The 72089-nt window shown below is 40.2% G+C and overlaps 4 protein-coding genes across 4 annotated transcripts in view; 2 read left to right on the forward strand and 2 right to left on the reverse strand.

The window, feature by feature from the left end:
* STX1A (syntaxin 1A) overlaps nucleotides 1–1176 on the forward strand; it is a 74278-nt gene extending 73102 nt beyond the window's left edge. The window contains exon 11 of the mRNA XM_075196635.1: nucleotides 73–1176. Coding sequence (XP_075052736.1) covers nucleotides 73–153 — 81 coding nt within the window. The 3' untranslated portion in view covers nucleotides 154–1176. The remainder of the gene's footprint in view (nucleotides 1–72) is intronic.
* An 11699-nt stretch (nucleotides 1177–12875) lies between these two features.
* Nucleotides 12876–20529, reverse strand: BUD23 (BUD23 rRNA methyltransferase and ribosome maturation factor). Its single transcript, XM_075196640.1, has 12 exons — nucleotides 20346–20529; nucleotides 17753–17790; nucleotides 17562–17657; nucleotides 17380–17462; nucleotides 17176–17272; nucleotides 16951–17047; nucleotides 16357–16407; nucleotides 16103–16188; nucleotides 15842–15887; nucleotides 15236–15297; nucleotides 14542–14631; nucleotides 12876–13225 (listed from the first exon to the last, which is right to left on the reverse strand). Exons 1-12 carry the CDS (start codon nucleotides 20391–20393, stop codon nucleotides 13171–13173), a joined length of 849 nt encoding a protein of 282 aa, XP_075052741.1. The 5' UTR covers nucleotides 20394–20529; the 3' UTR covers nucleotides 12876–13170.
* Nucleotides 20530–20718: 189 nt separating this feature from the next.
* On the forward strand, nucleotides 20719–23066 carry DNAJC30 (DnaJ heat shock protein family (Hsp40) member C30). The gene has a single exon (XM_075196638.1). The coding sequence runs from the start codon at nucleotides 20792–20794 to the stop codon at nucleotides 21680–21682; it is 891 nt and encodes a 296-aa protein (XP_075052739.1). The 5' UTR covers nucleotides 20719–20791; the 3' UTR covers nucleotides 21683–23066.
* A 16134-nt stretch (nucleotides 23067–39200) lies between these two features.
* On the reverse strand, nucleotides 39201–58160 carry VPS37D (VPS37D subunit of ESCRT-I). Its single transcript, XM_075196641.1, has 4 exons — nucleotides 57800–58160; nucleotides 52306–52477; nucleotides 46791–46873; nucleotides 39201–42086 (listed from the first exon to the last, which is right to left on the reverse strand). The coding sequence occupies exons 1-4, from the start codon at nucleotides 58046–58048 to the stop codon at nucleotides 41295–41297; spliced, it is 1296 nt and encodes a 431-aa protein (XP_075052742.1). The 5' UTR covers nucleotides 58049–58160; the 3' UTR covers nucleotides 39201–41294.
* Between the last annotated feature and the right edge of the window lie 13929 nt (nucleotides 58161–72089).

Raw genomic sequence — 72089 nt, forward strand, 5'->3', positions numbered from 1 at the left:
CAGAGATTGGAATTAAATGCAACATAATCTAGTGCGAACATTTGCTGACCTTTATTCTCCTGTCTACTGCAGAAGAAGATCATGATCATTATCTGCTGCGTGGTGCTTGGTATTGTCATTGCTTCAACATTTGGAGGGATTTTTGGAGGATAGAGAGCAGAACGGCAGCCACAGATTGCATGTTCTGGACATAGCAGGAAATATGCGCCAGCAGTAAGAGCCGCACCAGATGGTGGGGAATGACAGCGAAAACACGCTTCCCGAGAGGAGAGCCCCTCTGCATGACTACCCTGTGTGTAACCCAGCGCACGTACCCAGGGAGAGACTATTTGGTAAGGAAGGGACATAACCAAAGCCAGACCACTGACTTGGAACTGGATGCAGTGATGCCCCTTCTTCCCACCACGAAGAACATCCTCCAGCAATGGCTTGGTGCTTTTAGGGATCAATATAGGGTTAGATTTCCTGCACTGCCTTTATATTCTGTCCCCGTGCCCACCAGATGCCTTTTGGATTTGGATAAGGATCTGTCTCTGCCACAGCCAACTAGACACCAGTGTTGGCCCAAAGTGCCAAGCAAAGCCAATTTTTACTTCTTTTACTTAACACCTACATCCCTCCCCCTCTTGGGACAGCGCGCTGGGACAGACCATGTTGGCCTCTCCTTTGCATGACAGGGGTTCAGTGTTTGGTTAAACATTTTAAGGTTGGGATATGTTTCGTGTGATCCTTGCCCTTTACTAACACCTCTCCTGGAGAGGGGCACATCCCCCTTTTTTTTTTGTATCATATGCATACATCCCCTTTTGTAATTGTGTGAGCAAGTTGTCCACCAGTGTGTATATGTCTCTCTAAGCCACATATGCAGACATATCAATGTGTGAGCAGACTCCTGTGTACTGGAAGCTGTGGAGATGTCACAGTTGGGCAGGGCGGCGCCATCAGTAGGGTTGATGATGGTAAACCAAGCCCTGATGTGCCTTACGGCTTGCACCAGTCGGGAGTTAACCCCTTTTAGAGCTGCAAAGATGACAGTCCTTTCCCAGCTCTGAAGGGATTAATCACCAGCATGCTTTGTGAGGAGAGTTTTTATATTTGGTGTTATATCTTCCTGGTGTATTTTGTCAGCAGCCCTTGTGTGGCATTTAATAAATGATGTGAGTTTGGGAACATTAACTGTATCCGTTTTTTCATTCTGTTTCCGTTATGCACATTAGACATAAAGACATTTCCATTTCTGAAAACACAAATCAGGTACAGGTAAAGTTTGTAATTCATTAGTGCCAATTAGTGTAATTTCATGACAAATGGCTGTTGGCACTCAGACAAGCGGGGGTGAAAGAGCAAATGTCAAGAAAACAAACACACATATAAAGAGTTTTATAACATTTAGCTATAAGCATGAAGACATTTACTTAACCCTTTCCCACCCATGTCATATAGGAGCTCTGTCTTTGTCTGACCTGGGCAGGAGGCTAAAGCTCCTATGTTCTGCGCGATCTCCAGACAGATGCTTCTCTAACAACCCACCCATCACACAGGGCTGCCCCTGGATCCAGCAAATCATATGAATGGATGGCCATGAAATTAGTAAAGGACAGCATTCAATTTGTAACAGACCCATGGCAAAAGATTTTACACCCATTTAAATAACCTGAAATTCAAAAGGTCTCCGTTTTTATTTTTATTTGACATGTTTCAGATTTCCTTGAAGAGGGGCTAAAATCAAGTTACCATTACATATGAAGTTGGAAAAGATTATAAAAATGGACATATTCCATCTACCTTAATATAAACGACAGCATATATTGATTAAAATGATACATAGACTCTGTTCTCAGGAACACATAGATAGCTGACAACATTCCGGGACAAGTTATGTTCCTGATCTGTCCAAACCGTGCCCAGATGTGGCCATTTGGGTGATGCCATGTTCCCTTAAGGACTCCAAATATATGGGCTGCACCTCACACAGCCAGGCAACTGCTAGAAGGAAGCTTTCCCAATCTAATTAAAAAAAAATATTTTGCTATTCTTCAAGAAAAGTAAGAAGTAGCCTATGACACCATACTGCTGCAAGAAACGAAGAAACGAAGAAGTCACAGGGAGTTTCAACACTTGATTTCAGGGTTGGTGAGCAGTTCTTTCATCAAAAAGCAATCACCATTACTTAGCAGGTAACCCATTATTGGCTTCCAATATTGAATACAGATTTATTTAGTCCCAAATTTTCTCAAGGTTTAAATTTTAATTCCTTTTGAAATCATTGTGACTGAACCCTTAAATGTATATTAGACAGAAATAAAATACTTATTTTGAAAATTGCATACTTTGATCACTTCTTGCCAATTAAAATTACTGTATCTTGTCTAAAGGATGATTTGTTAAAAAAAGATATTGTCTGGTAATGCCAAGTATTCTACAATTGTTATGAGATTTGGTGATTTGTCTTGCTGCCTGTGATACCTCCAGTAAAGCAATCATCATGGCAGCTCCTGCTGATATAAACTAATACAAATGTGAAAGAAATAGGGTTTGATTCAATATTCGTATATTTTGTAGAATGTACTAAATAAATGACAGCTAGAATCTGATTGGTTACTATAGGCAATATCTCCACTTTTTCAAACCCACAGTTTAGCACAGTTTTGGCTAACCTGTGACACTCCAGGTGTTGTGAAACTACAAGTATACCCTTCCAGCAATAAGCTGCTATAATTGGCAAAGCATGCTGGGACTTGTAGTTTCACAACACCTTGAGTGTCACAGGTTACCCAACACTGGTTTAGTAAATATACCCTGGGGACTGAGTTGGATGATGGGAAAGAAGAGATTTTTTTTTACACACTAGATAAAGTAATCTGACTACAGAGTATGATACTGTAATTGTGTCTGGTTTGTAGCAGCTCATACAGAGAGGTTTCTGAAGGGCTTCTCAATTCAGAAAACAAAAAGTATGTCAGCTATAACTCAGTACCTAGAAGAGAAAGGTAAAACTAGAATCTCAGTAATAGAACTTATTAAACATTAGGAAGGACATAAAAGCACAGCACTACAGGTAAGATTAATATTACCTTGTCAGGAATGGCTAAGGCCATATCTAATAAATTCATTGTTTGGACCCACCCACTTTGCTGTCTAGGCTGGTTATAAAATTAGTCACAATTGGGTAGGTAGGGTTTCCAAGATTTAATATTAGAAATACATTTTACATTGTGAGATTATCAAGTGCTGTGGTTATTGCAGCCTGCAAAATATACAAATAAGAAGCCATGCACTGTGTGTACGTGTTTTATAAATAGAGGTTTTGGATCTATTATCTGGAAAAGCAAACTGGAAAGATTAAAAAAAGATAAACAATTGCTGCTGCCATACATAAAGACAGAATAAACTGTAAACACTATTTTCGTACAGCTAAGTCCCCAACACCTGCAGACCTCTCCTATTTTGCCATTCAGAACATAACACTTAGAAATTATAGGGGCAATCATTGTTTATTTACTAAGGGGCAAAAGTCATTTATAATTAACTTATGGAGCAATTTAAAATTTTCAATATATAATTATAATTTTGCCCTTTACTATAATGAAACATTAACATTGCTCTCCATAAGTTAATTTTACATTTATTTTGCACCCTTAATAAATAATGATTGCCCCCTTAATTCATAAGTCAATGGTTTCTTCTGTTATGTTCTGAATGGCAAGATAGCTCAACCAGCAAGTAGTCTAAGATATCCATCCTATCAGAAATAGGGCTAAAAAAGCCAGACTTTTTCTCTGGTAGGTTAGGTGTTTTGAAGCCACTACATATTGATATTTGGGCCTAAAATTATCCTATAATAAATGCGGTAGTATTGAAGCACTCAACCACAGCCGATGTGCAGCAGTTTAAAACTGCATAAAAAAATTAAGGGGGGGGGGGGGGTGAGTGGGTGGGTTGTACATCTAGGGCCTGAGTCATTAAGGAAAGTAAGGCAAAAAAAGGAGTAACTGAATGTTCTCTGGGACAAACCATGTTACAATGCTAGGGGTACAAATGAGTTTATTATTTTGCATATAAGTTAAATACTGGCTGTGTTTTCATGTAGCACACAAATACTTGATGGCTTTTTTTTTACATTGCAATTTAAAGTTGATCTAGGACATGCCCTGTCCCAACTATAAATCTGTCCCCGCATTTTAAATTTACCTCCCCTCCAATGCAACATGGTTTTGTCCAGGTGCAAACTTACTCGTTTTCTATGCTTTTCTCTCCTTAATGACTCAGACCTCTAGTCTTGAATGTTTTATTTATATTTCTTTGTTTACATGGGATTTCACCTGCTCTCTGGGGCTCCCCCCTCCCTCTCATACAGGTAGAAGTTTTTCCTCCCCAAACCAAATCTAGACTTATTCCTGTTCCTATCTCTGTACACAGACCGAACGCCTCTCTGCTGTAACAGCCCTGTACTTAATACTCAGCGGAATCTTCGATTTCAGTCTGGATCCACCAATGCCAATACCAGTGCTCATGGCATAATTCAAAGACTAGCATTAGTTAGAATCTCCTGCCAGTGTTGGATATGTATGTTTAATAACCCACTTCTTGCATGTTATAGTATGCACTGGCATTACAATACAGCGACATACTGTGTATACATGTTGGGACAACATCACCGAGCATGTAGTTAAAAATACATGGACTAAAACACCATAACAATGAACTAAACATGGAATAATAGTTAATTAATTTAAACTTAAATGTATGTTTTACTGGTCTGTTCTATTTAATTATTGAATTTGTCATTGTCTGACTATCCATTAAATGAATCCTCCAATATACCTGTGTGCAAGAATATAATGCATTATTCTAGACACGAACGCTGTGATTCATTAAGGAAAGGAAAACAAAAAAAGGAGTAACTTTGCACCTTGGCAAAACCATGTTGCATTGGAGGAGGAGGTACATTTAAAATGTGGGGACAGATTTATAGTTTGGGTAGAGCATGTCCTAGATCAACTTGAAATGCAAGTGTAAAAATAAATCTACACTTTATTTGTGTGCTACATGAAAAAGCAGTCAGTGTTTTTCTTATGTGCAAAATAATAAACTAATTTGCGCCCTTTGCATTGCAACATGGTTTTGCCAAGGGGAAAAGTTACTAATTTTTTTCCTTTACTTTCCTTAACGAATCAGGCCCTAAATCTGTAAATTATGGTACTGGTCAGATGGAAAGGATGGTGGACCTTGAGAGCTTGTTACAGTTACTATGAGTTATTTGAGACCACATCTACAACCAAGAGTGATTTAATAATATACAATGTTCATGTTACATCACATCTTATTCAATGTGACCTGGGCACTAGATGAGTGGGTAGCTTGCACAATGGTAGTGTAGTATGTTGCAGCATCTGTATTGCACCCGAGCACTTAGATGATCCAGCCAGCGCATATCAAGGTGAATGCCTTCTCTCTGCTATTAGGAGACTCCACAATGTAAAATTGCCCCTAGGTGTGCAGAGAAAATAAATGAACTCAATGTGCACTGTGTAAATGTTTTGACATATCAATGCAACCTCTGACCAGTTTAGAACCTCCCCTTTCAATAAAATAAACTTTATCTTTTCCTACTAAAATACAGTTCAGTTTATCCTCATATCTTAATTATCAGAGCAAGGAGACATTATAACTCTTTTTATTACATATGGAAATTTTGTATGTGTGTGTGCTGAAGTGTAACATTGAGATTCAAAATTAGTCACATTAAAAAAATAAAGATGCACGTTTGGGGAGTTGCCCTAGACTGCAATTTTACTGGCAGCAAATTCATAAGCTGATTGAATCTGCGACACAGGTCAGGATGCCTGATTCCCCTCTTTACTCCCTCCTTCCCAGATGGCTCCCTGACATCACCCGGCCCACACAAAAACTCATTGGTCATATGGTAAATGCAGCTAAATGTCTGATTGCCGCTCACTGGAAAAATATTGCCCCCTTCCCCCCTCGCTCTCAACTACCATTAGTAAATTTGGTAAATTTACAGAATGAAAAGCATTACAGCTGTTCTCAAAGATAAACCAGAGAATTTCCAAAACACATGGTCTCCTTGGACGAGCCATTTCAATGCTGAACCCCCATTAACAACCGTTTGACACTTATCCGCTCCCATAAACTATGATCATTAGAGGCTAGAAATGTCTTGTACTTTTAAATGGTAGTCACAGACAATCTGATTACACCTCCTTATAGCCAAGTTTATCGCTATTTTTCTTCTTTGCCACCTGATTTAAGGAACAATAGGTGATAAACTCCCCCCCTCCTCTTTCTCTTCCCCTAATCCCTCTTTCCTCATTGTTTGTCTTCCCCCTTTCCCCATACAACAAAAATAAAAACAACCCTCGCTTCTTTACAGAAACATGCCAATTTTCTTTGTGCTGTACATGCTCCCATTTATATGCATGTCTGTTATTTAAAGTGAATTGTTTCATATATTTGTCATATGATGTCTCATTTTCATACCTGTGTTGTTTTGAAAAACTACAATAAAAATTAACTTTTCAAAAAAAAAAAAGAAATGGGTTCTCTGCTTGTGTAAAATGAAAGTCCTTTAGCGCAGTGGAAATGGCCGCCCACCCCTACATACAGCAATGCACACCCATAAATTAACACTCTCCAGTCCCATATCCTTTTTTTTATATATATATATAATATATATATATATATATATATATATATATATATATATATATAATAATAATTTATTTTCAAAGTATAAATAAGCAAAAAGAAAACAAGAGGTAGTTATAGAACAAAGAGAGGTAACATATGGGGGGACAAAGATGAAGACAAAAACAGAACAGGGCAGCAATGCACACCTTCATAGACTATATGTACCAATATACGTTTTTAACATTTTAAATATTGCAAACTACAATAAAGACTAAATAGTAGAAAGCAACCAACAAAACAGAAGGAGGTAGGTTAAGAAAAACAGCACAGGGAAAGGTGACAAGGAGAAGTCACTGTTTAATGTTTTAAACACTCAGTCCAGGGGCCCCAGATGCAGGGAAAGTTATTAGGCATATGATTAAGAATACTAGAAATACATCCCATATTATAAACTTGCCAAGTCCGATTAATTATGGAGAGGATGGAAGCTGGTTCCGGGCTCTTACAGAATAGAGTAATTTGACATTTCACGGCATTAATAATATGAGTAATTAATTTTTGTGTATGTTAGAGACATTTGGACCGTTGCAGGGTAGAAAAGAATAAAATAAAGTATATGGAATTACAACGTCCATTTTATCAGGCGGTGTATTGCCCTCCATAAAGGAACTAATTTTGAGCAATGCCACCAAAGATGAGATAGCGTACCCACTTCACAGAGATGTTAATAAATAGGAGCGGAGTTTGGGAATACAGAGCTTATGTGGGTCATGGTACCATCGGTAGTAAATCGTACGCTAATATTAATGCAAATAGAGGTTTTAGAGAGGTGAAGTCTGATGGCCTCTCAGTCCATAGGGTCAAGCCTCTCTCCCATTTGAGTTTTTGTGGGTCCTTGGGGGGGCTGTTGGTGTTGCAAGATAAGGCGATAGAAAGTCGAAATAAGACCCCTAGACGGAGACCTTTGTGTGCAAAAAAAATACCAGTGAGGAGGATTGATGAATGTCAGGATGGGAGCGTTGAAAAGTATCATAGATGTCAGATTTGTGTGTATTGACTGGTAAACACAAGAGGAGGGGATACTGAGTTGCGTCTGATGGTCCGCAAGTGTTAGGAAAAATTGAGAGGGAGCAAAGTCATTAAGAAATTTAATTTCATTGCAAATCCACTCTGAGAACTGAACTGGAGCGAGTCCCAGTGTAAATCGGGGAGGGAGTCATACTTCATGAGTTGGGGGGATATCATAGGAGTGAGTGGTATGGTGCCAAGTTGCCAAGGAAAATGGCAGAGTGGAGGGTAAAGTAGGCAAAAATGGTCTGTGTTTCAGTTCAAGCCATAGGAGAGTTGAGGGCAAATAAGAGTTGGAAATACCGGCTTCAATATCAACCCAAACTCTCATATTGGGGGTCGAGTGTAAGAGGACGCATTGAGGGGTCTATTTATCAACGATTTTTCCTGTGTTAAACACCCGAAAACAACAGTTTTCGGGTGTTTACCGTGAAATTACTATGTATCATTGAAACATTGCAGGAGATATCTCAGATATCTGCTGCTTTGCATTTCCTATCGGTTTTCTGAACACTCCCCATAACAGTGTATGGGAAGTGCTCAGAACCGCTATGTATGACAGTCTAACTAGAGAAAATTTTCTCTTTTTTTACATGTTAATGTACGCCATCTGAAGCTGGCGCCATCTGAAGCTGGCGTACATTAACATATCTGAAAACTTTTGCGCTGTCCAGCTCTGATCTGAAGAGCAGAGCTGGACAGCGCATGTGTGGAGGGATCATGTGATCCCTCCCTGTCACTCATCCTACAGTTTGCCGTCTAGGATGCTAGTGCGCATGCACCAACTTTTCAGTCGGTGCATGCGCAATAGCAAAAAAGGAAAAAAAAAAGAGAAGATCACCGCAGCCTTTAAACTTGAGAAAAGACTGCGATGATCAGGTGAGTCACTTCTCAGGGACAGCAGGTTATCGGTACTGCTGTCCCTGAGAAGTTTTTTAATACATAGCCGTTACTTTTCAATCCTTATCAAGGAGATAAGGATTGAAAAGTAACAAGTGAAAAAAACGAAGGGTCATAAATAGACCCCTGAGTGAGAAGAGGGACACTTAAGAGATGTGATTCTACCCACACATGATATTATGAGTCTGTGCCATTTAGAAAGGTCTTATTTAATAAGGTCCCAGAGGGAGAAAAAGTAGCCATATAAGTTGTTTATATGTTCTGGTGGGTGAGATAGATCTCTCAAGTATTTAAGTTTTTGGGAGTGCCATTTAAAATCAAATGACGTCTTTAGGCATTGTAAAAGTGTAGGGGGAAGATCTAAGATTTCAGATTCTGTGGCGTTCATTTTATAATAAGGTCGCTAAAGAGGAATAAATCTTTAAGGGGGTTGATGACAAACATGAGGATGTCGTCAGCATACAATGAAATTTTATATTCAAAAGGGTCAACTCGTATACTGTAGATATTAGGGTTTTGTTGGAGTTTAATGGCAAGAGGCTCAATCATAAGAGCAAAAATCAAAGGGGAAATCGGGCATCCTTGACGAGTTCCATTTTTGATCTCAAAAGAAGAGGATTTGAAGCAGTTTGTCAAAATTGAAGCTGTAGGATTGAATTTACAGAGACTCTATGCCTCTATGAAAGGGGCCACCCATGCCCATTGCTGCCATAGTCTGTCGCTTCTAAGGCCAACCCACCCTATCAAACGCCTTTTCCGTGTCAAAAGCCACTATCAAGGTGGGGAGCTTAGGTTTGTTAGATACATGAATCAGGTCTATAGCGTGCCTGGTATTATATGAAGCCTGACGGCCACGGGTAAAGCCCATCTATTCGGGAAGTACTAAAGAAGCAATCACACGATTCAACCTATTGGCCAAAGCTTTTGCAAACTTAATTCAACAGGGAATTGGGTCAGTAATTGCTACAGCAGTGACGATCCCAATTAGGTTTAGGGATCACAATCATTTCTGCAAGAGTGGTGGTCGAAACAAATTTAGACCCGTTGAAAAAAGCCTAGCAGCATGGGCATGAAGGCAGCAGAGAATTTCTTATAATAGATGGCTGTGTGGCCATCAGGGCTGAGTGCAAGAGCCATTTTTAAATAGTTTGGTTAATTTCGTATTTTGTCAGTCAAGACTTTTTAACTCAGAAAGTCAGATTGTGCCGAGCAGAGTTTGGGAAGACGTAGTAAACCTAAAACTCTGATTTTAGCATTTAATACAGAGGGGTTAATAATACAAGGTTTAAGATTATATAAGGAGGTATAAAAGTCCTTGAAAATGTCAGCTGTAGTTTTGGAGTCATATGTTAGTTTGTCTGTATAATAGAGGTGATGTGATTATCGCTCAACTGTCGAGCTAGAAGCCTGTTAACCCGGTCTCCCCTCCCATAAAATTTTCCAGTCCTTTATCTTATTTCATTAACCTACAACTGTCACCATAGAACGATTTGACAGTCAAGCTGGAGTACTTACGTGGGAGACTTGCTCTGGTGTGACCCTGCTCATGATACACTGCCTAAGAACATCACTGATTTAGAATACTGCTGTTTCATAGTCAGAGTTACAGCACTCTAAGACACGTTTGTGACGTTGCCGTGGTTTGGAAGGCAAGATGTTGCTATCCTTCTCTTTGTCAGACCAACACCTTTAATTAACCTTCATTTTTTTTTGTATCGTCTGAGAGAAGAAAAGAGAAATAGATGAGCTCAGTTTCTAAACACAGACAGTAGCCAATGTCATGGTTGGGATATAATGACACCCTCAGAAGTACACATCCAGGCATTTTTAACAGAATATAGATAATATTACAAAATGAGAATGTATTTATGCGATTGATCAAATGTATTTTTTCTCCTAAAAGTTAGTGAAATTATAATATTGTGTAATGAAATGAATGTAGTACTTATGAGACTAGCCAAGTCCATGCTGCGGAGCTATTTTCTGCATGGAGGTGGTCAAACTCATCATTCAGCAACCACAGGTAAGCTGTCTTATACAAGAGCGACACCCCATGGTCATATTATAGCATGCATGCAATAGTTTAATCTCCTGGCAGAAGCTTCACTATTGCCACTTTTGTTTAAGAAATGCATCGTTATATGAGAATTTATAACATTATAATGATCCTTAGTTATTAAACTTATGCTGATATACACAGACACATTACCATCCATCTATCTCAAGGGAAATTACTTTGGAAAATCAGAGCAGAAGCGTTCATAAAACAAGTCTTAAATTCTTACTTTGTTAATTAAGATGGCCATTGAGAAGACCATTGCTTAAAAAAAATACATATTCAAAACTTGTGCACAAATCAAGGTTTTAATGAAAATACAGTAGTCCCTTCTGGTAGCTGTCAGAAGTTGCTGCTTCTGCAGAGAATGCAGGTTTTCATTACTGATATGTAACAGCTGACATCTACAGGACTAGAAAGTGTGCAAAATAACCTACACTACATTGACAAAAGTATGTGAACACCTGAACATCACACCCAGGTGTGCTCGTTGGAGATCTCATTCCAGAACCATCGTCCCACTTTACTGCTATAACAGCCTCCACTCTTCTGGGAGGGCTTTCCAGTACATTTTGGAACATGGCTGTGGTGATAAGCATCCATTCAGGCACAAGTGCATTAGTGAGGTCCAGCACTGATGTTGGACAATAAGACCTGGCTCACAGTTGGTGTTGTACCTTGATGAAAGTATATAGATAATCTATTATTTTATAATATATATCAGAATTCAGCCATAATTGAATGAGGACAATGACTTTGCACATACAATCCCTTCCCCAACCTGTTACGTTGGAACTTGTGAAGACCTGAGAAAAACAGGTTTTGGTTTTTGAGGCAGGTTACATGCTGTGAGCAGTTCCTGTGGAAAGGTAAACTCCGCCCAGAAGAAAGGCATTATGTTATGTAGCAAAGTGCACAAAAGTTTTCTCTTGGTGCCCAGCTCCCAGCCTTATAAAACATGCGGACACAGCTCCTAGATGGACATGCAGGGAAGTTGCCTGAAGGCCTTCCCAGGCCCTGGCTAGCAGGAAAAATGGAATGGAATGGAAGCAGTTGTGTTATACATAGTTCTGTGTTGGTTTAATGTTGTAATGGAGTTTTGTTAGGTTATTTGAATGAAATTGTCTGAGTTCAGATAAAATGGAGTTAGTTAAGTTTTGGAATAGCTGTCTTTTGTGCAATATGTCTTGCTGGCTCTCACTAAATAGATGTCTTTTGTGTAAAATAGATATTTGTGGTGGACTTACAAGTATATTACTAGAGGTTTAAGAGCTGGGCCCTGATCATTGGTAGTCAATTAGGCCATTACAAGCACATGTGACAAACACGAGCTTGTAACTTCTAACAAGCAAGTCAACCATTTTAAATATTGTGAGCCATTTCAGTTCTTGGAAAAGGCTAATGGAAATTGCAAATGCTGTGTAATAGAAGTGTATAGTTTGTTTAATGCAGTTTAGTGTAAATGTATAGTAAGTGTATGGAAATGGTTGTACATAGTTTCTTCGATAGAATGGTTGTGTTGGAAAAGTATTTTATGGGAAAGTGAAGAAACCGTTTAGATTTTAGGTATTGGAAAGCCTGCTATGCTGCTGTTGAAAAGTGTGGCTGAGATGAGGACTTGGACAATAGCAAATGATTGGATTGTTCAGGAAGTGGTCAGATTGGTCAACATATAGTTTTGTTAGACTGTTGGTTTAAACTTTAAAGGGTAGTTTGTAGTCTGAAACTCTGAAATAATGTGGTTTATTGCTGGAAATGTTGATGTAGTTAATATGGCAGCAGCAAGGTGAAATACCATGTGTTCAGGGCACGCTGATTCAGACAATAGAGAAAATGGATCTAGAAGCTAATAAGCTTGTAAAATGGCTGCATGCTAAAAGATTTAATGTGAAGGGAATGTGGATAGTGAATAATGGCTGTTGGACTTTGACTGAGATAATTGAAATGAAATAATAGATGGATAAAACGGTAGAAGTTTAGAGATAATTGAGATTTGCTTGTGGAATGTATGTTTGAAAAGTGGGTTTTAGTCTTGCCTGTGTGTTCTCTACTGCATGGAACTACATAACCTCCCACCTCTGCTAATAGGAACTTAAAAATACATGTATATATGCAAATAAATCAAATGAAAAATAAATACAAAATGTGAGCAAAAGCTTTAAAAATAAAAATAAAACGAAGTGGACTCATTCAGCATAAATTGGTTGTTAAAAGGTTTAATTATTACATAAATTATCCAGAGCTGTATTTTTGGCATAACACTTTATACAAGTATTCAACAAGCCTTTTAGAAATACAGAAGACTTTGCGGATCAGGTATTCTGAGCGGTAATGCCTCCAGTGGCCACGTGAGCACCAATTCAGCACACTCCAGTCTGTACACAGCAATCCGGGAGGCACTCCGGGTCCGTTTGATATGAAAGCACACAATTCTCCGCCAATGTATTCCACACATGGAAAAGTTTGTTCTTCCCACCATAAAGTCAATGTCTTCCCTAAAAATGAGGTCTTCTCTTGCGTCCACTGAATTTTGTGTCTGCTCGAACTTCCCTGTGTTGACAGATAAACCTCTAATTAGTACAACCAACTACATTAACTTTAGAATTCCATTGAAGGCAGATTTTTGATGTAAGGCTCTATCCAGAAATGTTGCAATTTTTTATTTATTTTTTTAAACACAAGTCATTTAGTTGACACCACATCCAAGACAGCAGGAAATAAAGCAATCGGTTTCTAATCTCTTACCTGGTGTATTCTAAATAAGCACACAGATAAGACACCTATCCAATTCAAGTTAAGGGTGAAGCATAGCTGGAGAGCGAAAGTATTTCACATAATCTCCAAAACACATCAATCTGGACATAGCCCAATGTGTAAAATGATCAATATACGCTGTGTTGTTATATCTAGATACTATTTCTTAAATACCATTCTTTAGTCTGAAAGTCCACATAATAACGAAAAAAAAATAATTTTTTTTTTAGATTCTAATCTCTTTTCTCCAACCCATAAGACTGTGTAGACAATATTCAGTGTCAAATTAACCAAAAGGGGCAAAGTCAATGTTGTAGGATTTATTTTTTTATAACCTCTCATCTCAGAGCACATCTCATTCTAATATACATATTAAAACTTGAACAAAAAAAACACAGATGTCCACACAAAATATTTGTAGAAGAGAGGATGGGTGATATGTTTTTAGAAAATGTATTTATAGTATGTAAGCACAGGTGTGGGATGCAATACCCAGAGAGTTATGAAATCCACAAATATAACAGGAGTAAATACTTGATATGATTTAATGACTGAGCAGCAGCATCATCAAGAGCCTCATCCTAGGGGGGATTCAATGGTCGGCGATGTGGTTCACGGACATTGCTGGTAACTACAGTAAAAATCTCTGTTCATTTTTCCCTCGACACCTCAAAAACGAGCAGAGATTTTACAGAAATCTCCACCACAAAGTATCTCACAGACGTTCCAGAGACACTTTGCGGCTAATTAAATTCCACCCACTAATGTCACTGTGAGGAGCATAGAAAAACCCTTTTCTTATTATCCCAGACTTTCAAGATAATAGGTCAGTCATGAAAACTGTTATTGTTGGTGCAATGCGTTTAATCATCGATAGCTGAAACCTCAAAATATACTTTTTATAAGGAGAACTTATTTCCTTCTAAAGAGAGGGAAAAGATTATCAGACTTTCCTCCAAGGATCATAAATCTGAGTAGACCATACACTCACTAGCTGGAAACACTTCATATTGTCTGTTTATGTCAGGAAACAAGTCTAATTTCCTTGTTCCGCCATGATTTATGGTTTAAGGCGCTAACCAGCAGACTATGGAACCATTGGGCATACTTACTTTCCTTGTCGTCTGCGTCGTTCCTTTTTCTCAAGTATCCAGTCCCTGCTTTTCTTCACAGATTTCCCTCGGGCATTTTTAAATCGTGTTCTACAGGTTATAAAATGGTTATTGCTCTAAACATGTCACTGGCAATTTTCATATAAATGTGGGAGGAAGGAAAACATGCCAGCATCTCGTAACAGGCATGACGTTAGACCTCTTTTGATTTCTGTCTGTCTTGGAGGCTGTAAGGTTACTGAATCCCTCCCAGCATGTTCAGGCAGACATAGATTTACAGACTGTAAAACATTCTCTATAGGATCTCTGCATGTAGTCAGTATATACAGACAATTATCATACTCCTGGCAGCTTTGAACAATTGGCACCACTGACTCCTAACCGTGTTCTAGGGCAGTTGCTATTCTGGGTGACCTAAACGTATCAAGTGGTGTTGAAGGTTCACGGTGACACTTTTTTTTTTTTACTTTGTACTGTTAAAATTTTAGATTTCTGAAAACCCACATTTTTTTTTTAATTTAAATAATCTTCTCTCTTAGATCCATTATTAGTCACATATACCCGATTAATCATAAATCGCTTGGGTAATGCCTACATTCGCCATTATATACAAAATAACACTAAGGGTGCAGCGTCATTTTCCGAAAGGTAATATACAGCAACCCACCGATACACAGACAAACACAATCATTACCTCTGGTTAGTGAATGAAGCTTGATGCAATACTCTCTGTTCAGAAGACTCTTCCCCCAGACCCTATAACAGGAAAAGACTCTTACAACCTGCTAATGGCAACATACCCAGCAGTATCAAGGCTTTCACACTTCTAATAAAGGACAACATGGGGTAATTCAGTAAACAAGATGAAACTATATAAATTCACTTCATCTGGATGTAGCATTTAACCATACACTGTGCTGGTGTTTTGGATGTATAATCCCAACTTTATTTAAAAGGATAAACTTAACCACAGACTTGTGGTAACTTCTAAGTTACAATAGAATGTTGTGTTTTCAAAAAATACTTGACACATGTGTCCTGTAATACAGAAGACAGCAGCAGAGCAGATGTTGAACAATGCAGGTTTCCCAGACATGTTTTTACCCTATAGATTCATATTTTCTAAGGAATTCTCAGTTTTTCAGTGGATTATTTACTTAAAACAGCTCAATTCATATATTTGTGTTGTGTGATTATTCCATTAATACCTGTCCTCGCAATATTGCAATTCTTCTAACATTTACATGAGCCTATATATCTGGGCCCACTTGTTGCAGACATATTGTCTGGGGAAACATACCTTAGGTAACACCCCAGATGCACCCGCAAACAGACATAAGAAAAATCTGCAAAAGTGAAAAACAAAAATGTATGTCATCGCACACATACACATGAAATGCTTACTTGTTGCAGCTAAGCCTCAGTAAACCATTATGACACTACAACAACATTGATACAACATGACTGAAAATAAAAATAATATTTTATTGGTATTTGTCATATTACAAGCGAGCTAAAAATATAAATTGTATATTAGGCACCAAGTGAAATTAAAACTCACTTTTTGGCTTTGGTGCTGTTGGGATAATCCACTACCATCCCACCGGTGAAGCCGGCTCTCATAGCCTGAGCGGTTACCAGTTCCAGCTATAACAAGAAGCAAGATGGTCAGCAGGAGCCTTTGTAGAATGTGGCACAGAAACAGGGGATGCTTAAACAGTTGTGTAAATGTGTAACTGGTGAGCAGACAGACAATCGTAAAGCATACACTAATAAAACACTGAAAGAGTAAGTATGAACTAACACAGCACTGACCTGCTCCGCATTCTCAGGATACAATTGAAGAACTGCACGTGAGCCCCGGCTCTGCAAGGAAGAAACACAGGGATATCAGGTTTGCTTTGTTTAAAAAGGACAGATAAATCAGTCTCATCCCATAAAATAACAAACATTTGTGCAAAAGTAAAGGCTGCTCCTGCTGTTCATTAGGGCCCCCCTCTGTGCTCTCTCCAGAGCCACCAAATCATACATATACACACACATATAAATATCATTGGGCCGAATGGATCCATTTGGTGCCTGAACCAAAAACAAGCTTGAGAAGAAAACCCCAGCCGCTGTGAGTGAATACTTCCATTGTCTTAATATTGAAGTGTCTACCTCAACATTTCAATACTAATAAGCGAGTGAAAATCCTGCAGACGCATGGTTTTAAACTAGATTTTCATGTAAAGCAAACTGTTTTTCACATTAGGATGATGTTTAACTCAACACTTCATCAAGGCTGTTTGGCAGAGTAGAAGTTATCTCTGCAGTGCAACATCACTGCTTGATAAGTGACTGTTTCCACTTTGAGACACACATATGTATTTATTGTTGAGTGGACAATTATTAAATGAATATATTTACCAGAGAAGAATAAAGAGTGGAGAAAAACCGGAAGAGCCGTCGAGGTGGGTTGTGAGTCTTCTTATCAGCGTTACAGAGCCATTGCAGAGCAGATATACTGACAGGAAAACAAAAACAGTTCATCTGACTTTCACGCTCAACTTCAACATAATTAAAGCATAATTCTCTTTGATGATCACTACAATCTGGTCATAGAGCAAACTGTATGCTAGTCAACGCTCATACCTGATGCAGCCATCAAAAGTGCCAGCGCGAAAAGGTATACCTTGGCCCATATCTCCAAGGATCAGATCCCCTTCCACCTCACGTTCTAACGCCACATCTTCAGGAATAAAAAAAAAATATTAAAAAAAAAGAGTGAAATAATACATGGAAAGTACATTACATAATCATCTTTATAGTGACAAACAAAAACAAACAACAACTCACCCAACATGGCGGTGCTGATATCAATCCCAACCCAGTGATGTCCCTGCTCTGATATGTGGTCTCCACTCAGCCCCGAACCACAGCTACAAATAGAATGAGGAAGAAATTTAAGCATTAATAAGGTTTATGCTGCTGGATTTTAAATGTATGCCAAACAACTATGACCAGGCAATGCAACCTACCCCACATCCAGCAGAAAACATGGCTGATCCTCAGGCAAGCACAAAAGCTCTACTGCGCGCTCTGACATTTGTGTCTGAATCTCCATAATACGGGAGCTATGTAAGAGCAACAAAGGTTTCATAAGATTAACAACAGAATGGTTTCTCCATGCTAAGTCAGACATAGCCGAGAAGAAATATGGTGTTCTTACTTGTGGGTGTATTTTCTGGCTTCATTTTCATTGTAAAACTAAAATAAATTAAAGCAATAAAGTTTGTTAACAGGTATAAGCAAATTGGTATTTAATAACACTAAAAAAGTTTGAACATATTTTGTGATCGCATATTAGTGGTCTATATATTGAAGATTAACATGTTACAAATTGAACAGAAACTGCTTTTGTGTTCACAAACAAGCATTTTTTAAGACGTGTTAAGTTATTTTTGGAATCAATAAATACATGCTAACATTTTTATCCATAACAGACTAATTGGCTGCAAAATACTTTGTGTATGAGCTCCAAATAACCCCCAGTTGTAATCAGTGTTTGATTAGAAGCTATGAAATTCGGATCAAGAAGTACAGCACAACCAATTGAACCGGCGGTTCCCAAAGTGTGCGCCGCGGCTCCCAGGGGTGCCGCGGCGCTGTCACTGGGGTGCCGCGGGCCAGCAAGCAAAAAAACCCAAAACACTTACAAATCCGCGCAGCGCCTTGGACCCAGCATCCTCCTCTCTCACTGAGAGAGGAGGATGCTGTATCCCAGCGCCAGGCGCCGCGCGGATTTCTAGACTGACAAGCTGCGAGAGAGAGGAGGTCTCGAGGAGAAGTTACCGGCTGAGAGCGGGATCTGCGTCTGTTAAGTTGACCCTGGATTAGGAGCATCCGGACAGACAACCTGGGGAGGAAGGTAAGTGAACTACCCACCCTTCCCAGACCTGTGCATGGACCTTTTCGTGATTTAACCCATGACATTCCAATCCATCTATGGACAGGCGGCTAATGTCCATGTGCTAGAGACCTACAGAGTTCTCGGCATACATCTCCAGTTTTCCAACGTTATAACATTGACTAACAAAGTGCTCAATTTATTTGTTTTTAACAGCAAGTTTGCCCTACAATAGAATATTTTGTTAGCTCATCTATTGTGTTTAGTTTTGCAATACATTTAAGTAAATCTATTTTCACTGACTCATATCTCTTCTTAAATATCTATTCCCTTTCCCTTCGGGCTGGGGAATTCAGTTTTTTGTTTTGGCATCATTAGGAGGTTCAGACCATCTCCTTTGTTTTTCCCCTTGGCTGCCATATTTCTCTTCCACGTGGGAAGCGCAGATCCCCCATATTTTTATCTTATATTTTGTTTGGTTTTTATCTGGCTGGCCCGCGGCACCCCTGTGGCAAAGGACAGAGGAGGGGGACAGCGCGGCAGGGGGGACAGCGCGGCAGGGGGGACAGCGCGGCAGGGGGGACAGCGCGGCAGGGGGGACAGCGCGGCAGGGGGGACAGCGCGGCAGGGGGGACAGCGCGGCAGGGGGGACAGCACGAGAGGTGGCAGAGTGTCTGGATGCAGAGGAAGCAGAGTGTCTGGATGCAGAGTGTCTGGATGCAGAGGGGGCAGAGTGTCTGGATGCAGAGGGGGCAGAGTGTCTGGATGCAGAGGGGGCAGAGTGTCTGGATGCAGAGGGGGCAGAGTGTCTGGATGCAGAGGGGCATTTTTGCATACAACTAAATAAGTATTTCTGTCCTGACCTAAATACTTATTACATTTTTTTGACCCAACTACTTCTAAAAACAGGACTGCTCAGTAATTATTTTGGAGGGGTGCCTTGAAAAAATTATGGAGACTCTAAATGGGTGCCGCGAACTACAAAAGTTTGGGAACCACTGAATTGAACAATGACTGCATCTATGTCTACACCATGTATGAGGTCATTATCCTGCCACAACAATGGTGCCCATTTGGGATCCTGCCGTTTGGTCTGATCATATGATCCTGGTCTTTGCCAAACAATATTTCCACTTTCAAATGACAGATTTTCTGGTCACGACCTGTATTTTTCCTCATCAAAATCTCAAATTTCTCTGTAAAAAATTTTTTTTTAACTTGAACCGTTGCACATACATACGTGAGATGGTAAATTTAACAAGAAAGCTAACAAATCTAAGATCCCTGTGTTATTTCCTATGCTTTTTCAGCCTGCAATTAACCAGTGAACAGTTCTGTAATCTTTAGCATAGTAGTCCTGATGCATATTTCCTCCAGTGCACATATGCCAATGAAAATCTATGAATTACCAGTTGTTCCCAATTACCCGGAATGAGGGTTAAATTTCCCAGTAACCAGGGAAGTAAATAACAGAAAGTGGAAACTCTGCAAATAACATTGAATAATGGGGGTCTCCATCACAGACCTGTCACCAGTTACTATTATTGATAGGGAATTAATTTAGTAAAATTGATTACTATGGTACAGCAAGTTCTTAACACAAATAGCTTACTTAACCCTGAGTAATTTTGTTTTGTTTTTTTCAAGTGTAGGGAGATTATTTTGCAGTGTGTGACACAATTCTATAACTAGAATTCAAACGTTCTAAATATTTTAGTCAGTCATGCTAACTAGATCAGAAAGAATAACTGACGTTCTGTTATTGGCCATCTAAAAATACATATTCTACTTATTATGACTTTAGTGTAACTTGTGGATCTACAAGTTTGCCTCTGGCTATCAGGATATGCCAGTACTTGTAATTCCCCAAATCTGGCTGCCTCTAATTACGCCACTGATATGAGGGCGCTCTCACCAGTTCCGGGGGTCCAGTCTGCTCCGGACGTCTCACACTCCCAGCCATGTTCCAACGACAGACACTGTAAACACGTGAAGATGGGCGCAAAGATTGTACGTCACGTTAAACTCAGTGCATGCCTCTTACTAGAGGCCGACGTTAACTTAATAACTGTGTTTCCGTTTCAAGAGTCATTTCCTTGCCGCTAGTAAACTAAATTGTCCTTGATAAAATGGCCACCGCATAAAGCATTAGGGACCACACTTGGAGACAGATAATATTACTGTTAATTAACGTTTGTGAACCTAGCGTTCAGATTGATTCTATCCAAGCCTCGTTTCGGGTTTCTTCTGAAAACTAATAATGCGATTGACTGAACATGTTGAATGACTGTCCCGGTGACCGCCCATGTTGGCAGCGATCTGCCATTGGTTGAAACAGTACCGGCCTTCGGTCCGGTAGACATGGCGGAGGTCAGCCTGAGGTTGTTCCGAGGTAGAACCTGGCAACGGTGTATAGAGGACGGTGTTCCGGGCAGAAGCAAGCAGGGCGCCATGTTGACTCCGTCATGTGTGGTTTCCAGAACACCCTGCAGAGAGAAGTCAGCCTATGCCTCAGAGACCAGCCATAAACTGCTGTTAAAAACAGTGTGGCCCTCAAGGGCCCTTAAAGGCAAGTCTTTGTGGGAGTCTGGGGATGGAGTGGTGACTGCGAGGCATGGGGTACTCTTCACCTCCCAGTGGGCCAACTCTAGAGCCTTCTCTGGCCAGAATGGGGGACACCGCAGTAGTGCTCCAAGTTGGGGACCCCCCCTGTACAAGAGCCCCACCGCCTACTATGACATCCTGGAGGTGTCAGGGAAAGCCACACAGGCCCAAATCAAAACTGCCTATTACAAGCAGTCCTTCCGCTTCCACCCAGACCGCAATAGTGGGGACGAGGCCTCCGCTAGGCAGTTTGGATTGGTGACAGAGGCGTACCATATACTGGGAAGCACCAGCTTGAGGAAGAAATACGATCGGGGGACCTTGAGCTTAAATGATGTTCAGACGGCAAAGAAGCCCAATGGAAAAAGCAGCAGCTCTACTTTTAAAGAGGCTTCAGGCCAGAAAGGGGCATCCAGCAACCAGACCTCCAAAACCCCCACCAAACCCATGTTCGATTTTGATGCCTTCTATCAGGCACATTATGGAGAGCAGCTGGCGAGAGAGCAGTTCTGGAAGGCAAGACGGGAACATATAGAGAAAAAGAAGGAAGAGAAAAACCTGTCAAAACGATTAAACAGGATGAATGAATTTTCTGCATTGCTTTTATTCCTATCAGCCATGGTTATGCTTGTGTCATACAGAGGATAACAGGTGTCTTATTGCATAGAACACACATCCAGTGGTAGCTTATTGGAAATGGTTTAACCTAATGACTGCTAAGGGATATCACATTTTAATTTAAAAGTGATTCTTCTGTATACACTTTTCATTTTACGTCTTATGCTACAGGGTGATTTGCAAAGTGACGGTACAAAGAAATATGGAGATAACATTGATATTACTTGAAAACAGCAGTGCATTATGTGAAAAACAAACCTCTATATGTAACAGTGTACTTTTCTGCTGGCCTAGGCATTTGTCAGAGTCCGAAGTACATAGGTGAATATATTTATAATGCTTTTAAACTATCTCTCAGGACAATGAACATTTGTGAAGTCTCGGAAAAGCAAAATGCTTTTTGGGCTTAGTTGTAATGAAAAGTGACCTCTTTCTGAAAAGATGATATAAGCCAAATTGCTTTGTTGCACCAAATTTTAATTTAGTTTTCATATTACCATGAGCAACTTGAAACCGTATGTCTGAGGGTGCTACATTGTATAGATGAGACTGGTGCCTTTTCCACATCCCTATCCTGAATTCAGGACAGCTGCACTTTATTTATTTTATTAAATTGTGAATGTGGCTGTGGGAAAGCCTCCTGATTGGGCGTGGTAGGGAATTTCATAAGTGGGAAGCAGCAAGGGAGAAGTCTTGTCGGCGGGAGCGAGAGGTGGTTTTTAATGGACTGGGAGAGAGTCTGGATGTGAGGAATAAAGGAGAGGGCAGAGTTAAGTGTGACACCAAGGCAGCGGGCTTTGGAGACTGAGGAAAATTGTGGTGTTGTTGACAGTGAGACAGATTTGAGGGCAGGTGCTGATTCTGACAGGAGGAAAGATAATAAGCTCTGTTTTGGATATATTGAGCTTTAGGTAGCATTAAGACATCTGTGTGAAGATAGCTAAAAGACAGTTGGTTACACGAGATAGTACAGAAGGGGAGAGGTCAGGGGAAGAGATATAGATTTGAGTGTTATCAGCGTAGAGGTGGTACTAGAGGCCAAATGAGCTAATTTGTGCCCCAAGAAGTATACAATGAAAAAAGTAAAGGGCCAAGAACAGAGCCTTGTGGGAGTGGAAGGGAGGATGTGCCAGAGGTAGAAACACTAAAGGAGAGGTTTGATAGGTAGAAAGGGAACCAGGAAAAAATTGTGTCACAAAGTTATCATGTATGTTATCAGTATTAGACCTGATTTTATAAGGGGGAGATTCAACTTTCCGCAATGCACATTGCCAGCCATTATGGTAAGGAATCTATGCTAATTTTTCCTTGAACATCTATGGGTGGTAGGAAAAATAAGTAGATTCCATCCTCAACATCAGTGGACTATTCTGGAGACACATTGCATTGATTTGAATCTCCCTGTAAACAAGTGTGATAGAAACCCATGAAATGTTACACTGTATCGCTGACCACTATGTTCTCAGTTATGATGCCTCCATATCTAAGGTGCTATCATATGTAAAGACTTTTATTAATATTTATTTATATAGTGTAAGCATACTCTGCAGTGATTTAGAATTTGCAATAAACACAGTAATAAGAGTGAGTATTAACAAACATACACAAAATGGAAGCTGCTCAATCAAGTAACAGTAGGTGCTTGAAAGGAAGGGTGTTATCTAGATAAGGAACACACAAAAATCCCCCTGCACACTGTTAGCCAGTAAATATGACTAAATAAAACTGCCCTGTATTTGTAAATAAAATGCAGAAGTCTTAATTACACACATTTTCAAACATATGATTAGTCACCCACCACTTTACGGCGCTTCTGCAATACAATGGTCATAACACAAAATGGAAGTTGCTCAATCAATGTATAAGTAAACGCAAGAACGGGGGCAGCGTAGTGGCTAGTGCTTCTGAGTTACAGCACTGGGGTCATGAGATTGATCTCGACCATGACCTTATCTGTGTGCAGTTTGTATGTTCTCCCTGTGTCTGTGTGGGTTTCTTCCAGGTGCTCTGGTTCCCTCCCACACTCTAAAAACATACTGGTAGGTTAATTGGCTGCTATCAAAATTGACCCTAGTCTCTCCCTCTCTGTGTCAGTCTGTCTGTCTATATTGGGGAATATAGACTGTAAGTTCCAATGGGGCAGGGAGTGATGTGAATGAGTTCTCTGTACAGCGCTGCGGAATTAGTGGCGCTATATAAATAGATGATGATGATGCATTTCACTGGCGTTAGAGCCATTACCGGTAGCATTAAGAGAAAGTAAACAATACACAGGTATATGTGTAGGAAAGCTAGAATGCAAACTGGCCTTGTTTGTAGATGATATACTAATTATGTCATCAAACCCAGATAACTCAATATTAACCTTGATAAATATGTTTGGTTTATTTCCAGGCTACAAAAGTAAGCGTCAACAAATAAGAGGTATTCTCTCTTACTGGGAAAATAGTCTACCTCATACCAAAAATAATGTTTAGAATAGTTAACCAAAAACTTAAATATTTAGGGTTATAAATTCCATCCTAACTACAACATTGCTCTAAATGTAACTATATACAAGTAATAAAAAAAAATATAGTAAAAAATCTTGACAACTGTAAATACTTGCATTTGTCTTTATTGTGTTGGAATGCAGTCATTAAACGCTTGTCTTCCCAAAACTAACTAATCAGATGCAAATGCTCCCAATCTAAATCAGCGAGGTAAAGAACAAGGAGGGACAGAATTCTCAGACATTATAGCGTTTGCACATTAAGCCGTGTGTATATATGTGTATATATTTGTATATAATATATATATATATATATATATATATATATATATATTTTGTGGCAAGAGCCCGCTACTGCTGAAGCACAAGCGAACAACTTTTTATGCAGCTTTATTGTCAGGATGGTAACATGTATTTGACACCACATGAATTTCACATCAATTCTGAAGACCCTACACGCTAGCTAGACATAGACCAGCTCTCTAAGGACCAGCTAGCTTTCTCAGTGTTGGTCTCAGTGAACAAATGACACAAGCAAGCTTTTATACATGATACTCCTCCCCCGGCCTTAGTTTGATGGGCAGGTGACACACCCACCTTTCCTTTAAGAGGAAACTCCAATCAGTGGTTCTGTTTACACTAACAGACACACCCTGTCTGTTTGGTGAGAGGAAGGAGCTTTCAAACCATGTGAGTTAACCAAACTTAAACTATTGTTTGTCATACATAAGTCTTTACCTGGTTTATCTTCAATCTAGGTGCATTACTGCACAACTGTTTTACTCTGCTTGCATGCTTTTCTGCATCTTGTCAAATAAATGCCTCCTTTTGTTACATATCCCTCCCCCTAGCGTCTCCAAGTAGGGTAACGCGGACTTTGCAAGGAGCGCATATTTTCGTGACAATGCATCTGCATTCTTGTGCAGAATCCCAGGTCTATGTTCTACTGAGAACTTGAAAGGTTGCAGTGCCAAGAACCAGCGGGTTACCTTAGCATTTACCTCCCGCTTGTTCTGCATCCATCTCAATGGTGCATGATCTGTTATTAAGGTGATGTCACGACTGAGTATAGCGTACCTGCTATCGTTGGCACTACTTGAAGGAAGGTGCGGAGTCTAACGTGCCCCTGGTGTTCTCCAGGGACTCCCGCAAGGTGGTATGGACTCAGCTGTAGGAAACACGCAGGTCGCGGTCCTTCCACGAGTCGGATAGCGAAGCACGAGAGGAATAGTCAGACAGGCCAGTTCGGCAACGGGGCGGACAAGGCAGGTAAACAAGGAGAATCCAAAGGGGTGGTGAGTCAAGCTGGGTCAGTAGCGTTCTGGCAGCGCAGTACAAAGGGGAGATCCAAAGGGGTAGTCAAGGCAATCGGGGTCACAAGGGTCACAGGCAATACGGCAATAATCAGGAGACAAGCAAAAGGTCAGGAGACGAGCAATCACAGAAACACTGGAAGCGCTGGAGGACAGGAATGGACCTGAAACTCTGGCACTGGAGGTGGGATCAAGAGAGGCTTAAATTAAACAGGTGCCCAATCAACTTCAGCGCCGTCATACCTAAGCCTACACCGGAAACATCAGTTTGAAGGAAAAACCTCTGGGCAAAGTTCGGTGCTTGTAGAACTGGGGAGGAACAAAGAACTAACCGTAGATCAGACCAGGCGACTTCAGCAGAGTCAGACCAGGTTAATCTATCTGGACAACTTTTTTTTATCATGTCCGTAAGTGGAGCAGCTCTAGTGGCAAAGTCGCTTACAAACCTCCTGTAGTGACCTACTAAGCCTAGAAAGGTTCTTAACTGCAATTTTTTGTCTGGCCTTGCCCAGTTTTTCACTGCCTCCACTTTGTCTAGCTGGGGTTTTACATGCCCTTGACCAACAACGTACCCCAAATATTTGGCTTCTCTCATGGCTATGGCACATATCTCTGGGTAAGCTGTTAGTCCTGCTGACCTTAATGAAGCGAAGACCGCCTCTACTTTGGCTAAATGTGATCCCCAGTCTGGGGTATAAATCACTATATCGTCCAGGTAAGCGGCTGCATAAGTTGTGTGAGGCCAAAGCAATTTATTCATGGCCCTTTGGAAGGTGGCAGGTGCCCCATGCAACCTAAAAGGTAGGACTTTTTATTGATAGAGACCATCAGGGGTGGAAAATGCAGTCTTTGGCTTGGCCGTGGAAGTCAGGGGAACTTGCCAATAGCCCTTTTTTAGATCAAGAGTTGTCAAATAGTTACTACCAGCAAGATTTTCCACCAGTTCATCCACACGTGGCATCGGATAGGCATCATACTGTGACATACTGTTTAGGCGCCTAAAGTCATTGCAGAACCTAATTGTCCCATTTGGTTTTGGGACAAGCACAATGCGACTATTCCACTCACTAGTGGACTCTTCAATCATGTCTAACTGGAGCATTTTCTCGATCTCCTTTCTCACATCCACCCGTCTGGCCTCTGGAATGCGATATGGCTTCTGTTTTATAATAACTCCTGGCGGAGTGACAATGTCGTGTTCGATTAAGATAGTGCGCCCAGGAATGGAAGAGAAGACATCCCTGTTCCGGCGAATCATTTCTTCAGTCTGTTGTCTCTGCTTGATAGACAAAGCTGGCTCTATGGGCACTTCAGACTTTTCAATGGCAGTACTCACTACCTGAGGAGAGGTTTTCTCATCATGCCAAGGTTTAAGGAGGTTAACATGGTTTATTTGCTCCTCCCTTCTCCTACCTAACTGGTGGACCCTGTAATTGACAGGACCAACAGCGTCTAGAACTTCATATGGACCCTGCCAATGGGCGAAAAGTTTGCTTTCCTGGGTAGGAACCAGGACTAGGACCTTGTCCCCAGGCTTGAAAGATCGAACAACAGCACTTTTGTCATAACGTTTCTTCTGTCGCCTCTTTTACATGTTTTTGTAGAATGGACCCTATCTTTACTAGCCTCTCATACATTTGGGACACAAACTGTACCAGATTTGGCTCCCTGGGACCTTGCTGCTCCCACCCTTCCTTTAACATATCCAAGATACCCCTGGGCTGTCTCCAACCAACAGTTTTACTACTGATGTCATTTCTGTGCGCTGGCCACTTGATCTGTGGAATTTCTTCTAAGTCAGCTTTTTCAACAGTCAACAGGGGGGGGGGGTGTGAACATATCGAGAATGCCACTTTCGTCATCACGGTGCCAGGGTAAGTACTGTCAGTGTTATCAGCTTCGAAATGTAGTACCCAACCCATTTTGGTATCCTACACGTTTCTGTTCCAATACTACCTATTACATTTTATGTTCTGCAAAATATTACAGTTCCATCATGGAACTAAAATGATTTCACCTTATGTCTTGCTGAATTGTTTCATTTTAATAACATTTGTATTGCCTAAATCAGTCTACCTAGATACAAATTCAGCACTGTACAATGTTATAGCAGAACTACAAAAAATAAAATATTCTCTTACATACTATAACACAGATCGAGACTTATGCCTTTAGTTTTCTGAAGTAATATCCTGCTCACAAACGGATTATATTAGTCAAAGCAGATTTAATTAGGCCACAGAAGCACTATGGAAATAAACCTCAACTTGCTGATCTCTCTTTCCCTCTCTCCCTTCCTCTCTTTAATTCCATGGGGTAAATGTATCAAGCTCTGATTTTGCAAATCCAGCGATTTTCTCGGGAGAGTTGAAACTCGCAGAAGTATGAAGCGGAGAATCGCCAGAGTTGTGCTTCTGTCAAAATCGCTATTTCCAAAACCGATAGAGATCTAACTCTGCCATAATGACAAAACAACCCCAGGCTGTTCAACGCTGGGCTGGATTCCCTAGGACGGGGGTCGGCAACCACTTTCTATCAGTGTGCCGGCAAAAATGTCTTCAAGCCCAGGTGTGCCAGCAGTGTGTGTGTGTATAATTTTATATATATATACAATATATAAAAATATATATATATGTGTGTGTTGAAGTGTTCTGTATACGTTGGTAAGCCATAACATCAATTCTTCTACTGCTTTGATTGTTAAACCATGAAATTCCATCCACTTAAATTTTTCGTACCGCCACTACTAAATTTTCACTTCGACCACTATGTGTGTGTGTGTTCATATTATGCCACAGTAATGCCCCCAATACATTTTATGCCACAGTAAAGCCACCAATTCATTTTATACCTCACAAAGTGCCTCAAAATGTTTTTAGGATACAGAAAAAATGGCTCCAATGACTGTTATGCCTCACAATTGCATAAAAAATTATTTTAGGCCACTAATAAATTAATAAAAAATTATAGAATTGTGTACTTACCTCTTCCAGGCGTGATCCGGTCCGCAATGGTACTTGGGAGGAACTGCGCAGAGATGAACTAAAAGGAATAAATGACAGCCGACACTAAACTGCTGCGCAAGCGCAGCAGTTCAGCTCTTCCCTGGCTGTCATTTAGGACGGTCGGACGGCGTGCCAGGAAGCACAGGGCTGCATGCTGACCCCTGCCCTAGGGAGTGGTGTCCGCCGAAAAAAATGAGCAGGCCCCCCCTCTAGGAAAAAACATCCCAGTGCTAAAAGCATTAGGACTCTTCCTACACCTTTGGGCGGTGGGTGTAGGGTAATAACGGCAATTAAAGTATAAAAAAAACAAACGGACACCATTTTGTTTTGTGGAACTACAAGTCACAGCCAGCCAGGGTGCCATAAATAGTGTGGGCATGCTGCTACTTCCTTCTTACAAGGCACTTCCTTTATAAAACCAAATTGATCTTACTACAATATAGTAGTTAATAAAAAACAACAACAAAATCATTTCTCAGGTCATAAACATTTTCAGTTTACAGAAAACAGATGACTAGGTGCACAGGATCTACACTGGCCAGAATATATTACATTGAAAAGGAGTGCACCTCTTTCCAATCCCGTAGGACCAGTCTGTATTGTCACTGCTCATATGATGAGTGTAAAGACCAGCAGCCCAACTGCATACATACAGTGGTGGAAGTGGGGGTGTATATGTTGGTATGCCATACTGCCACCTCTCCTACTGCCTTCATTGTAAAACTATTAAATTACATTCCCTTACATTTTCCATACCACCATTTCTAAATTTTCACTTCAACCACTGCATTTTTAATGGTTCATATAAGAAGAGCAGTGATATAAAAATCATCTTGACACTTAATTTGTAAATAGCAACTATATTTCAAGGGGTCTGTGAAGATACAGGGTTTTCTGGCCCAATTCTACCCACTTCACTCTGGCTGGCCACCCACGGGTGACTTCCTAGGCCACGGAAGCCTACCCAGTACCATCTAAGGGTCGTATTAGTCACTCAGGCAAATGCATTTAGAAAAGTACAACATGCATTTATTGTAATAAAAACACCAGAATATTATGTACACACAGTAAATAAATGCCAGGCAGTTTTACCACATCATCTGTCCCTTACTTCACTAGATTAACTAGCTACAGTCACCTAGATGTCCTGACTTAAAGACCCATGGAGTTCTTCTCTTAGCTGCAGCTGTAGTCCATTGGTAGGGAACGAAACCTCAAAACCACCTACACTACCTCTTTCATGAATCAATTCTCAGAATGAATATATCACCTCTCCCCTGGAGTGGCTCCTTATATCTAGGGGTTAATTTCCACAGAAACTCCCCTCCTACATTGTAGACCAAATGTCTGGCGTAGTCTTGTGAGAAAAATGGATACTAATTAGCCTTCCCCCTCACCAGTATCTTGCAACCTGATCCCTACCCATAACCTCCCCTGGTTTCACTTTAAGGACAATGAATAACAACCTCACTGTCACATCAACAATATACAATAAACAATATACATATTTACAATGAGCTACAATGTCCCCTTATCGACATATAATTAGACACTGCAGTTGTACAAACTCTAATCCTCATTTTGTGAGAAACGAGGGACAAGATGGTTAGGGCAATATTAATACCTCGTTTCACCACAGGGTCTATCCAGAGAGAACACAAGCCTCACAAATAGATATTTCTATAAGTCTAGAAACAATGGTCAACAGTACTATATTAATCCCTTTGTTTTTAAGAGACATGCATGGTTTTCTGTATATTTTATGTGCAGCAGGATGACACAGGGGTTAGCATTACTATGTCACAGCACTGGGGTCATGGGTTCAATTCCAACCATGGCCCTAACTGGGTGGATATTATGGGCCTGATTCATTAAGGAAAGTGATACAAACAAAATGAGTAAGTTTTCTCCTGGACCATGTTACAATTCAAGAGGTGCAAATTAATTTATTATTTTGCACATTAGATAATACTGGCTGTTTTTTCATGTAGTACACAAATACTTCATAGTTTTATTTGTACACTAAAATGTAAAGTATATCTAGAACATACACAAACTATAAAGCGGTCATCACATTTTAAATTTGCCTCCCCCTCCAATGCAACATGGTTTTGCCAAGGTGCAAAGTTAGTCATTTTTTTTTCTTTACTTTCTTTAATGAATCAGGCCTTATATGTGTTCTTGGTGCTTGTTCTGGTTTCCTCCCACAATACAAATGTTATTCCTAGGGGTAAATGTATGAACCTCCGGATTCTTCAACTCCGGCGAGTTCAGCGTCTTCAGCGCTTAAATTTAAAGCGGCGCTGCCTTGTAAAGGGAGACTTCCCTTTACAAGGCAGCGGCACTTTAAATTTAAGCGCTGAAGACGCTGAACTCGCCGGAGTTGAAGAATCCGGAGGTTCATACATTTACCCCCTAGTGTGAGTGGTAGGGAATATGAATTGTGAGCTTCACTGGGGCAGGAACTGATTTAAATGATTTTGTATATACTCTATAAAGTGCTGTGTAATATTTAAGCACTATATAAATGTTAATAATTATAACAGGGTTGTCAGGCAAATTATTGAAAATGTACCACAGATGAAAGGCAAGTAGATAAGAGATGAAGAATGTGTTATATTAAGGTTTCTGATAATATTATGTTTCTTCAGAGTAGATCTGCTACCCCATAATTTATTTTGGATGCCAAATGTAGTAAACAATTATAGAATTCTATCCCACTAATCTTATCAATTTAGGTTTACGGGAAGTATCAGATATTCAGTAGCATAAAACATATGTGGACTGGCCAATCCAGAACACCTGGTAGTCCTAATTATGTACACCATTTCCAACAGTAAGCATGAAGAAATATGAAAAACAGGCAAAGTCTACCTAGTCCTTTAGCTTTCTATTAATATATGTTTCATCATGTGATTTATGTTTTTTCTTTCACACCTAAATTCTTGTTACACATCCAGGCTCACATTGGGCCTCACGTAGAGAGCAAAAAAGGAGCAAATATGCTTCTTGGTGAAACCATGTTGCACTAGAAGGGGGGCCAAATTCAAAACGTACGGACGGATGAAAGACGTGTCCTTGATCTAAATTGCAGTGTAAACATTAAGCTGTCTAGTATTTTTGGTGCTATACACAAAAGCAACCAGTATTTTTCTTGCATGCAAAAAATAAATAAATAAATGCATTTGCGCCCTGTGCTTTGCAAAATTGTTTGCTCCTAACTCTAAATAAAGCCCATTGTGCCCGACAAATGTGTCTTGACACACCAGTTGGGAATCACTTATACGCATAATTGAAAAATAAACTAAACAAAATAAATATTTAAATACATAATCTGATTTGTAAAATAATGGTTGAAAATTAACAATTTGTAGAGTATTCATGATTTTATTTTTTATAATGCCCCTTGTGCAGGATAATCCTACAATGAATCTCAGACAGCATGGTCTGGAATGCAGCTATATGTAGGACATTTTTTCACGTCACATGATCAGGGCACATCCAATCCTGGGGCGCCATCCTTAACCATGTATGCCCCAATGCCGAAGAGTCCCCCAACCTATTTTTAATAAATATTACTATACGGTCAGAAGTTTCCATCGCCTTTGAGGACAGTGACAGAATTTGTTTCTTTATTCAAACTATATTTTAAAGTCATGTTGATGTCTTTTTGATTTTTAGCAAGATATTGTCAAAGAAAAGACAATGCAGCAGACTGATGTCCATGGACATAACAATGACAGTAATCCCTCTGTTGTTCTGATTATTAGCAGGGGCTGAAACATACACAGTGAAGCCTCATTTGGACTTTCAGTTCTGGAAGTGGAAGCCAATATGTAGCTTCACTACGCAGATCCGGCCCCTAAACCTGCTCAGATTAAAGCAGAAACACTACAGCGTAGTTGGCACAACCCCTGCTACCACTCTAATCCCAGCCCTGCTGCGAAAGGAAAGTATCTTATTTTATTATGGACAGTCTATTGTAATATTACCCAACCGGAATTATCCACTGAGAATTATTAGACCACACTTATAAATATTATTGTCTTTTATTTCATGGACTTTGAAATTGACATTATCTCATTTCCAGTCTTAGTTAATGAGGATCTGTCATGTATTTACTGTCATATACAAGATTGCATTACTAGATTGTTAGCTCTCATGAGCAAGGCCCTCCCTACTCTTTGTTTTCACACCTCCACTTATTTTGAACCTCGACTGTCTCAATTCTGTGCATGTTGTTTACCCCACTGTCCAGCACTGCAGAGCACCGAGTCCTTATAAATCAACAATAATAATGCGCATGCAGCAAATAAGATAGCATATAAGCTTAAAAAGAAACAAAATACTTTAACATTAACTTCTCCAACGTCATTGTACTTGCTGTGCTTGGAGCTTTTGGAGTCTTGGTTCTACTTGTTTTGTTCTGTCTTACCTTGTACTGTTTTAGTCTACTTTTTTACTTGTATTTGCACGGCCTTTCGAAAACCTTGTGGCAACATATAAATAAAGATTAATAATAATAATAATACTTTTTTTTATTTCTAATGTTCCCTACTCTGACAAAACTCAGGAGCGCCATGTTAATGACCCAAGAGCTAGATGGGCATCTAGCATGCATATTCAGACACGGCACAGCACAAGCCCACTGGATACAGGGCCTGAAGCACATATGCAGGAGACTGTATTCAGCTACATGCTTCAATATACAGCAGCACCTGGTTAACCAACACTTGTGACATTGCTAGTGTTTGAACAGATAGTGGGGGAGGGTATAAAGCCATGGTGGGTTGGGAGAGAGGCGGAGCTAATTTGCAAACATAGAATATATGCAAATAAGACCCCAAACTTAAAAAATAAAAAACCACACAAATGTATTTTTTTATTACAAAATCTTATGCTCAGCACATTCCTAATGTGACAGGTCCTCTTATTTAACAATATAATCACAATATTCCTGTACTCGGGCAATCAATTCAGGGTACCTTGCTGCAAATATTAGCAACTTGGGATTACTTGTAAGGCTCTCCACTTTTTTTTGATAGATGCACAGGTTACAAATAGAAACTAAATGATTATTCACAGTGATTATAATACTATATTGTACGTGACAAGGAATTGGAAAGATCTTGTTGTTTCCTCCCCCCCAATTATTTTGCAGCGTTTTTCATGTTATTTAATAAAACTTTGATTGGTATCTGGAACACTGAGTAGAGTGTCATATATAAGCCCATTTTCTTTGATATCTCTTACTATGAAAGTGTGCACATTTAGTTTTTCATATAAAGCATTTTATTGCCTTTTAACAAACACATAAGAAACTTTTGAAGTATTGTACCTCTTTGATATATAACTCCCTAAACATTTATACATCAGGTATCGCAACCTGACAAATGTGGAATAAAACAACAAAATGTTAAGTTGTTAGCGCAATCTGGGTCGTCTTGTATCCTGTCAGTTGTGGTCAGTACGTGTCACTTTTTAGAGGCAGAATGAGGCCAGATAATGGCTGTTTGAAGCAACCGTTTCCCAAAGTTTACAGATCATTAACCACCCTAATTAGTCAATGAGTGAAGAGTGTAACTGAAAACTGCTGAGAGCAATTAGAGGAAATGAGAGAGGACCAGGCTCTCCTGCTGAGAAGAGGCCCCCTAGACTGTACCGTTACAAAGAGCGCTGTGCAGGGGGTCTTGGCTTGATGCACTGGAGAGATTTTTTTTTTAGGGTGAAAAGAAATCAAACATATAGATAGGATTGGAAACCAAGGTGCGAAAGAAACTGGATTTATTTGTATATATCAGAGGATCATAAAGAGTTACATCAACCAAACTACTGCGCAGACTGAGCGGCACGCAGTGCACACACAGAAACAAGAAGAGAGGCATCTGAACCCACATCCGCAGAGCCTCACTGCACACGCACACTGCATCCGTATTCACAGACTGACATTCTAGGGGTGCCACTGCTACTGAGCACTGGCAGACATCACTGTGTACACACCAAATCATACATCCATCAGGTCACTACACACACACACCCAGAATCACACATCACATGCTGTCTCACACACACTAACTGTCTGTGCTCACTATGTAGTGGTGTAAACCAGGTCTGGCCAACCTGTGGCTCTCTAGGTGTTGGGAAACTACAAGCCCCAGCATGCTTTGCAGAAGATAGCCAGTCGATAGTTGGCAAGGTATTCTGGGACTTGTAGTTTCACAACACCTGGAGGGCCACAGGTTGGCCAGGCCTGGTGTAGACTGTGTTCACATTCATTGACGTGAGTACACGTATATGGACACAAGCACTGCCAGACACTAATAGACGTAATGACAGCCACACTAAAATGTATTTGAACACGCTCTTCATCCGTGATTACGTATGTTATCAAAAATTAAATCTACCTTCAACCAAAAAAATAAAAAAAATGCTGGAATAACACACTAACAGGTGGCACACATGTTCATTCAACAGGACATACAGCATTTGTGGACACTTCCATCCCACTGTACACACAGTTCAAGACACATGTGTAACATCACAAAACATCACAGCATACATAGATCTGCACTCAGCAACAATAATACGAGTCAGTAATACTGGCGGCCTATGCTTTTCATACATTCCATTATTGTCATGAAGCCCTCTGCCATGTAATGACTATTTTACAGTTTTGCTGGTTGTGTGTATTGCTCATCCATGTGGGTACATAATGTAAACCAAGTTTAGGTACCATGTAGTTGTCCAGCTGCTTTGCAACTACAAGTGCCAGGATGCCATGACCGCCATGGGCACGAAAGCTGGCAAGGCACCCAGGCCTGTCTATTTCCACAGCAGCTGGATAGTCCAAGGTTGCCTTTACATACTGCCAAGTGAGCTTTATAAACTATATGCTTCTCAAGCCCTCTCAATATTTTATATTTCAAAGAGAATACATAACCAGAACAATTACATTTATGCTGAAGAAAATGTAACTTAGAATTTGAACTACATTACCTGCATGATTTACCAAACTAGTAAGTTGCTGGAAGTTGTAACTCCAAAACTGCAAGAGATATTTATTAGGTTGATTCTAATCCATTGATTGCCAACCTTCCTAATGTTGTGACACATACGCTGTATGTTGATCACCATAATAAACAAAACTTTAATCACAAACAACATATGTCAATTTAAAAACCAGAGCAAATCTTAAATCATTTTGGTTTCAATTAAAAAATAGTTTTCATTCTTCAACTTTTTATTAACACATCCCTACATTAAGGTCTGATAATGACACACAAGTGTGTTTAGACAGTATATCAGCCAGCAACACTTGTTATGCGACTATTTACAAATCAATAAACATTTTTTAAAAAATGTAACCAACAAATTAAAAGGCTTTTAATAGCGTAGCACAAACAGCACATTTGTGCCATAACCTATATTAAACAATTTAGAGCAAATTGTTTAAGTACTTAAGTGACGGTTTACGGAACAGTTGTACAATGCTATTAAAGAACTCCACCCTCACCCTTAATTATAGAGTAAATTCCCTTCACCCAGCTAGAAAAGTTATGGATGTCCAGTATTTCGACCGTACTCTAGCTGTCAGATACTCACCCCATTGGTGCCTCAATAAGGACAATAAGGATCAATTTCCAAACAGGAGGAGGCAGAACAATTTTCTGTACAGCTCTAAAAGTTCTCTTGCATCAAGATCACTGATTGGACAGCTGTCACTGACAGCATCCACTCAGAGCACCCTGTGTTATTGAGTATTAAACATCCTCCTCCATTTTCCAGCAGAAGCATTTACTGCTATAGCTTGGGGAGTGGGAGGGAGGGGGGGGGGAGGTGGCATCCTGCCATTTTTATAGTTGGGCGAAGGAATACTACTCTGTAACTTAGGTCTGGGTGTAGATATTCTTTACATAATCATGCATGTGGTACTTGCATATGAATCCTTTTCTTGGATTGTTTGTGTACCGGTTGCATATAAACAGTGAGCCAGCAATGTTGTGGGATGAACCAATATACATACAAACACAGCCAAAATTATCCATATGGCTTTGTGGCAAAGCTGATCAATAAGTGATTTAACTGAATATTTATTCACCCTGTAAGATAGTTTCCATCAGTATGTAGAGGAAGAAGCCCTAATCTGAATACTGGACTAAACACAATTTCTTATAACTGTCCCCAGTTATTAACAGATATATGATAAACACTAAGGGGTAAATGTATCAAGCTGAGAGTTTTCCGGCGTGTATGAAAAGTAGAGATGTTGCCTATAGCAACCAATCAGATTCTAGCTTTCATTTTGTAGAATGTACTAAATAAATAGCTAGAATCTGATTGGTTTTTCAACCGTGCCGGAAAACTCTCAGTTTGATACATTTACCCCTAAATCTTGTTTTAAAGGAGAACTATCGCTGACCCACTGGAGACCATTTACAAAACGCAAAGCACAGCACAAAATCTGATCTAGTCCCGCTGTGGCTTTGTTTTGCATCTGGTTTTACGCTACCGCACATAAACAATAGAAGCGCAATTCACACAGGCTGAGGAAAGGAGTTAGGCGGAGGTCGGACATTTCCTGCAATGTAAGGAGGAGAACTGGTGCATCTTATCTTGCGGAGCAGTGAAAAACCAAAATTTCATTTTGTGGAGCGAGTGGGGTGGAGATGATGGATTTCTGGGTGGACTCAAGAAAATCAATAAAAATTTCACATACAAGAACTTAAACATATAATGAAGACATTCCTGATGTCCCCTCACTCTTATTAATTTAAGCCATAAATGAGGCTATACCAAGTAGTATTTGAGGAGAGAAAAGTTAAATAAAGCAGTGGTTCTAAAGTGGATGGAAGTTGGACTTTGATGTGCCTCTTACACCGTGCCCTTCGTTAGATTCTTCCATCTCTCAGCACACCTAAGAGCATTACTTGTTTGAGGAGGGGTCTCCTGAGAGTGGATATTTTGCATGCTCCTTGAGGTGTGTTTAGTGAATCATCCAGATGTACCGTTGGAAAAGCAAGACGTGTGACATAAACAGAGTTCAACATATTTTATGTTGTACAACATATCACAATCATATTTGATAATAGTTTTCCATGATTTACATTGTCTCTCACACATTATATACTCCTTTTTTTCAGATAATGAATGCATTAATTTAGGAAGTCGGTCCACCATGTATTGTACACTGCTGGGGTGGAAGAGTCTTTTCATTGAGTCACTTCACAATTAATAATAAAAAAAAAAATAATAAAAAAATAAATAATAAAAATACACTGAATAGTAGAAAAAAAAATATGACATTCTTTGCCTATTCCGTAGAATGGGCCCCGGAATGCACTTCATCCTAAGGTCAATGAAGTAAACGTGTGATGCTCACGCAGAGGATGGTTCTGATTGATGGGACGTGACAAATGCTACAATGAAGTCGAACAACTATGGAAGTGGTTGAAAAACTTCCTTGAGCTCATCACCTTTTGAAAGTCCTCCATGAACACTGAGGCAGCGTCTTCTGGAGATAGGATCTGTGCATTAAGACTGGACTAGCCGACACTAAGTGGACAATCTTGTTCCTCTAAAATGCTGACTGAGTTTTTACAGGTTATCTAAACAAAAGTACATTTATAAGAATGTTCAGACCAAATGAGCACAAACTTGAAATTGTGGATTCAGATTAATACCTGTCCCTATTGGTCAACATACAAATCATTTTGATTGAGCTACATGTTTATTCATCATAAACCAAGTTAAAATAATATATTAAACACAGAGTGAATCTGTATACTCACTCTAAAAGCTAAAATTTCTCACTAATAAATATTGTTTTTTGTATTTAGCATTCACTATTTTCTCTCTTCTAAAGGCTTGTCACATGCCCCTGCTAAATTTCTTGGACACATTTAGACAAAAGTCAGAAACCACATTATAAATAATATTATATCAAAATATTATCAATTTGAGAAAAACAAGTTGGCTGTACAAACATCTTATGAGCAACTGAGCACCAATCTTCCTGCACCGTCTGATAGAAGCCTCACATGTGCTCTTGGGGTACCCTGCACCTTTCACTATCTATTTTTCAGTCTGTGGCTTACCCTCCATTGCTCTCGTCACACCATTCCTGATTGACATAGTCACATAACTGTACAGGTCATAAGATCAGCACACATCCAGGGGCAGGTTGGGCTGGGTCACCTGCATTTCTTGTCCTTTAAAATGTTCCTAACAGGGTGTTGTGTTGTGTTGTTTTGCCCCTGGGGCCAAAATTTGCCAGCCCTCCCCTACACAAATCTCTGTGTCACTGTCCACAGTGATTATATGTTTTGCTGCTGGTTGTTCTGATTTTGATAACAAAACAATGCTCTGATTCTAGTCTAACACACCTTAAAAACATAAAGCACACAAATATTATGTGCCACTCAGTAAAACAGGCACTACTCTGCAATTGTGTGACAGATGTTTAGTCTAAGCACAGTAAGAGAAACATATCCTCTATATTTCTCGGAAGGGGGGAGGGGGGGGGAATACTCCATTGGAGTCTGTAGATGGTATTTAAATTTATCTCAGCCAAACAAGCCTTTTCATGACAGAGACTGTCTATACACACACAGCCTACCACTCATGTTAGTAGATTATGCATACAAATACGGAAGGAAATTGATAAAAATAATGCAGTGAAAATAGTCACCATTTAAAAAAAAAAAAAAAAAAAAAAATATATGTAAAAAAAAAGGAGTATATGTTCTTATAAATTAGTGAAATGTTCTTTATTTAGGGGGAAAAAAATAATGTCAGAATATAATGACATAGTAGTGCATCGTCAGAGTTAACTCGCATTATGATGTTACTACTCCTTCTAATGATAGTTCGATTACTAGTTTCACAGTGCAAAACCACAGCACTTGATTGCTTTTCCCATATAATAATATACCTTCATTATTATTATTATTCAGATAGTTAATGGTCACATCATTCTAGCATGGTCAAATAAAATAATGTTACATATTTCAGTGAGAGCTACCTCATATTAAATTAATAAACATATTGGCCTTAGTCAGGATAGATACTAGCATTTAGCACTGGAAAAACAAGCAATAGTAAATAAAGATCTGCATTTTCCCATTGCACACAACGGCAGCTAAGAAAAACATTTTTAAAAAAGTTTAATTATCTGTTTAAAAAAAATCAGGACTATTTGAACAAAAGCTCCCATTGGTTGATATCAATTATTCAATTCAATTCACAAAAAAATTGTTATTTATTCTGATTTTGGTTTTTTTCCTCCCATGATTACGTAAAGACAAGTCAAGTTCACCAAGGTAAAAGAAAATACAAAGGTTCATTTATCTGCAATCTGACATCATACCAATATGGCAGATCCTTCTAAAGGGACCAGAGCAGCCATCTTCTCCTCCTATGGTGGTGTTGTCTAGGTCTTCTCAGGGGCATCAAAAACACAGCTGCTTGTATGAAGCAGGCAAGTGGCAACATTTTGGTGGTAACAAGCTACTATCTATCAATCATTCTAGCCTTAGGAGAGGACCAGCAGTTACAAAATAATTCTGGACCAGGATTAATAAATGTAGTGTTTTCTCCTATTAGTGAATTTTATTTTGGGTGGAATTCTTAATCAGACAATAGTGCCACCACACTCACAGGCTCTGTAAACCAATTCAGCAAAGTCTCTCTTAAGATGTTGTAACAGTCAGTGACAAAAATGTCTGAATTAAATCCCAAAATTATATATTACATTTTCTTTTTTTTTTGCAGGAACTACAAGTTGGGGCAGCGATTTCTGTACAACTAAAAATGATCTGATATAAAACGATGTTAATTAGATACAGCAAGGATGTATCCTACAGAAAATAAAGAAGTAAAGACACAAGAAACCACAATATCACTAGCAATTGCAAAACAAATAAAAACAGCATATTTTTCTACTATTTTCAAATACTGTTTTCAACAATCCATTTGATAGCATTGTCAAAATGTTTATAGCATACCTTTCACACTATTATACAGTCTGCGCTGATCTTAATGAGCCACAAAGTGAAGATGCAGTGCCACTCACACAATTAGGAAACCTTTTCTTAACAACTTACACCTCAAACGTTATGAGAGAGATCTTTCATGATGACGCTTGATAAACCGCTTTCAGTTTAGGTATTTGTTAGTAATTTGGATAATACAATGTATAAATGCATTTGCAATTTCTTAATGGCCCCCAAGTTGTCTGCCTGATGGGCACTTTAGTTCTTTTATAAATAACAATCGTCACAATGTAAATAAATAATAAGTGCAAAATTGCTAATTTAATAAAATTATCCACATACACAACAGCCACACTTTATTTTAACATATGGAGTTGGACAACATACACATCTGTATGCAGCATTTTCACGCAACATTGACCATACATGTAGTATGTACACAACACTTGCTACACACATACATTCATTCACAATCCTCTGCTTGCACCCACAGCATACACAGTGAATCTGCAGTGTCACACTCTGCATTTATTAATAGATAGTAAACAATCGGAAGGGGAAGTACCGAGTACACATTGCATTCACAGAAACAGACACATCCCAAAGAGAATGCACTCGAGTGATGCATTTCATTCAGCCAAGAAGCTCACTTGGAACCAGCCTACACATACACACACACCTATCATACATTGAAAAGAATCATACAAACATCCTGCCTTGACAAGAAACAATGTCTGCAGAAAGACCCACACGCACAGTCATACGCACACCGACTCACAGACAACTACCCTGTCCCCCGTCCCATAAATTGCCCCACTCCCTTGTCCACCCGCAGCTCCTCACTTATCGCTTTGGAGGGTGTTGTTGCTGCTGCTGCCGCTGGGCTCTGGACAGCACCCTTAGGTGCCTAGTGCTCAGGAAGTAGATGCGAGCGATGAAGCGCAGAGGAGCCCGGGGTGGCTGCTGCTGCTGACCGTTGGTGCGCCCCAATGGTGGGACGCAGCCTGGGGACTGGGCAGACGGACCCTGAAAAGGAGACAGCACCTCCGCGGGGATCAATAATGCAGGTGCCATCCCGCATGGCAGAGGAGGCAGACGGAATACAGCAGAGGGCATCTGTGAGGGGGCAGCAGGAGATGGGATTGGTTGAGCACAGGCCTGAGAGGTCTGATCTCTCGGATTGTGGGGCTTTTCCTTGGGGTTGGAAGGCAGTTTCCTTTCAGGGGGCAGTTTGCTGGTTTGGATGGGCAGTTCTCGGGGTCGAATAGGCTGTTTGCCCCCAGGAGCCACATCACGAGGCTTCATTTGAGGATCCCGGTTTGGGGGCATTTTGGTGGATTGAGGGACAGGCAAGGCCTGCTTTGGGGGCAGTTTTCTGGACTGTGGGGGAAGTTCCTGAAGCTTTGAGGCCAGGTTCTGGTCAGAGGGTAGTTTGGTGGGTTGTGGGGGCAATTCCCGGTCGGGAGGCAGTTCCTGGTTTTGGGGGAATGTGTCCTGTTCAAGAGTCTCTCCCAGCAACTCAAGCAGCTTCTCATTCTGGATCCTGCGGATGTGACACTGAGCCCGGAGTAAGTGGTAAGAATCCAGGAAAACAAGGAGAGGGAGGGAGCCCTCGAGGAACAGCTGGGAGAGGGCCTAGTGAAAGTCATAGTACGGTGCACGATCAGAGGAAGAAGTTGAGCCATGTCAGAGTGGTGAAGGTGGGTGTAAAGAAGAAAATGCCAATGTAATGGATGAAATGCAGTAAATAAGCAGAAATTTGAAAAAAAATATAGAAATATGAAGAACATAGAGGGTTATAATGAAATATATGGAAAAGGACAAATTGGAGGGAAAAAAAAAAAAGAAGAGAAAAATTTGCATTAGATGTAGACAATAAACACAACAGAATACAATCTGTATAACAGGTATTTCAGGCAAATGTGTTTTTATTGAGCATTGAGAAGAATAACATTGCATAGTCCATCCACAGGTAACAACAATCTTTGTAGTGTTAAAATTTCCTTTGGGTGTTTTGTAAATATTTGAATACTTGTTTTTATTTCTCATTGGTTCACTTTTTGTAAGAAACTGTGATATCAGAAACAATATGCTTATACATAAGAATCCAATGACCTGTGGACTTGATACCAATTGCCTCAAGAAAGAACTTTGATTAATGTACAAAGGATTTGGTGTATTCCAGTTTATTACCAATTCTGTTAGCAGGATTTGATTTTACATAAAACCATAGAGTTCACCAAACAAAATCTGATTCCAAGTTCAATAGTACAGTTCTGGTCAACATTATTGGTACCCTTGAAATGTTTGTATAACTTGTACAATATTTTCAGAAATAAATGGAAATGTACCAACTTCGTATCATTAGAACATTGTAATATGATGTCCAAAGTTATGAACTCCAAAAAAACTTTCCCTTTCAAATTACATGTAGTAATGTCAAAGATGAAATACAAAATATGACCTGGTCAGTATAAAAGGCTCCCTTCCTTAATATTTGGTTGTACACCCTTTAGCAACAAAGAATGCCTCAAACGTTTCTTGTAGCCATCTATCAGCTGTCATCTGGTAGTTTCCTCTACTCTTCCATTACAATTTGTTGAAGCTCTTGAATGTTTGCAGGATTCCTTTTCCCAATTGCAGATTTCAGCTAACTCCAAAGATTTTCAATTGGATTGAGATTAGAACTCATTGCTAGTCAGTTTAAAACAGTCCATTAATTCCTTTCCAACCATTCTTTTGTGTATTTGGATATTTTGGGTCTTTATCGTGCTGGAGGACCCATGTTCTTCGACCAAATCCTAGTTATCTTACACTGGGTAGCACATATCGCTCAGAAATGCCTTGGTAATACTTTGATTTCATGATTCCTTCAATATGGTCAAGGCCTCCAGTACCAGAGGCAGTAAAGGAGCCCCACAACATTATGGATCCTCCACCATATTCAATTGTGTTGTTCTGCTTAAAAGCTTAATTTTTTCGCTATGAACAAATCACTGGTCTGGATTGCAAAAGAGCTCTGTTTTCGTTTTGTCTGTCCAGAGATCATTTGCCCAGAAGGATTGTGGTTTGTCTAGGTACATTTTGGCGGAGGTCAATCGCTCCTTTTAATGTCTTTTTCCAGCAATGGGGTCCTCCTTGACCTTCGCCCATAAAGCACTTCTTGGTTTAGTGCACCGCGTATGGTACGGTTTGAAACCATCACTCCAGATTGTTCCATGTCAGTCTTCAGCCCTTTGGATGTTTTAAGCGGTGTTTTTCCAACCAGTTCGTACCATCCTTCAAAGACTTCTCTCCCCAAGTAGCAAACTTCTTAATAACATTGCGCACTGTTGAATCTGGGTTACCAAGATCTTTGGAGATGGTATTGTACCCTTTAGAGGTCTTGTGTTTGGTGATAATAGCACTTCTGATGCTCTAAGATAGCTCCTGTCTTCACCATTGTGACCAAGTAAAAGGAAATAAAAAGTGGCCTTTTTAAAGGTTAAAGCTACCATTCATTGGTTAATTGAAGTCATGTGAGCACTAACAATTTAACACAGGTGACAAATTTCTAATTTATCACACTTGAGTCTAATCTGGCTTTTTTTCTCTTCAAATTCAATTGAATTGCTCAGAAGAGTGTCAATAATTGTGCTATGGTAATCTGTCATTTTATTTAGGTTTTCCTACTATTGCCTTTTAAAATTATTATTATTTTATCCTTAGCTGTTCTTTGCCAAACATGAGTGGCTATAGACCAAAGCTGTTTCACTGCATTCCTTTTTTAGGAGATATTGTATATGATGTACTTAACATTCAAGTGTGCCAATAATGTTGACCAGAACGGAATATGTCTGTGCAATGAAGCTATAGGAGAAAACCTATGGATACTCCTTTGGTATACATGCAAAATCTCTATACTTTTGTAATAAATGCTGGCTCATATTACACAATAATATTTTATTGACAGCTCTGGGATCTGAAACATGAGAGCCTTGACAGAAAATGAGATGGGGACCTCAACATTTCAATAACATAATATTTAAAAATAAGTCTGTGTCATTGTAATAAAAATGCAATCAACTAATACTTTTAAGACATAGAAAGTTGTGGATAAAAACATTCAATTGTTTATGTAAAATTTCCTCCTTGTGTTATATAATTAATGAAAGGTAATAAATATATATATATATATATATATATATATATATATATATATATATATATATATATATATATATATATATATATATATATATATATATATATATTTTTTGTTATGACTGCCTAAGTTTTGTATCTGGCAGCAGTACCTATAATCCACCCAAGGTGCTGCTCCTGAACTCTGCAACATGCCTGAAGGAGTTATTCTCCTTGTCTGATGCCTAATTAGAACTGCACCTGTCGCACTGCTTCAAATACCTGCCTCAAGCTGTGCTCTGTGCAGTTCATCCATTTATTCCTGGCTGCTGCTGCCCTGTTCCTGTGTTTGCTCCATTACTTGATCTTCTGTTGTGACACTCAGCTTGATTCCTAGACCCTGCTCATTTGCCTGTTGCCCTGACCTTTGGCTCGACTTCTGGACCTTGCTTATTCGCTTGTGACCTTGATCTCTGCCTGGCTATTTGGATTTTGTTTATCTGATCTCTGCTTGATCCCTGAACTCTGTCTGCTTCCCTGGACAGCCTTGTGCTTTCTGGACTCGGGTAAACTTATATACCTGTTCCTGCCATTTTACTATACAGTCTCTTTTGGAACCTGTTCTTATCTGTGGATTTGAGATATCTTTGTTTATGTATTTACCTGAATAAAGACACTTTGCTTAATACTTCCATTGCTCTTCGTGAATGCACTAGGAATCATAACACACACACATATATATATATATATATATCTGCACTGTTTCTGTTCCTCTGATATTGTTGCAAGTGTTGTAAAACAGAATGCTTCAGGGCATTTAATATTGGTCCTGCAATCTCTGTCAGACCATTTGATATTACCCCAGGAATTTGGATCTGAGCACCTAAATAAGCACTTTCAGACCTAAAGAGGATCCGTGTAGGTTTAGGAGGACTGGACATTATTGCAATGCTAAAAGATACCTTGAACTGGTAAAGTTCACTTTCTGCAAATGGTGCATTTTCCCAATTTAACGTTGACACAGCTGGTTTTTATGCTTTAACCGGAGGTGTCTGCTTATATTGTATTAGTTTTTGTCAGAATTCGTTGTTTTTTTTTGTAGGACTAAAGGCTGTCGGAATGTTCAGGTTCATTAATACAATTATCACCGGGAATTTATGCCCAGCTGGTATTCATACTACAGTCTGACTGCTTCTTTGTGCATTTACGTTTGTTGCTGGCAGTGCCTACATCTTGCAACATATAGATCAGATCATACATTTATTATTGGGGGTTTTATAGCAAGGTCCTGAAGAACATTGTATTTTTCTATGTTTTATGTTTTGAGACTACTCAGATGAGTTATTTTATTATGAAACTGCAGCAGGCTCATATGAGTGATATTTAGGTAAATTTTAAATAAACACTATCATTTTCTATAGTTTTTAGGTTCTCTATAGAGGTTGCAGTCTCTTTCAAAACAGATGCCGATACTAATATTTAAAATGATTTGGTATTTATTAAGTAGAGTTTTTTCCAACAATAATTATCTTACCCAGGGGCTGGCTGGGCTGGGGGGCCTGGTCCCATAGTGGGCTACCTTGTGCTGGGTCACCTGCATTTTTTTCCCCATTAAAATAGGCTGCTGAGTCGAGTCTTGCACCCCGGGGTTAGAATTTGCTGATCTTAACCAGTAACCAGATGAGGGGATGTCCGCTAAATTTGCAGGTACGGAGCAAAATGTCCTCTATTTACTTAGTGTATTAAACACTTACTTTTTGTATTATAAAAAGACACATCTTACGCACCAGGAGTTCTCATGGCCTTAAAAGTGGAAAAATATAATTTCGACTGTCCGTCCCTTCCCCTACATTCACAAAAGGCTGCAAATTCAGTAGCATGGGAGGCGAGCAGGGTCTTGGTGCTGCAGTACACGTGAGATGACATGGCTATAGATTGGATATGTTAGATATTCTGTTTGTCTTATGGTCCAAAAAAAATAAATATTTTTTCATCGGTCATGGAATTCATTATCAATGTGAAATTCCTCGGATATTATAGTAAATATTAGCACAGATGTCTGACATGTCCTTAATGTCAAGTGTACAACGTTTACACACACTTTAATATCCCGGATTTGTAGAGTGCACAAATGGACACATACAGGTGCTATATACAAAGGTCTGCTTTTGGCAAATTTTGATAGTGATACTCGGGAATCATAAAAAAACCACTGACCTCACATTCTGCCTCAGTACTCTGCAGCTCCTCCTGTAGGTGGCTGAGTGCAACATGTGGATTACATTCCTGCAAGAGGCACTCTGGAAAAGACCAAAAAAACTATTTGTTTTCTCTTAATATCCGGCATCTGGGTCATCATACTGGATCCAATGACTCATTCCCATTGATTATGTCCGAGTCACTGAGTATGGTGCAAGGAAATCAAAGGAAGATAAAGGAATGCAATACAACACTAGGACCAAGCCAATATGCTCTATTTTTCCAGAAACAATGCACAATGACATTCAATAAATATTAAAGGAACTTCTATACATCACCGACGTAATGTCAAAGGCATTGTATGGGAACATCTATGATTTTATGTAGCTGCAGTGCCCATGATAGATAGAGACACACACACACACACATATGTGTCAAAGAGTGCTGATAGACAGTGGTGTGCCATACGCCACTTTTTTGATTGAATATCAAATTACATTCATGTATATTATCCATACCACCACTTTTAAAACTCCACTTTGACCACTGTGTGTGTGTGTAATATATATATCTATATATATATCATTGAATAATTTTTTGCTTCATACACCATCATCATTATAATAGTAATGGCACCAACAAATAAACGTTCATGTTATGCCACACAATAATGCCCCCAGTTCATGCCATCCCTCATTGTCTTTCCTCCGCCCAGACTCCCATCCCACCATGACCTCTCTATTGTCGTCAACAACACCACCTTCTCCTCTGTCACCCAACTTCGCTGCCTGGGTGTCACCCTCGACTCCTCTCTCTCTTTTGCCCCCCACATTCATTCTCTTGCCCAAGCCTGTCGCTTCTAACTACGCAACATCGCCCGCATCCGTCCTTTTCTCTCTCAGGATGCCACCAAAACTGTCATCCACGCACTCATCATCTCCTGTCTCAATTATTGTAACCTCCTCCTCACTGGCCTCCCCCACTCCCGTCTCTCCCCCCTCAGCTCTATACTCAATGCGGCCGCAAGACTCATCTTCCTCTCACGCCACTCCTCCTCTGCCTCCCCTCTCTGCCTTGCCTTACACTGGCTCCTCTTCCCCTACAGAATCCTTTTCAAACTCCTCACCACCACTTATAAGGGGCAGTAGAGCTTGAGAGAGCCTTGTATCTCTAACCTTCTCTCCATTCACACTCCTGCCCGCTCCCTGCGCTCGGCCAACGACCGCCGCCTCTCCTCACCTCTTCCCACTCCAGAATCCAAGACTTTTCCCGTGCAGCCCCCCTTCTCTGAAACGACCTCTCTCGTTCCATCCGTCTCTCTCCTACTCTGTGCTCCTTCAAACGTGCACTCAAAACTCACCTCTTCCTCAAAGCCTACCAACCATCTACTTAACCCCCATCTCCTCCCTTTAGCTCGTCCTCCCTTCTCTCCTCTTGCCTCAACTGGCTCCTCTTGTGCCTGGTCTGTTTACCCTCCCTTATGATGTAAGCTCGTATGAGCCGGGCCCCCTCTCCTCCTGTCTCCATACCTGTTTTTCCGCTCCATCTTTACTGCATATGACTAGCCAAAGTTTCTGAAGTATTGGTACTTTTTGTTCATTGATCTGTATGGTTTCACTCTGTATAGTCTACTGTTAGTACTGTGTGCGGCGCTGCGGATACCTTGTGGCGCCTAACAAATAAATGATAATCCCTCACAGTTGTGCCCCCAGTTCATGCCATCCCTCATACTTACCTTAGATGCTGATCTTCCATTACATAGGAGTTGTTTCACTACAGATGACCAAACAGAGCGGCTGCGCATGCACAGCGGCTCCGTTTAGGCCATCATCAGCTGCTTTAGTGAGGCAGCTGCAGAGTTCCGGCGTGACGGACAGAAGTGGTCAGCGTGCCAGACCGGGGGTTGCCGACCCCTGGTGTATATCCTAATAAACTATGATACATGAGTGGTACGAGTGCTTGTACACACAACTGTGAAAGATATCCTTATCTTTATCACTACCTAGCAACCCAAGTCATCAAATATAGCAATATCTCTTTCACTACAGTGTCCATTTTAGAATGTATCTCATCTATGCCAGAGAGTGACAACGAAAGCATATAAGCAAGGGTAATGTACACGTGTTCCTCTTTCTAAATGACCTCAGACAGATTATACTTCCCATAATATGCCCACCATCATGACTCACTCCAGTCTCTTGTGCGACCGCTTAGCGCCCTCTCTCTGCAGGTAGAGGGTTTAGCAAATGCAACTTTGAGATGAAAGAGAAGTTGGTTCCTTCTATTGTACACAGCCCAAAATCCTGCTGACTCAGTATACCTCATTGTAAGCCCGCTACCGATGACCACCCAACAAAAACTGATCATTAACCATTTTAGAAATACAAATGATTTTATATTTTGAATACCCACTACAATAAAACCTAACGAATCTGAGGCCTGATTCATTAAGGATCTTAACTTGAGAAACTTCTTATTTCAGTCTCCTGGACAAAACCATGTTACAATGCAAGGGGTGCAAATTAGTTTTCTGTTCTGCACATAAGTTAAATACTGACTGTTTTTTCATGTAGCACACAAATATCAACTTTAAATTTCAGTGTACAAATAAGCTATCAAGTATTTGTGTGCTACATGAAAAAACAGTCAGTATTTAACTTATGTGCAAAAAAGAAAACAAATTTGCACCCCTTGCATTGTAACATGGTTTTGTCCAGGAGACTGAAATAAGAAGTTTCTCAAATTAAGATCCTTAATGAATCAGGCTCGTGGTGTACAAAATAAAAACATATACCGAGGACAGTAGCTAGGGTACAGAACAAGAAAAGTTCTACTGTACAGTCAGTCATCGGCTACTAGTCTTTGAATATGTCAGAAGGTTTGAATTGTGTAACAGGTTGAGCAGATGAGACAGTAATGGGTCCGTGTGAGGTGCTCTTGCCCCTAGACACCCCAAGCAGTAGACAGGATTATTTCTGCTCAACACAGGTAATGTTAGATAGTCTATATTGATAGTTTATCACAAAGAACACCAATACTACTTACAAGTCCCTTTATAAAGAAATACTACACTTTAATTTAAATCCAAATGTACCGGTATATTCTTATATTGTATATGAAATTCTGAATTCTCAACTTACTTTGAATTTATTTACTATCACAAAGTCAAACCCTCCAGCCCACAGACTCAGTCTTACATTTATCATGCCTAGGTCTGAGCACACATTCTACAAACATCTACAGTTGTACAATGCATGGAAAATTGCCCCTTATTTCCAGACACAATACCATATTTTAAAGTTTTGGAAATGTCCCAAGTAAATAAAGTCCCTAGTACAAGCACAATTCTGTTCTTATTTTGTATGTTAAATGCAATGCTTCCTATTTATGAAGCTAAACAATGACATTATAATGAAGTTTAGGCAATATGTCATAATGGTGATTGTAGTGAAGCAAAGCCAACCTAGGCAGTATCATGTGCAATGTGCTCAAATGGACCTGCCCAGCAGCACAGCACCCCTGTAACGGATTATAAAATTTTGGCCACTATGCAAGGTCATTATATTTATCCCAATTAACATATCCCTTAAAACATATCCAGACATATTTTCAGGATGGGTACGGATAACAAAAAATAATTTGATGGATGCATACGGCCAGGGCCGTAAATAGGGCTGTGCGACAGGGGGCGACCGCCCAGGGCACAACGCTGAAGGGGGGCGCAATTTAGGAATATTTTAGGCTCATTTGGTTAAAACTGAGGGCTAAGGGGCGGCATTTGCCTTTCTCGCCCCAGGCACTAAAATTCTAAGTTACGGCTCTGCATATGGCCAAGGAGAACTACAGTTATAAAATCCTAATTTAGACTGCAAATTGCCCTAAAGTGGTCTTAGAAACTTAAACTCTTTCTCCTATATCAAATGGCATCTGGATTATGTCCATGTTAACTGGACTAATGTGGTTTGTGTCTAAGGATTCCCGTAACTATCCAAATGCAAAAACATTGATGCTCTACTAGCTCATTGGAAAAAACTCTCCACTCTAGTTACACAAAATACCAATAACATTCCCCCTAGTTCACTATATAATACACAGCAAACTATTCACCAAAGTTATACCGAACACCAATATCACCCCCATAATTCACCAGAATACACCACACTATTCCCCCTATTTACACTAAACACCAAAACTACTACACCTAGTTCACTAAAATACACAGCAAACTATTTAAAATTACACAACACCAAGACCACCCCATCTAGTCCACTATAATACACAGCAGACTCATCACCCAAGTTATACTAAACATTGAGACCACACCACCTAGCTTACCAGGACACACACCAAGCTCTTAACCCAAGTTACATAATATAAAATCCTCGGTTGCAACAAAATACACAGCAAACAGCTCACCCAAAGTTAATTTTATCTCTTGACAAAAGTATTCTTGGGTTGGAAGGAAAAGCTTTAGACATTACAGATCAGTACCGCACAGTCCTAAATGTCATTTAGAAACAAAGATGAAGAAAGTCAGTCAACTTCGTTTTTGGAGTGCCCAGTCCATGACATATGAAAAACGTGCATGATACACTTAAGTAGCATAAAATGTGTATGTGTAAATAATATAAATATAAACATGAATGAAAATACACAAAGATAAAAAAAAAAATCATAGGAAGAATTGCACATAGTTCCACTGTTTATTTATACGCAGCCGTTTTCAGTTGAATTGAGCAAATAAAAATCGTTATAGTGCATAACTAATTTAACAAACAAACAAATACGGAACAATTTCAATAAAAATATTTAAGTAGCTGAATAACCATGCTAAAATTAGATATCCAGTATGGTCAAATCATGGCTATCCAGACAGGAGTAATATCTGTGGACTGTCTAGGAAAAAGGCTGCATATGCAACAGGTCGACTAATCTGCAGCTGTAAATCCTTTTATCCTTGCACATTTACCATATAAAACAGTTACCACATAAATATGTAAAAACAAAATAAAAATAAACTATTTTAGACTGATTTACAAAGATATTTTAATCACTAAACAGTGTGCATATTCCCGTATGTAGAAATTACAAGGTTTAAATACTAACTTAGTCAAAATTTGAAAAATAATTTTGGGTGGAACTAGGTGACCTAAAAAATAAATAAAAAGTATTTCCTTAATGGCACTTAGAGTAATTTAACTGGCCCCTGATGCATTCAACATTATAAGCAGGAAACGCTCTGTCCTGTTTGGGTTGTCAAAGCTCTTTTCCTGTAATTTTCCTATTCATACAAATGAGGGGGGAGGGGCTTTGACAACTCCAAACAAGATCAGTAATAGGAGGAAAAACAAAGGATCTACATGCTTGGACCATTTGACTAGTGTTAAGAAATGGACAAGAGCCAGGACTCCCAGGCACACACACACACACACATATATATAATATATATATATATATATATATATATATATATATATATATATATATATATATATATGTAGAGAGAGAGAGAGAGAGAGAGCACATCACTCACGGATTTTTCGTAGTTTCCCGCGACACGAAGCACAGGTCTCGCGCAACAGCTGGTACTTAATTGCCAGGTTGGCTTTTCCAGTCTCCAAACGTGGACGAAGGGACAAGTTCTTCTGAGCAAGCTCAAAGTTAGAAGCCAAAGACGTTTTTCTCTCCTCTTGAAGCGACTGCACCTGTGGGAAAGGTAACAAGGAAATGGAAGGTGGTACAGAAGTAGTTAACAAGAAAAGGGAACTTGAAGATAAAAATGGGTGGAGGACAGTAAATGACATATGAGAATGTGACTTAGACCGTAGATCAGTGTTTCTCAAATACTGTCCACAGGACCCACTAACAGTGCAGGATTGCCAGGTGACCAGTGAAATAATTATACCACCTGCTACACTGTGTCAGTCAGTAATTAATACACCTGTGCTCCAGCAAGGAGATATGGAAAACATGTACTGCTAGGGGGTCCTGAGGACTGGAGTTGAGAAACACTGATATAGATAAATAGAGGCCTAATGAAGAAAGACTTTTTATAATCCCAATGGCATACCAAGGGCTCTTGACTCCTGGGTCAGTACCCAGAACACATGTAACCATGCCACTAAAGCATAATTATAATGTAAATTTATACTCCACTGGAATATCACAGCCGATGTCAGACAATTGGCCCGATATCACAGCATGTGTGTCTTCAAAATTACCAGAAAGACATATAATTATCTACATGAATCCAGTTACCTGGCTTGACAGATAATGCGGTCAGAGGCGAGTGCTATCAGCCTGTGTGTACAGTTATCTTTGAACAGCTCCAGCAGGCCACAATGAAGCCAGAAGTGACCCACCAGTTGGGGTGCCAGCTGAACAGACAGATATTGCCAGATCCGGCATGCCATTATTCTATCTTTGCCATCTTACTGGAGTACACCCAGTAATAAACTAATTATTAATGTATTAATATTGTTTTAAACAAATTCTAAAATTACCTATGCGTTATATTTTGCAATAGTATGCTTAAACTCTAGGCAACAGTAGAGCAATTCAAAGGAAATACATTATTGATGAAAAGTGAACCATGGGATGTTAACCTGTTCTACAGACAGGATCTGGATTCCAGAGTACTAAATAGTTGTAGTGGCAATCAAGACTTGCACACAATGGGGGGTATTCAATTGTTGCTTTTAACGCGCTAAAACAAAAAAAAACGAGCGCTCTAAAAATATTAGCATTAATATACAGTAATTACTCGCTAAATTTCTCTCCCTGAGCTGCGAGATGAAATTCAGCGAGTAAACTACCGTATTAACGGTATTTACGCGCATATTACCGTATAAACGGTAATGTTTTTCGAGCGCTCGGTTTTTTTTGTTTTAGCGCGTTAAAAGCAACAATTGAATACCCCCCAATAAGTTACTGCTTGTATTGTCCTGTCAGTATTATACTACTTTAATGTTGTGGCAATTCATTACAGCTATGTCATTTCTAGGAAGTAATTTCAAGAGGTTACATAGTTACATTAAGTGGACCATTCTGTACAATGTATATACTTCTCATAAGCCTATATTGTTTCTTCCTTTCATAATAACTACTGTCATGATGTGTATTAACTATAGACATTGGCTGAAAAAAAAATATTAACCCCCTTAGGCCTTTTTTCCCCATTTTATTGTCTAAAATCATAGAATAAAATGAAATATATTCTGGATGTCTTACCACTAGTTCACACAAAATACTCTGTAATGTCAAATACCAAAAAAAAACACGAATGTTTTTCTTAATTACAAATAAAAAACAGCCAGTTACTATGACAAACGTATTCAACCTTTTTGCAAAAATACACCTAAATAAACCCAGTTATCTTCAGAGGTCACATGATGAATTAATTGGAAACCACTTGTGTACAGTAAAAGTGCTTCAAATAATTAAAAAAATAAATACACCTAAGGTCAGTGCGTTTCCCAACCACAGCTTCATCATAAAGAGCAAAGAATATTTAATGCCAACCAGAGAAAAGGTTATTGAAAAACACAAATCAGGGGGAAGAGCATATGGTTGTAAAGCCTTTTAATACCCTTGGAGCCCAATCAAGCCCATCATAAATAAATTTAAAGAATATAGCGCAAATGTGAATACCTGGAAGACTGTCCTCCAAAATAGAGCATCAGTGCATGTTGACCACTTCTAATGCAAACCACAAGGAGTCCTATGGCAACTGTGACAGTGTTTATCTTCCAAGGGAGAATGGGGGGCGGGGGGATATGTACATGCAACAACAGCCCTGGCACTTCTCAGAGCAGCTCTTTAGGGGATACTGGCTACAAGAAAATCACTGATGTAGAAGACTTGCATGGAATCTTGCCTAGAATTTGCCAGCAAACATGTGGGAGATTCTATGGTGTTATAAGAACAAGAACTTTTTGACCTCAAAGATAAGCACGGTGTTTGGAGCATCAAGAACACTATCCCTACTGTGGAGCATGGTGGCAGGACCATAATGCTACAAGGGAGTTTCTTTGCTTCAGGGAATGGAAAACTTGGCAACGCAGAAGGCGATATGGATGGAGCAAGATAGATAAATCTTGGAGGAAAACCTGCAGCTGTCTGTAAGAGACCTAGGACAATGACCCAAAGCATACAGCAAAGGCCACAACAGAGAGGTTTAAATACAAAAAAATAAAAAACTACCTCCTTGACTCACCAATATCAGCTTAGCCCAAATATCAGAAAATGTGTGGAATAACAAAACTCACTGAATTTTAGCCAAGTAGATCAACAAATGTAATTGCACCTAGACATGCTTCTACCAAGTATTAAAAGACAGGGGGTGAATAGTTGTGCAATCAAGTGGCCTATTTATAAAGCCCTAAACCATGTGGACAATGCTTTTAACGCATGCTTTTTTTATTTTTATTTGACATTACAGACCTTTTAGGGGGAGATTCAATTGCCCACAATGTCCGACTGAGCACATTGCCAGCAATTATGATGGGATTCTCTGCTCATTCCCTCGCACCTCTCTATGGGGTACACAGGATAATAAGCGGAGATTCCAGCCATAACATCAGCGCAAGGTGTCTCCGGAGAGAGCTTGCGCCAAACTGAATCTTCCCCTTAGTGTTGTTAAGTGGGAAGAATTCCCATATAAATCAATTTTGCTCCCGTGATTATTTAGCACCAACAAGTAACACATCACTTTACCGAGAAAGTTTATTCATTAACACCAGTCCCTGTAACAATGGATCTTACCATCATACAAACACCTACCAGTATGTTTAGGGACTATGAAAGAAAACCCATGTGACCAGAGGCTGAACTTACAAACGCAACACAGATATTGCCCTGGTCGGAATAGAACGCATGGTCCCTCCTGTAGGACAGCAATGCTAACCATAATGCTGCATGACATAAAAAAAATAAAAAATGTGAAAAAATACTAATGCGGACGATTACTTTTTATAGCCAGTGTAGATCAACTCTGACCCTCTAATTTTCTACAGAGCTACCAATAGCCATGAAAATACTACATGTGAAAGTCCAGGCTAATAAAGAGATTATCTCTTTTGGTAAAACCTACACCCTGCAATCTCAATCATTATGTACACTGTTGATGGCAATAGCCTGGGCTCTTGTCTCATTGATAGGTTAGTACAGTATAAATGTGCAGAAGAGTTGTTGAACGTCAAATTGAAACTTTGCTTTTCACCCATAAGGAAATATAATACAACTTCAAGTGGAAAGATTAGTTCTGCCTCAATGTCAAGATATGCATCCTATCTACCAAGTAGTGTTTGCAGAGATTCTGCAACAGACAGACAAATAGTATGTTGATGTATTAAAGCAAAAGAAGGAGTATACAATCAGTAAGTGAAGCAATGGTAGGCATACAGATGAAATTGTGAAAATAAAACACCCATTGCAAGAGACAAAGCAAGAGACAAAAAAACAATAACAAAAGACAATGGGAAAAAAAGTGTTACAGAATCGGGAGTCAAGCAGGTAAACAAGCATATAACACGCACATAGGACTCAATAGGATGAGAAGGAACATGAATGGCTATAATGAGGAAGAGAGAAAAGGGAACAAAGGAAAGATGTAAGGGGAGGAAGACGTAAAGAATAGACAAAAAAAAAAAAAAAAAAAAGACAGACTGAGGGATCAGCTCACCGATACAAAAGCATGTCAACACCAGTAGGCCTGTAATATCATAACAAAACACTGGTGGCAAAATGAATTGCAATATATATATATATATATATATATATATATATATATATATAAAGATATGCGTGTTGTATATGAAAAGTGTGATTCACAAGTAATTTGAGCATAGCTCATAATTTCTGCACAGATTAGGAAGCCAGGATGGATACATGCATCACAAAGAAGGCTACAGGTTCTGTGTACATCATAAAGCTGTACTGTAGTTACAGGCTGTGTGTGTAAGCATAAGAATATGTGGGTGGTACAGGCCTAGTCTGTGGTTGCTACTATCTCTGCCCATACATATAAACATGTACTGTTGTTATAGGCTGTGTGTACATCACAGATAAGTCTCAGCTTGGCGAAGACACTGATACAATACGCTAGAAGCTTAGAGCTTTGTGTAAACACACAGCGAGGGAATGGATGTAGAAGCATCAGGGTAGATGACACAGAGCCTGTTTGCTAGGAGTGTGTGTCTGTGATGCTGCAAGGACCCTGCAAGAAAACAAGGTGTGGATAGTCCCTCATCTTGAGGATATGCCAGTGATATAGGCCTTGGAAATAAAACTGAATAGTACATGCATAGCACACACTCAAAATAAACTCAATCTGTCTAGACACTATCTTCATATCTAGACTGAGGCATCTGTGGCTGGCAATGTCTCTGTTTATTTACAAACAAGTCAAATAGCTGTCCAGATGTTTGTGTATAAAATAAAATGGCATGCACAATAAAATTAAAGTCAGCCAGTGATACAGACTATGCACTTCATAACAATGAAAATGCAGTGATTGCAGGTAATAATTTCTCTATGTAAAAACACAAGGGCCTGTAACAAGCACTTGACTCTAGGTGTACACCATAAAGGTCTGGACATTCCTTCTTTACAGTGCAATTTACCCAATTAAAGTCTGTGTCATTTCTTCAGAGAATGTCTTATAGGTGATGCCAGCTCCTTATATATGAGGAGAAAACCTATATATATGGTAGCAGCTCCGTTGTTTTACACCGAGATGATGTAAAAGCCACAAAGGCTCCATTGAAACACCAGGAAGATGTCTAGATGACACAGGCTGCATGAATACATACTGTTGAGTGTATAGGTGATGTAGGCACCTTGCATATAGCCCAGCTTTGTATAGGGTCGGTGTGTATTTATTATAGGGTTGGGGTGTACGACGGTTCCAGGCTCAACAGGCAGGGTCTGCAGCTGCTCCATGTCTCAGGTGATGTATGAACATAGCAGCACACACAGAGACACATATAGACACATAAACAGCTGTCTGCACACAACAGCCCTAGTACCTGCTCGCTCAGGCGGACGATGCGCTGCAGTTTTCCCTCGTCCTGCAGGAGCTGCCGGAGTTGCTCGGTGCTGAGCACCCCGAATCGGTCCGATGGGCTGGAGCCGCCGCCGCTGCCGGCCTCCGGGGAAGGATCAGTACGGGCGGCGGGCTTCGAGCTGCCAGGCTCCGAGGACAGGTGGGGGCGTGTGGCCCCCGGCTTTGCGCTTTCGTGCTCCGGGGACGGATGGGAGCGGCTCCCCGGGTTCATGCTGCCGGGCTCCGGGTCCACTCTCAATCCCGCGGTCCCCGCAGTCTGCAGCGGGGGGTGCAATACCCGGAGCGACCACCAGAGGGCGCCAGGAGCCTTCTCTATGTGTCCAGCTCGCAGTGTAATAGCTGCCGCCTGGAGCTGTGTCTGCCTATACACAGAGCTAAATATATACCATCATTGCACATAAATAAATATATATACCTTCCTATATGCTATATATTAATTATTATAGTGTTTTTGGCCACACTGACATGTAGCAGCTAACCAGTAGATAGAGACATCCTACATAGCAGCTACCTCTGTTGGTAACTTTTATCAGAAAGGAATACCCAAGAAGGGATAAGGAATACATTTATTTTTCAAAGAAATTAGGAGCATTTGGTTTATTTTATAGGACATGTTGGATTACCATAGAACGGGATAGTGTTATGTATGTTTTGCATCCAACACCACACAATATTTAATTTTTAATTTTTATTGAAAACTACTCATTAGAAATAACTTTACATTACAAAAATATTTCAGTTCAATATTACTCATCTAAAACTTAAATTACATGTATTTTTAAGAAACAGAGGTTGGTGAAAAATGTTTCCAATAATCTTTAAAATCAAATAAAATCACCTGGTGTCAAAAAGAAGAGAGATGTAAGCAGTATGGTGAACTAAGTGTATGTAGGTCAATTGTGTAATATATTATAATTATACAGTTGCCTGACTATGGGGTGGGGGAATCTATGGACACCTTTCTGTTGAATAGTTGGGAGTGATAAACACCTTTGTGTTGAATAGAGGAGTGATAAAATTGCAGCACCCTCAGGACAGAGAAAAAAAATTGAGTAGAGCTAAGTAGTGTGTGTGACCTCAGACACAATACCATATTATCGGCAATGCCCTAAACATTTTAAGCCAGCAGCAACCACCATTATACCCAACGTGCCCATATTATACCATAAGTCACCACCATTATAAAAGCTGTGGCCCAAAACATTACAGTTCCAGTGCTCACCATTTATCAGCAGTGATCCCACACATCATACTAGCAGTGTGCACAATTGCATCAGCGACTGTTATACCAAGCGTGCCCATCGTGTTAGCTGTGCCCACCATTCTATCAGAAGTCCCCCATTATTCTACCAGTAGTGCCCATCATTAGACTTATAGTACCCAATATTAAACCAGTAGTACCTACCACCAACAGTGACCCAAAATTATTCCAGTAGTGCCCACCACCAGTGACCCATCACTATTATAATAGAGCCCATCAACACCACTATACCTGATGGCGCCAAGGCTCAGACACACAATCTTTGTTGTACTTTCCAGCAGAAGGAAAAGATTAGTGAAAAAAGCAGTTTGCCAGATGCATGGACAGGCTGGGCTGGGAGGTATCTGCCCTCTGGACCACTCCCATAGTGGCTACCTTAGGCTGGGTCACTGGACCACCTGCATTTTTTGTTCCTAAAATTTGCCAGCCCTCCCCTGGCCAGATGTGAAGTGTAAACAACACCTGTCATGCTCCTGTTCTTCAATAGAAGAAGCTCTCATGGTAGGAATTTAGAGGTAGGTATCAGTCAATATACAATGTCTAACCATTTGGCCATCTGAAGCAGCAGTTGACATTGTACCTTCTCATCCTTTATACAAATACCATAAAATGTTTCTATGAGTCTAACTGCAATATATGTGTTAAAATGCTTTATGTTAAACACAGTTCATAATCCAAACTACTCTCCTTGTGTTTTAAGCTAAAACAGCATTTTGAATCTCAAATGTACCCTCCTTGTGTTCCTGTGGTGACGGTTTATGTCAGCCACTGCAAAAGACAGCACTCCCCGGCATGCCGAAGTCAGGGAACATTGTGGAGTATGAGTGGGACTCGTAGCTGGGTCTCACAAATTAAGACTTGACAGTTAAGCCAGCAAGAGGGTTTACAGCTTAGCCAGCAATAGAATTGAGCTGGGACAAGAGAAGGCAGGTGAAACAGTTGCAGGCGCAGGTGAGAAAGAGGTGTCTGAGAGTTATAACAAGAAGGAGACTGCTCGGTATTGGGGAAAGAGAGAGGACAAGATACTGCAGGCATACTTAATACCAATGGGTGTGGGGAAACCCAATAAAGAGAAAGGGGCTTATTTAAGATTTTTCCCCCATTAAGTGTCATCTGTCATCACAATGTCTTTTCGGGGAAATTTACTACAGACGTCATGTTGGCACTGCGCAGCTGATTGTAGGCTGTCCCAGGGATGACTTTTTTCTAGTGAAGACTCTGGGATAAACAGCACAAGCATCCTGCAATGCTCTCCACATAAGACTGAATGGCGTAAGTCATCAGGGTCAAGCTCCTAAAAGCTAAACTTTTTTCTCCAATAACTCCTGCATTTGGCTGTTCTTAAACTACTATTTCACTTAAAAATGCCTCAACCATGCGGAAACAGCCAACCATGCGGAAACAGCCATTTTCACATGTTTTAGGGCTTCATAATTAGGCCCCAAAGGGAGGAATCTTCAAAGAAGAGGGAGCCTTTCCTTTGAATGCTGGTAGGTGTGGAGTCAGAGATCCTGAGACACCTGAGCAAGAGTCTAGTTGTCAGAGGACAGTGAGGTTCTCAGGAAAGGAATCAGTCTATCAGCAGAGGCCCAATGAGGAAAAGACGCTTGTGTTACAGATGCCCCATGTGGAAGCTTTATTAGCCAACTTAACTGTGAGTGAAATCAGCTTTAAGTGCGGAAGACAATTTACAATGCCCAGTACCCCTTCAGAGACTGAGCTGATTAGTGATCACAGCAATCCAATCCCAAAAAGGGATCTATTAGAGTGGACTTTCCAAAAAGCATACACTTGTTGCAATTACGTCATACTAAACCAGTAAGCCTTGCTCTAGGTGTTTGGAGCCATCAGTATTGATTATAACCACTTAACCCGTTTCTTCGCAGACTATACTTATAAAGTAGCAACGCCATAGTTTAAGTAAACCCGGGTTACCACCTAAATCAAACGTGCGCCAATGAGGCTTTATAACAATTGAATAGTAATAAACTCGGTAATTTCTATGTAGTTATTGCTATGATGTGTCTAAATTGTCTCACCATTATCAGACTTTGAGCCAGTAGTCCTGTTTTGTTTGTTTTTTTAACAAAAAATATTGTTACAACTGTAAATTGATGTATATTGCTATGTCACCCTGTACATTTTAATTATTTTTATTGTGTGTGTGTGTGTGTGTATATAAAATATATAATTCATTGCATTTAGTGGTAAATAATTGTTGCTGTCATCCTGTTGCTAATGTTTTATCAACTTTGATTTGCTGTTACCACTTTTGGTCAGATTCTCCTGTCACATAATAAAAACTCAGTGGTGGTATTTGCAGCCTATTTACGTGTGTGACATTCAGGTCTGTGTATGTACAAAGGGGCTTCCAGGTTGCACCCTGGTGGTCTACTTCCACAACCCCACAGAACTAGCGAAGAAGCCTTGGGTGGAGGCATTGCTGTTATAGAACAGTGAGTGAGAAACACACACACACCGGTCTCATCAACTTGTAACACTGCTCTTGGAGTGAGGGGAAGAGGGTGTTACGCTAACAAACAACTTCTATTGGGGTGAAGACATTTTGGGATTTGTATTTACATGTAAGCCATCTACAGCCCTCTATCAACACAGTAAATGTTAGAGTTCATCAGAAAAAACTGAACAAGAATGGCTTTCAGGAAGGCTGGTCATAGGAGAGCCCATTCTCCCAAACCAAATTGCAGCACACTTTAGGTTTGCAGAGTTGCATATGAACGAAACACAAGACTTCTTGCATAATGTCTTCTGAGCGTTTGATTTTAATGTAAAACACTATGTTTGGTGAAAGCCAAATGCAAAGTATCACTACAAGAACCACACACCAACCATGATTGTTGAGGGTTGGTGATTTGACAACATGGGCAAAATTGGCCAAAGAGCAGGGGTTGTCCAGAAATGCAGGGGCGCACGCAGGGGGGTCTCTGGTTCTCCAGAAACCCCTCCCCTCCGCGAACGAACGGGCACTAAACATTGCCCCTACACAGCAGCACTGTACTGTACAGCAGCCGTGGCGCTGTCACAGAAGCGTCCGCGGCAGTGCTGTATTGTACTACAATACAGCACTGCCACGGAGGCTTCTTTGACAGCGCCACGGCTGCGGTACAGTACAGCATCGCCAAAATGGAGCTGCTTCGCATGCGCGGCCGCTCTCTCTCTCTTTATATATTCTTTTTGGGGGGGGGGAGGAAACCCCCCTTAAAAATCCTGCGTTTGCCCCTGATATGGACAGCAGCTTTAAACAGATGCATAACACTAGTAAACACATGTATATAATGCCACTCTTGTTATTTGCTACTGCAAGTATTTTGTGCTTGTACTATAGTAAAGTTTCCGTAATTATCTCTTCGAAGTAGGCCCAGTAGGCTTTGCTTTAGAAATTGCAATTTTGTGGTCATGCCATTAAGTAAAACTAATTTGGTAGAAACTTGAAGAAATGCTAAACATATTACTAGAAGCTGAACTTAATTTAACTACATTAAATAGATTAATACATTTTCCTATCACTACTTTAACAAGTAAGAAAACAAATTAATATATTTTGTATGTATAATATACAGAATGCATACGGCAGTGTGCTTGGAAAAATAATTGCTTTTTTAAGTTGATGCTGAATACATTTTGCATTTTTTCTATTTTAATTATTGAATTTTTCAGGTTTAACAGAACTTAACAGAAATCAGGAAAAAACAAACTAACTCCCCAGGCTGTTCCAGCAAAGCTCATAAACACTGTCAGCAACAGCAAGAGTGTCATACTGACAACATGTACCACACAAGATATTGTAGCATATTTCTCATTCATTTAAACTGGGGATGTCATCCAGAATGTTTAGTCTTATTTCCCTGCAATGCCATCATCCCAGGCCAAATAAAAGGTTAGATTGCTCAATGAAGTCACAGTATGGGCTCTGCTACATCTGTTAAAACTTTGGAACACTGAGGGGTATATTTACTAAACTGCGGGATTGAAAAAGTGAAGATGTTGCCTATTCCAACCAATCAGATTCTAGCTGTCATTTTGTAGAATGTACTAAATAAATGCTAACTAGAAGTTGAATGGTTGTTATAGACAACATCTCCACTTTTTCAATCCCGCAGTTTAGTAAATATACTGCTGACAATTGGAGTCTCAGTTAAAAGTAACAAAGCTTGAACACCACTGTGTTAGATAATCCACTGTAACCTTAATAATGTTCTTTGCTTAACTGTAACTAGTACATGGGAATGTATATATAAGACATAATTTTATCACTGTTTATATATATATATATATATATATATATATATATATATATATACATATATACATACATATGTGTATATACATATGTGTATATATTGTGGCAAAGAGGCCTACTTGCCACACCTTTCCTGCATAGGGACAGGTGAGGTCCCGGGAAGTCTGCATATAGAGTTAATTCCCACACAGTCTTTCCCATCTCACACAAACACACAGGTGTACCATATGCATGTTATTGATTTATTGTTTGTGATCGGTTTGCAGTGTTGGGGTGGAGGTTAAAGGACTGTGTTGTTCATTTTATGTGTGTGAATGATGCTGGGAGAGCTGGACTGTGTTCAGTTAGCATTATTGTCACCAGGAGGTGTAAGCAAAGGGTATTGTTTACTGGTGTCATCCTGACTAAGAATTTCTCTTTATTGTGACGCAAACCATAAAGCACCGTTTGATTGGAAGCTGTCTGTGTCTGACGTCTGCGGGGTGTCAGTGCCAGAAGTACTACAAGTGGTGTCATAAGTGCTACAAGAAGGACGCGTTTTTCACAAGTGGTGTAAGAAGTGGGATCGCCAAGGACAGCCAATGCACAGCTGTCCACATAACCTCCAGATGCAAAAGGTGGTGAGTGGAAAATATTGACTGCCACTGTCACACAACAAACTGTGTATTAGGCTGTCAGTTACAGAGAAGATTGCTGAGAAAGCAATTTTTTTTTTATTTTTTTTTATATGGAGAGAAATATATGAGAAATGTTACTGAAACTGTGCAGTGTCTGTTGTTTTGCAAAAGAAACTAAAAGTTTTAAAAACTGCTGGACATGGTAGTGCCACACCCTGTTTGTTCTCTGAACTGTGAGTTGGGTGTGGTCCTCATAAGTCTGCTGTTTACCTGTGTGTGCAGGCTAAAGCATGTGTTTTACTAATTGTCTGTGGAAAGTGCTGGATGTGTTAAAAAACAAACAAAAAAAAACGAAGTTTGATGTTTTAAAAACTGCAAATGGAAATCTAGAGTAAACTGCTGCCAGCCAAAATTTTCTTACACCAGTCAAGATGGGCGAGAAAAAGAATAAAATGTGTCAAATAATATTTACAAACAAGTGGGATTGAAATTGATTCCCAGCAGGGTGAATTTGAAAAATTGCATGTTACTTTGCAGAATGGAAAAGTTGAAGTATTTGTTGCTCTCTGCGCAAGCCTGGTGTTACCTGGGTCAGACTATGTAGGCATGGCAGAGTATGATCGCATGGAGAGAACTTTTAGAGAAGAAATCTCCTGGCTGGAGAAAAAGTTGAGGGACTCAAAGCAGCATTGTGCTGAAAAGCTAAAAATCCAAGACACCGTTTCTGATTCCCTGAGAAGAGAATTACAAAAGTTTTGTGAAGCAAAAGAAGGGGCAGTTGCAGCTCTTAAGGAGATAGAAGCAGAGAATGAGGAAAAGCAGTGGAAGCTCTTAAACAGATAGTAGCTGAGAGAGTCAAAAAGATTGCTGCGATGAAACAAGAGCTTGTCACTGTTCAGCCCGTGGTCACTCTCATGGCGCTGTCATGTCCGTGGAACCTCATAGTGCTGTCCAGTCAGGGATACTTTGTGATGTTGCTATTGCTCAAGGTCGAGCTGTGAAGTTGTGGAACAGAAGGTGTTTTAGGTGTGGACAACTGGGACACCTTAAAGCCGAGTGCAACAAACGCCATAAACAGGATCAGAAAGAGGTTCGCGGTGAGCGGGTCCGACTGGACATGCCGGCAATTGAAACACTGGTCGGACGCCCAGTCTTAAAGGATCTGCCAGGGAACTCACAGCATGTAAATCTTGGTGATGGGAACTTGCTATTGCGGAATGCTGTCCTGGGGGACATGGCAAAACTGCCACAAAAGTGTCACCATTCAGGCAAGGGAAAGCTGCATATAGAGTTAATTCCCACACAGTCTTACCCATCTCACACAGGTGTACCATATGCGTGTTATTAATTTATTGTCTGTGATTAGTTTGCAGTGTTTGGGTGGAGGTTAAAGGACTGTGTTGTTCGTTTTTTTTATGTGTGACTGATGCTGGGAAAACTGGCCAGTCAGTAGAGAGCTGGACTGTGTTTAGTTAGCATTAGGGTCACTAGGGGGTGTAAGCAAAGGGTATTGCTTACTGGTGCTCTTTATTGTGACGCAAACAATAAACCACCGTTTGATTTGAAGCTGTCTGTCTGATGTCTGTGGGGTGTCAGTGCCAGAAGTACTACAAGTGGTGTCAGAAGTGCTACAAGAAGGACGCGTTTCTGTGTGTGTGTGTGTGTGTGTGTGTGTGTGTGTGTATATATATATATAATATAAATGCTTAGTGGCGTGTGTTAGTCTGTCTGTGTGTGTGTAAAAAATAAAACCAAGCTGCAGCGCCACCTGCTGGGCGGAGTTATACACTGACCTACTAAATTCTTAGTGTGTGTGGGAAAAAAAATCAGAAAGGGCTGAAATTAGGTATACTAAGATGTCTTTAATTTGTTAATTTTATTTAATTGTTAAAAGTGTTTATAAAGATTTAAAAAAAAAAATATATATATATATATATATATATATATATATATATATATATTTCTTGAAGGAGAAGTGACAGTTGGGAGTGGTTGGTGGTTGCCGTGGGTGACAGTGGGGAGTGGTTGGTGGTTGCCGGGGGTGACAGAGTGAGAGGAGTGTAATACTCTGGACCGCTGAGAGAGATCCCTGTGTCTGGATAGACATCTGGATAGATGTGGCGATGAGGTGATGGAGAAGAATGATGAGGTGGTGACACGTGGACAAAACCACGTTAAAAAAGGGCGCTTACGTCGGGAAGTAACGCTCTTCCCCTGAGGAGGCCTGGGCTATGGCCCAAATGCATGACAAGAACCTTTTTAACACCTTAAGTAGCTTGATTTGACTAGAATGCATGAGTATCATGCACGGGTTAACTTGTGTGTGTGTGTGTGTGTGTGTGTGTATATATATATATATGTATATGTGTGTGTGTGTGTGTGTGTGTGAAAAGTGTGCAAACAGATGGCTCAACTCTGGCTATAACAGTTAAGTCCCTATCTAGTCACTGGCCACTTTTTGGCACCAGGCTCCCACACACAGATCAAACCCAGCTTGTTAAGCTTCCTGTCAGGCCTTGCATCTTTAGGCTGTGGTTTCCCAGGTAACCCACCACTCTTTCCTCTATTAGACAGTGGCAAAGTGTCCCAATTGCCACATACCCCACCCCTTAGCTTCATCCAGCTACATGAAGCGCACTCCGCGGGGAGTGCAAAACTGCCCTTTGTCATACACCCGTCCCTTTGACTTCATCAACTCCAGTGAAGTAGATACTGCGGGAGGTGTATTTTTATGGAAGTGGGCATCTGCAGTTTTAAGTTTAGGTCCTAGTCTATGCCCTCTTATTGGGGGTCTCCTCATGCCAGGTTTTTAGAATAGCGACATGTTTAAATTGTCCTTGACTTTTATTCAACTGGCGGACTCTATCTTCTTCTTATACAAGTATGGGGCCCTGTAGTCACATTTTGAAGAGGTATATTTATAGTTTGGGCAGGATAAGCAATAGCTTTTTACAGCCCTATGTATTCCTAGCCAGTAACAGCTTAGTAAAACTTTCCTGAGTCGTATCCTCTCTTAAATGACCCCCACAAAGGTGTGTGTGCGGTTTCTAATATTAAAGGCACGTGTACCTGCGGTATTAACAGCTGTTCAATTTTCTTTCCATGAACAACCCCTCCCTATACAACAAATCCCCCTTTAATAAAGAAATACGGTACACATTCTGCCAGCCTGGCAGTTTTCACCACATTAATTTTTACCGCAGATCTAAATGCAGTTTCTAGGGTAGCATCATTATGTTGATCCCTAGCAAAGTCCTGTAATGAAATGAGTCTTGGAACTGGGAACCAGTTCTCAGCTTCCTCTGCTGACCCCAAAGTCTGCATCACAGTGTCACTTGTAAATGATTGGCTCAAGTTCCCCTTTTGTTTCCTTGGGTGAGACTTGGGACGAGTAATAGTCGTGGACCTGTATTCAGCATCCATAGGCGACAGTTCTGTTGTCTCTTTTCCCGGGCCCAGTGAGAGTTGGACAGGTTTCTTTAAGATTGGACTTTCGGCCGGTATGTCAGTTGCCGATATGTCCAGCCGGATCCCGTCACTAAGGTAGCTATAGAAGCCACTTCCTCAACCGTTTGGCCTTTTAGGGTAAGTGGCAATAGAGTAGCTCTATGAATGCACTTCACTTTAGGTAACCTTGCAGACACCTCTTTTGGAATCTCCGAATCAATCTTCCTGGTACTCCCTCAAAGGACTGCGACCTGTGGGATAGGGGCTGCTAAGACCGTACCTCATGGCGGGGGTTCCTGGTGAAAACCACCTACCCGTTAGACTCCGCGCCCTTGGGTGAGTCGTGCCAAATCGGGCAGATTCAGGGGATTCTTAGGTCACCCTCGGCAACCGTGACAAATGGGCAAGTCTTTCCCAAGTACTAGCAGCTACGGGCCACACCAGACACAATTTGGAATTATTTAATATAAAGAACTAAAAAATGGGGTCCCAACTCTCTTGCTCCCAATTTTTTAGTTCTTTATCTTAATTCAATATTGACATATTTAGTAGAATAAGGTAGTAAAAGCCTTTTAACACGACTTGTGGGTCACCCTTCATTCAGAAGGTTTTGCATGAAATTCCCATGAACTGAGGGATGGAATTGGGTGGAATAGCCGAAGGGAGTTGAGGGGCTGGTTTGGAGGCTAGAAGGAAAGTCTTCTTGTATGACAGAGGGAATTCCACACAGTTGTATCAGCCCCTTCAATGAAATCCTGTAGTCGGCCTGGGTTGAGAGACACAGATTTTGGGCAGAGCAGAGGGGTCAAAGTGGAAGATATAGTGAAGAGATATATATTGGTGAAGTGAATGGTCTCTTATGTGAATAAAAATATTATGTACTAGATTCTGTGAAGTACAGTCATGAGTGGCCTGGCAAATTTTAGCCCACGGGTCGACACTCAGCTCAGGTCAGCTTTAAGGGAAAAGAAAAATGCAGGTAGTCGACTGACCCAGCCCAAGGTAGTCCACTATGGGACCGACCTGGGGGGCAGATGCCAATCTGCCCTTTAGCCCAGCCAGCCCCTCTGCCCCCTACCCCAGCCAGCGCCTGAGTACTGTGAAAGTCAAATAATTGGATGAAGTCATATCAAATTAATAACCATCGATTTAATTGGCTTTATCTGAAAATATGCGTATAGCAATAACACTAGCGAACACTGCTACATACATTTACATTCACACATTCATTTGTAAATAGTTCACCTTAATAAAGTTTCAGCACATAGTCTTTTATAATCAAATGTAATTGATTTAAAAGTTTAATACAATAATGTTAAAACCACTTTATTGATATCTAAGGTTCAGGATATAGAAAATGTATCATGTTTAGTGTTCCTCTAATCCGCTTTCAACTATCAAACATGCGCTACTATCGGCTAAGCGATCGCACCTTGCGTATACTAGTTATGGATGATAAAGGATTAATGGTCAAAATTATATTGTGTTTTGAATGCTAATAGACCAGTTTGAGCCAGCATTTTGCCATGAAGACACGTAAGCAGCTGTTGGAGAGTTGCCCCCCACCCTTGGAGAGCATCGTTTGAACTGTCCTATGACCTGCATTATAAAGGATTGTCCTAAATCCTGAACCAATGAAACAATGCCATGACATCACCACTGTTTTTTTTTATGTACCACAAACTGTATATAAACCAGGCACTGAGACCATCATTCAGCCTACTTTGACCACAGGCTTCAGGACTGAATGACTGTATGCTGGATCCAGTGCACTACGTATGTATCGGCTGTACTTTTATTTTATTGTTGTTTGTTAAATGTTGCTATTAAATCTTTGTGCATTGGGACCACATTGATCGCGGCGGACAACGCAGGCACTTTCTACTGGACTGACAGAAATATCAACACTGCACAGCATAAAACAATATTCCGCCTTTCCAGAGAGGTTCTTGTTGAGTACTCTACCACTGTGAGTTTTGTGCTGCGAAGCATTGAGGATTCCGTTTCCACATGGGTGCAAATGTCTGAGTTGGTCGATGAGGTACTGGTTAAAGAAGGGCCGATAGGTTCGGCAACGTATATTATGCTTGTGAAATATGGGGCATATGCAATGGCATACTGTGATAAGTGGGTCAAGATGACCAATGAGTGTGTGAAACCCTTTCCTACGATTGGTAGTTTTGATCCAGAGGTATTAAGTACTGTTAGAGATAAAATCTGTTTGATAAAGTCTTTAAAACTGAGAATTAAAAACGTCTGTTTAAAACGGTGACAATAAGAAGGGAACACATGACAGGGTAGCGCATGCATAGTGGAAGGAAACGTTGTGAAGCGAGGAGAAGGGAGCGCAAGCACGCCCCCGCCGCCATATGCGGATGGGGGGAAAAGTACAGCCCATACTAAAAATTATAAAAATAAAACAAGCAATTTATATCCTATATTGAGTAATTTAAAAGATGAAGATGATGAATCCACTGTTCTTTCAGCCATTGCCCATGCAATTAACATGCAAGAGGTGCCACACAGACAAGGAAAGGGAGCGGTCCCACCAGCAGTGCCAGTGGCTGAAATTGGTAAGAGTAGTGTAGAAACCTATAGGCGGGGGAAAATTCATTGTACTGAAACAGTAATTCCATCAATTAATCCAGAATGTTGTGAATTATGTTTGAGTTCCCAGATCCTAGGAAAGATTTGGCCAGATGTCAGAAACTTGTTAAATATCTGGGCAATGCTCATGAGCCAACTAATAAAGAGTGGCAAGTGCTGTTGAGGGCCTGCCTACCTCCCAATACTGATATACAAAAGTTTATTAAGGATTGCATATTGGAGGAAGATAAGTCCTTAACAGATGACGATTATTATTAGGAAAATATTAAACGTATAATCTCACAGTTGGCCATATACTTTCCAGTAGTAGTAACCTGGAGAAACATTTTCACTAGCAAAAAAAAGATAGTGAAAATGTATCAGATTATTTTACCAGAGCTCTGACAGCAATGACCCAGTACACAGGGATATCAGACATAAATGATGATGTGCATCATAGGGAGGTAGCTCAGAGACCATCCATTAGTACTGTAACAGCTACCGTAGATGTTACAGTACTAATGGATGGTCTCAGGGAAAATCTAAAGACCAAGAGGTACAAACCTCTTTCCCATAATTGAAGGGGAATCATGGTAGATGCTCTTAGGGAGTCTGTTGTGGAGCATGACAAAAATATAGGTAAAATGTAAGAGGTGCAAAGTGATAGGTTAATGATGGTAAGTATCCAGGCACTGGAAGGACTACACAAGCAACCACAGTATAATAACACTTATGGGGTAAGGAAACAACATGAGTGGGGGAAGTGTATTGGATGCTTAAGAACAAGACACCTAGCAAGGGACTGTGAAGAAAGAACAAGAATGTCACGATCTGCATCCTGCAGCTCCTGTCTGCCAGGAACTTATATTGGACCTTTTGTATATAGATGTATCCTGCCTGTAATACCACTGTTCCACTAAAGGGGCCACTGTGATACTTAGACTGCTCTCTTACCTGCCAGAGTTGCCTTGTTACTCCTAAATGCTTAACACCTGCCTCTGGCCTATAAAAGCCTGCTTGTCCCAGCAACCTTTGCCAGATCATCTGTTGCCATTAACTGTGTTGCTGTTCCTGTGGCCTATCCTGATTTATCTCCTGGTATTGACCTCTGCTTGTCAACCCGTTTTTTTGCATCTCTTTCGGTGACCCCTAACTCGACTTGTCTTTGACTCTGTACCTACTTTCAGCTCTCCAGTGTTTCTGCATTTTCCTGCTGCAGAGTATTACTACCAATACCTGCTTTCAGCTCTCCAGTGTGAGAGGACTAACCTGTTACAGATTGTTACTAGCAATCTCCACTACCTCATGGTAGTCATGCAGACCTTATCATCCTGTGTCCATTACCTTCAGTGCCTTGCTCCTCAGACCGTCGCACCTTGTGCCATCTCCACTACTTCGTGTTAAAGTCCTGCAGACCATTGCATCCTGCATCTGTTGTTTAGTGAGCTCTTTTGCTATTTCTGCCATACTCTACCGTACTGCATCCTGAAACCCGTGTAACCAGTGTCTAATAAAAATGACTTCATTCACTACGCTCTCTGTAGTTTTATTTTGGGATTCCTGACAATATGATATGGCCACAAAACTGAGTCTGCTGTTGCACACTTTCCACACATGTTTGAGGATTCCCAGGGTACTGCTCTATTACCTCAGTATTCAACGTCCTGTGACCATGGCTACTATTCCTTCTGAAATTTCCCTTTTCCAGATGCTCCAAGTGGACATTCCTCAACTCCGCTCTCAAATTTCTCAAGTCTCTTCTTTGCTAAATTAAGGTGCTTAAACAACTTCCAGTCTTCATTCCAAGTACTTCTTGCTACAATACAGGTTCTGGAGTAACAAATTATTTTTCCGGGGAGAAAGTCATCACTGCAGTACATTCTCCAGAGTCTGAACCTAGTAACAAAGTGAAATCATGATACCTTTGCCCAGAAATGGATCCACCCAGGGAACAACCAAATTTATCTGTGCAAGCAGCACCTCTCAATAATGTCTCTATAAATTTGCAATCAACTAGGAAGCACGGTGTGGCTATCTCCAGGTTCTCAGGTGCTCCACGCCCCCACTTGTCTGAAGAAGC

The sequence above is a fragment of the Mixophyes fleayi genome, chromosome 2 (genome assembly GCF_038048845.1).
Source record: "Mixophyes fleayi isolate aMixFle1 chromosome 2, aMixFle1.hap1, whole genome shotgun sequence".
Lineage (NCBI taxonomy): Eukaryota > Metazoa > Chordata > Amphibia > Anura > Limnodynastidae > Mixophyes > Mixophyes fleayi.

What these genes read in the sequence shown, in the direction of transcription:
- BUD23 (XM_075196640.1), bottom strand. Translation starts at nt 20,393, where the DNA reads ATGGCTGGGAGTGTGAGACGTCCGGAGCAGACTGGACCCCCGGAACTG. An exon ending in AACAGCACCAAAGCCAAAAA is followed by an intron (nt 15,888 to 16,102) that starts GTGAGTTTTAAT and finishes TCACTTTTGCAG; the next exon opens with ATTTTTCTTATGTCTGTTTG. An exon ending in CATCTGGGGTGTTACCTAAG is followed by an intron (nt 15,298 to 15,841) that starts GTATGTTTCCCC and finishes TTCCTGTTATAG; the next exon opens with GGTCTGGGGGAAGAGTCTTC.
- DNAJC30 (XM_075196638.1), top strand. Translation starts at nt 20,792, where the DNA reads ATGGCGGAGGTCAGCCTGAGGTTGTTCCGAGGTAGAACCTGGCAACGG.
- VPS37D (XM_075196641.1), bottom strand. Translation starts at nt 58,048, where the DNA reads ATGAACCCGGGGAGCCGCTCCCATCCGTCCCCGGAGCACGAAAGCGCA. An exon ending in TCGTCCGCCTGAGCGAGCAG is followed by an intron (nt 52,478 to 57,799) that starts GTACTAGGGCTG and finishes CCTTTCCCACAG; the next exon opens with GTGCAGTCGCTTCAAGAGGA. An exon ending in CGGGAAACTACGAAAAATCC is followed by an intron (nt 46,874 to 52,305) that starts GTGAGTGATGTG and finishes GGTCTTTTCCAG; the next exon opens with AGTGCCTCTTGCAGGAATGT.